The following is a 72089-nucleotide window of genomic DNA, read 5'->3' on the forward strand; positions in this document are numbered from 1 at the left end:
GAAAAAGTCACAAAGTCCCACAACAGTTAGCGGGTGAAGCAGGTATTTATTAATCCAATCAATAAGTCAATGGCAATCATAGGACAAGTGTCCTCCATGACGCGTTTCGCTCCTCGCAGGGAGCTTGGTCACATGATGCGTCGCAACTTGATGACGAAATAAATAGAGAGACAGCACCAAAGTGTAATGAAAATGAAAAACAGACTAATCGGAAATGTCTGGAAATGTCCAAAAAACACCCTAAATGCAAGGTCAGTAAATAACAAATGAAGCAAATATATAAATATATACACATGTGAGAAGGTGTGCAGGTAGAATAATATCCAAAAAATATATGTAGATAGGTAAATACTTGGCGGTAAACATAATTAATACATAGTGCAAATTAGCCGCCTCAGTGAATACCTAGATATACGAAAAAACCAACAAAACAAAGACCAGTGTCCCGTCATGATTGATTGCAACCAACTCATAAAATGCAATGAATAATAATTTCATTTGATTTGACCAACTGCGGGTATTCACAAAAAATAAGAACAAAGCATTATTGAGGGGTACACATATATACAATGAGGTAGTTGAATATGAAAGACAAGAGGTTATAGCCACCCATTCCCAATAAAATGTTGGGACAGGCAAATAACACACTCAAATATAAATAACTAGACCAAAAAATCTAAAAGTGTCACCAATTAAAAAACCACTGAAATATTCCAAAAGGATAAAACAAATGGTGACCAGGTAAAAATCTATATAAAAAGATTTCAACAATATCAGTGCAACAATAAAGACTGCTGGACTTCATAAATAGCTAAAATCCCAGGATAAAAAGAAGTCTAGAAAATATTTGTAAAAAAATCATCATTAATAAATAACCATCATGTAAAAAGTACCACTGTAATAAATAGTCTGTAAGAAATCTAAAAACTAAGGTGCTGGTGAACAAACAGTGCAAATAGCGCTGTATAATACATAAGATAAAATAAGCAATAGCAGCAAAGCAACAGATGGAAAACATTCAAGAGTGGAATCGACATGTGCAATATAATATAACAGACAATGACTCTAAAAGATGCCCATGAACTACAAACAGTGATTATAAAAAATTATGCAAATCTTCATTCATGTTAAGACCATTGGGAACTCTTGTATCGAGAGCAAGTATAAAATGGGACTCCCGTTGTCTTAAAAGCTTGTCACGGTTGCCACCCCGTCCGGGGTTAGCAACTGACCCAATGACTGTAAAATTAAGATCCCTTAATTTGTTATCATGAACGGATTTAAAGTGCCTGGCAACTGGGTAATTCTGGTCAGAGTTAACTATAGCTCTTACATGCTGAAGAATACGCTTGTGCACAGGAAGTTTGGTGCTACCTATATATTCTAGATTGCAAGTGCACTTGAGTTTGTATATAGCATACTCTGTACGGCAGGTTAGGTACTCTTTAATAGCTATCTCATTATCACTAAAAGCTGTTTTATAGTGTGTGCTATTAGTGGCAAAAGTGCATGCTCGACAAGAGTTGCACTTAAAAAAGCCTTTTTTGTCTAGCCCAGTGACTTTAACATTGGGAGCAATCATAGGTCTCACAAGGGCATCTCTCATTGAAGGGGCTTTTCTGAAAGTAATAGACGGGAGACTAGGGAGTACAGGGCCATGAATGTTGTCTGTAAGAACAATAGGCCATTCTGAATAAATTATCTTACGAATAGCATTTTCTTGGGTACAGAACGTGGTAATCAAGCGTATTTGCTGTAACAAAGGTTCTGAAATTGCAGTGGTATTTTTGGTAACAGACTGCAATAGATTGACCCTAGATTTACTATTGGCCTTGTTAAGGGCGAGGGTCAAAAGATGAGTTTTATAGCCCCTCTCCAAGAATCTAGCAAAAGCTGCCATCTGACACTCAGTAGAAACCATTTCAGAACTGCAAATTCTTCGAATACGAATGAATTCGCCATAAGGTATGCTATTAATCAAATGCCTGGGATGTGCACTAGTTGCGTGGAGAATAGAATTACCAGCAGTTGTTTTTCTATGTAGTTTGGTACACAATGTTCGAGGCATATGAGCTGCAGAGTTGTACACTTAGCATAGATCGCCATCTGGTGTTGGGCCCGGATGTTTGCAGTTTGTTTTTCTTCTTGGACAGTCTTTGGAAGTCACGAGTTTGGTGACTCCTCCTTCGGTCCGTACTGCGCATGGGCTTCGGCTCCATCCTCAGATTGTTTTTTTCCGCCATCGGGCTCGGATGTGATACTTCGTGCTCCGGCTTCGAACTTCTACGGTTCCAGCCTCGACGGAAAATCCTCGTTTCTTCGAGTTTCTTCATCATCATCTTCATCTCTCGAAGCGGCACTTTTCTCCATCCCGTACATCGGCACCGGCCTTCGGGCCCTCCTCGACTCCGGTCCCGGCCGATGGAAAGGACTCCGTTCAAAAAGTGCCCAAAATGTGGGTCTAAATTTCCCCACACCGACCTCCATCAGGTGTGTAATCTTTGCCTCTCTCCAGAACACGAGGCCAGAGACTGCCCCGCCTGTAAGTCTTTTCGATCGAAGAAAACCATCCGGGATCGAAAAGCTCGACGCACCATGGCGCACTCATTGTCTGCAGCTCCACCGGACATCTTCGGAGACGGCGCCGAAGCTTCGGGGCAAACACACACCGAGCAGGAAGAAGACGTCGTCAGCGCTTCCGAGGCCGACGACTCCGACGTGGAGGACATCACACCGGCGCAGCGGGCCGTGAGTACTGTGCCCCCTCCCACCCCCGCGCCCAAAACCAAAGAGACTCAGGTTACTCCCTCGCCTGCCGGCCTGGGCAAAACCAAGACCAAAGCTTCGATCACCCCACCTTCGGGCCCGGTGTTGAAGCCTCCAAAGTCTCACGGCAGCTCGGGATCGAGCCAGCCGACGCCCGGTGCCGAAAAACAGCATCCGGCACCGAAGAAAGCAATATCCAGCTCGACTCCGAAGCCACCGGTGCCGAAGCCTGGACTCTCGGTGCCGACCAAACACAAACACAAATCTGTCGGCACCGACGCTCCGGCGCCGAAAACTCCTTCGACGCCGAAAAAACCGGAGGCCCCAAAAAAGCATGGCGCACACAAACCATCGAAGTCCTCGGTTCCGAAATCACCGGTGCCGACGGACGATTCGACGCCATTGGCTCTGTTTACACCAGACCCTTTACAAAAGACTCTGTCCAAAGATCCAAAGACTGGACTATTGACTTTAATTATCAAGAAAAGACGCCTTGATACTCCGGCTCCTCCTCCACCACCCAAACGGAAGGACTCTGCTACTTCTCCCCTCAGAGTGCCCTCCCCACTACCACCTCCCCTACCTCCTCCACCTCCTCCACCCCCTCCCCCTCCCAGGTCTCCGCCACCTTTACCTCACTACTCTCCGGCCCCGTCCCCAGATCCGGACGACGGGGACCCGGACAATTATCCGGCGGACGCCCCAATGGATCCCACTCCACCAGGGACCCCAGACCCGTGGGAGGATTACAATAACCCTGATGTACCCGATATTCCTCAGGACGACCTATACCCATCCAGGCCGTCTCCTCCAGAGGACTCCTTAGGGTTCCATCATTTAGTGCAGAGAGCAGCACACTACCATGGGGTGGACATGCACACTGAACCAGTGGAAGACGACTTCTTACTGGATACATTCGACATACAGGACAAATGCACCTCTATCTTACCCATGCTTAAGGGTGTCACCAAGCATGCCGCAGAGGTGTTCAAAGACCCTGTCAGGGCCAGGGTACTAAACCCTAGAATAGAGAAAAAGTATAAAGCGGCACCCACAGACCCTGCATACATTAAGGGCCCTGCTCCCTTAGATTCCCTAGTTGTCTCTACAGCTAGAAAGCGGGCTAACTCCCAGTCCTCAGGAGAAGCCCCACCGCCAGACAAGGAATCCAAACTCCTAGACGCGTCTGGCAAGCGCACCGCCTCTCAAGCTGCAAACATGTGGCGCATTGCAAACACACAAGCGCTACTTGCGCGCTATGACAGAGCACACTACGACGAACTTGAGGCTCTTATGCAGCACCTCCCCGAGAAACACAAGCGTAGGGCTCATGAGCTAATACAGGAGGGTAAACTCATTACAAACACCTCCATTAAGTGTGCCCTCGATGCAGCCGACACTGCTTCTAGAGCCATAAATACCAGTGTCCTGCTTCGTCGCCATGCCTGGCTCAGGATCTCAGGGTTTAAGCCTGAAGTCCAGGCGTCCATACTCAATCACCCCTTTGACCAACAAACTCTCTTTGGGCCCAAGGTAGACGAAGCGTTGGAAAAGATGAAAAAGGACACAGACACAGCAAAGTCTATGGGGGCACTCCAAACACAAGCATCTAAACGTTCCTTTCGACGCTCCTCCTTTCGTGGCACAGGCAGAGGCTTCTCCACCGATAGCACCTCTACCTCCTACAAATCCCCTCCTCAAAATACCTTTTCAAAGGGCAACCAAAGGGGTGGTTACAGAGGCAACAACAATAAGGGCAGGGGCAAAACTAACAACACCCGTTCTGCCACCCCGCCCACACAATGACTTCCCTCCGCTCCCCCCAGACCATTCCATTCCGGTCGGGGGCAGACTACAAAACTTTATCCACGCATGGGAGTCCATAACATCGGACAAATGGGTGACCCAAATCATTCGGTCAGGGTACTGTCTCGAGTTAACATCTACCCCACCCAATATCCCACCAAGGCACCGCCCAATGTCTCAAGAACATTCCACACTGCTCAAATAGGAGGTACTCTCCCTCCTCCAAAAACACGCTATAGAGCAGGTCCCCATCAATCAGCAAAATCTAGGGGTTTACTCCCTATATTTCCTAATACCAAAGAAAGACGGGACCCTCAGGCCCATTCTGGACCTCCGGCCTCTAAATGCCTACATACATTCAGACCATTTCCATATGGTCACCCTACAACAAACCTATGACCCAGTCCTGAGGCGGAAGCCGGGAGCTGGAGGTACTCTTATGATTGTTCTGTTTTAAAAACTGCTAATTTCGTTTTTCTGTGTGGTGTCACTGTTGTTTTGTGTTTTTAAATAACACGCACCCAACCGCTTCCTCTGCCCTCGGCGCACAGCTGATTGAGAGCTGCCACGCCCTACCTCGCGCTTCTCAGCTGCCGCCATCATCCCAGGTGTGCGCGCTGACTCCGCCCCCTTTCAGGCCACGCCCCCTTCCTTACCTAGATATGTGCCAGTACAGGAAGCGCAGCGGACGAGCGCAGCGGGAGCGCCGTTTGCGCGCCAAAGGCGCGCCAAAGGCAAGCCCGTCTGGGCCCGTCCGGCCCCGGACGGCCCTAGGCCCCGTTACTCTGCCGGGTGGCCCTCAGGACCAAGTGACGTATACAGCAGATACATTGCGCTCCCTTCGACCTAAGAACTTCCTTACCTGCTACCACACGCTCACCGCAGGTAATGCTTTCTCGTTCTGTCCTCGATGCAATCCGACTCCCCCCCTGAAATCTACCACACTCCCTTTGAAGTTGGGACTTCTTAACTGCCGTTCCCTCCCCAAACATGCTACTGAAGTAAACCTTTTGATTCATAATCAGGATCTGGACCTACTGTTTTTAACGGAAACATGGCTATCAGATAACACCGACCCTGACGTCGTCGCGGCCCTACCCACTGGATACTTCTGCCAAGCTTTAAATAGACCTAAAGGGAGAGGAGGCGGGGTAGCTATAATTCACAGGGAACAATTCACCTGTAGGATGGCTAACGCTGGTATCGAGGACTGCGAGAGCGGCCAATTCTCCATCCAAATCTCCTCATCCCTTTCCCTGGCAGGGCTATTGATCTATCGCCCCCCAGGAGCCCCAGGCAAGTTTATCAATTCCATATTCGAATCTGTATCACAATTAGCTTCCTCCACCTCCAACTTCCTTATACTAGGTGACCTGAATTTCCACTTCCTAGACCCCATGGATCGAGTAGCCTCGGATATTAGACACGACTTAACATCTTTAAAGATACATCTAGTGAATAACGAGCCTACCCATGAGAAGGGCCATTTACTGGACCCTATCCTCACCAATATAGCAGCGGTGACCACCAACCTACCTGTGACCCTACCATGGACGGACCATTTTCTGGTCCCTTTTTTCTGGGAAACCCCCAAACCTACTCTCTTAACCCCTAAAACCCAGGTTACTGACCGACAATGGCGCAAATTGTCACCGGAGAAATGGGCTGCTTCTCTTGCAGACTCCATTCCCGAGCTCTCCTTTGACCCCAACACGGCTGACAAACAATTTTGTGATTGGATCACTTCGTCCCTTGATACGATGCTTCCAAAAACCACCACCCTTAAACAGCCCAAGAGAATTTCCCCCGCTCTATGGTATACTCCAGAGCTTAAAGCTCTGCGCCAAGAGTGCAAAAAAACCGAACGCGCTTGGAGACGTGAAAAATCAGGAACCAATAAAAACACCTACTCTACCTCTCTTCTAAGCTACAAAATCGCTATTCGCAAAACCAAAGGCGCGTTTTATCAGAAGAGATTAGAAAAAGCGGGATGCTCCAGTAAGGAAGCATACGCCATCCTTAAAGAGCTCTCAAAACCCCCAGAACAAGGACTGGGACCTCCCTCCGACCCTAAAGCAGACCAGGAGAAATGCCAAAAATTGGCTAATTTCTTCCATGACAAAATCCGACTTATTCTGGACTCAATTCCTCCCTCGAGCCCAGGGGAAGAAATTGTTTCCCAATACACGACATCGTCCACTTGTCTGTCCACATGGGGCCAGGTCACAATAGACGAAGTGAGAAATACGTTCAACTCCATGAAGAGCGGCTCCCCTAGGGACCCTGCTCCTCTACGGATCCTTAAGGAGGCAGCCCCCACTATCATCCCCTCCCTTACTCATTTGATTAATACCTCACTCCAACAAGGAGTCGTACCCTCGAGCTGGAAGAAAGCTGTGGTAAAAGCCCTACTGAAGAAACCTTCTCTCGATCCTGAGAACCTGGCGAACTACAGGCCCATTTCCCTACTCCCAGGAGTCAGCAAGATCGCGGAAAAATTAGTCAACAGGAAACTCTCGCAGTTTCTAGAGGCCAATAACAAACTAAAAAGTTCCCAGACGGGCTTCCGACCAGGGCAGGGCACGGACATCGCCCTCCTGGCAGCGGTAGAGGAGGCCAGAGCGCTACTGGATGGGGGAGGATCAGTGGCAGTGATCCTCCTCGACCTTAGCGCGGCGTTCGATACCGTCGACCATCAACTCCTTATCGAAAGATTGGCAAGAGTTGGAGTAGAAGGTACAGCCCTATCCTGGCTGTCATCTTTCCTGGCCCAACGGTCCTATCAGATTTGGGAGAAGAACGCCCGCTCCTCCGAAATGCCCCTCCAATGTGGTGTGCCTCAGGGCTCTTCCCTGAGCCCCACATTATTTAATATCTATATGTCCACATTGGAGGAGGTTATCACCCCATTCGGAGTGAGCGTCGTCAGCTATGCTGACACACAATTAGTGGTGTCTTTGTCCCATCCCAAACAACAGAAAGCTGATCTCTTTAACTGTCTTACGCAGGTTCATCGTTGGATGAATAGATCAGCCCTAAAACTAAACGGGACAAAAACGGAGGTCCTTATACTTGGCCCGAAAGGAACCTCACTCCCCCTGGATAGCTGGCCAGCCTGTCTAGGTCCTCTCCCTGACCCAAAAATAGAGGTGAAAAGCTTGGGAGTATGGATCGACTCCGATCTCTCATTTATTCCGCAAGCAAAGAAGGTAGCAGGGACCTGCTTCGGTCTTCTAAAATCTTTGAGGAAAGTCCTGCCCCTTCTTCCCCCTAAACCCCAAAAACTGCTAATCCAAGGTCTCATAATATCGAGACTAGATTACAGTAATGTGATTTATCTGGGCGCTCCCGAAGCGACCCTTAATAAATTGCAGAGAATTCAGAACACTGCTGCCCGGATCATCACAAACACCCCGGCCAGATCATCTGCTAAACCCGCTCTCAAACTCCTCCATTGGCTCCCCATAAGGGAGAGAGTCAAATTTAAGGCCCTGTGCCTGGTCCACAAAACGTTGCATAACCAAGGCCCCCCAATCCTCAGCAATTTTGTTACCCCTTACACTACCACTAGATCCCTCCGTTCTAACGCAGAAAACCTCATCAATACCCCGAGATTCAGGAAAGCCCGATCAGGAGGAAGACGCTTCTCGGTACAAGCTGCCCGTCTTTGGAATTCACTCCCCCATGACTTACGTCTTGAACCACAATATCTGCGCTTCAGGAAGCTGCTAAAAACACATCTCTTTCCCTAGCTTCCATGCCCCCCCCCCCTGTTTTGATTTCCCACCTTTCCTCTTTTTTGCTCTTAGCTCCCGGGCCTCAGATTTGTTGAATCAGGGTTTTTAGCGCTGGGATACCTCCGGGTGACTATGCGCTTTATAAAAATAAATAATAATAATAATAATAATACAACAAGTCCTCCCGCTCCTCTGTCAGGGAGATTTTCTCACAACCTTGGATCTGAAAGACGCATACTTTCACATTCCAATACACCCCTCTCACAGGAAATACCTCAGGTTCGTGGTGGACGGGTGTTCTGCTTGGGTTTTCGGATCAGATAGAACCTGCTCAACAGAGCCTCTCTAACCCAAACCAGAACGTTACCCCCTCCCTAGGGCCTATTCACACCTAAATGACCACATATATGTACCACCTAAGGACAGGGAATTCCTACTATATATACCAAGACCTACAAATCACAGCCTCGCGGTCCCAAACGGACCCAGGACTTCCTGCCCAGACGGCAGCCACAGACTTCCTGCCCAGACGGCAGCCACAGCCTCGCGGTCCCAAACGGACCCAGGACTTCCTGCCCAGACGGCAGCCACAGCCTCGCGGTCCCAAATGGACCCAGGACTTCCTGCCCAGACGGCAGCCACAGCCTCGCGGTCCCAAACGGACCCAGGACTTCCTGCCCAGACGGCAGCCTTAGACAAGTCACAGCCTCGCGGTCCCAAACGGACCCAGGACTTCCTGCCCAGACGGCAGCCACAGACTTCCTGCCCAGACGGCAGTCACAGCCTCGCGGTCCCAAACGGACCCAGGACTTCCTGCCCAGACGGCAGCCTTAACACGAGTCACAGCCTCGCGGTCCCAAACGGACCCAGGACTTCCTGCCCAGACGGCAGCCACAGACTTCCTGCCCAGACGGCAGTCACAGCCTCGCGGTCCCAAACGGACCCAGGACTTCCTGCCCAGACGGCAGCCTTAACACGATTTCATCCTATAATTACCACATCTTTAATCAGTGTTACTATATATCAGACCACACAAAGACAGCTAGTTGAGCACAACTTGTTCCCCAGTTCGAAGGGCTCCTTTCTCCCTTATTCAGTTACCACCTACCTGATCAGGATTAACATCTGTCCATGTCAAGTCACAGCTGACTAGAAGAATAGGTTACCCTCTTACACAAGAACACGTAGCACATATTGCTTTACTACTTTATTTAGTTATTACATACACACTCACGGAACATAATACATATCCCATATCCTGCAAAGAAAAGTGAAAGATTGAGTTGTACACTCTAATAGTAAGGGGTTGACATCACCTTGGTCGTATGTAGCCTGCACTCAATGGTCATCTAGGTTCCCTTCTCGTCTGCGCCTCAGCTTCGCCTGGAAGTCACACCTCCGCAATCACGGGTTTACTCCCGTCTCCCTCTCCGAGTCACTAGGACCTCTTCCTCATCGGCTACTCTCTTCTCTTTGGAATATCTATTTCTCGGTTTTTCTCCACCTCCAAGTTTGTCATCTGTCTTCCCTGGAATAAGTAGCAGCTTTACTACTAACGGCCAGGTGCCGCCCATGGACTAGAAGCAAGTGCCAGTATCTGCCTCAAACTTTCACTAATATAGATGTGCATTTCCTCATGGAAAATTCCAGCCCGTAACCTGCCGCCCACCAAATTCTTGTACCTCCCCGTGCCAAGGACACGTTCCCAGCCGGCCGGCCTGATGTAGTGTCTTCGGCATGAAGAAAAATACAATCCTTCGATAAGGGCCGGCCTGAACCGGTTCTCTCCAAGCGAATAACACCTCCTAACTAAAACACTGCCTATGACCTAGAAACATCCCAAGCTGCCAGAGCAGGAGGAAAGATGGAGTCTCTCCCGTTTAAGGCCTACCAGGCCTGAATTCAGCACGGCTCCATGAAATACCCTCACTACAGAACAGATTACCCCTAATGCTAACGAATCTATCCCCTAGGATGTATATGCAAACCCTGATCTATGGGGAAGAACACAGGATCATGTCGAAGTGCCTAATAAATAGGCTCTATACACTACTCTAACCCTTAGACTTGAATGGGAAGAGACTGAAGTCACCTAAATCACCCTTCAACACAATAGGACCGGAAAAATCGAGCAGTACATTTCACCCTTGACTTCAGTCTATTATACATTCATTAAATGGAGCTAACATCTGTGGAAGAATAATATGAAACAAAGCTAACTGATCTATGTAATACACTGAATAAAGCAACAGATAGAAATCAAAACAGCAACAGCAATCAAAATACCACCTAATATTTGGCGTAGCACGTGTATATCAGGTAACCAATTAAAGAGCCAGTCAAACCAGCCCTGGTCAATGTGTTTTCTAACTTCTTCTGTTAAGTCACGCAACTTGTCGATGTGAGCACGAATGGATTGTGTATGGTCAGACAAGTTAAAACAACAGAGACCTTCGAAGTCCGAGCAATCATGTCCATGTTTAAGCAAAAGATAATCAATGGCTGCTCTATTTTGCAAAATGGCCCTACGTTCACCCTGGGCGTCTAATAGCATGTCAGACAAAATTGTAGAAGTATGATTAATAGATTTCACCATCCAGCAGGCCATTTTCCCAATAGATTTGGCATTATAAACCGCCAAAGCAGGAACACCAATAATTGAAACAGCTAAGCTAAGGTATTCAGACTTGGAATATAAATGCAAAGATGGGTCACAATCCTCCTGTAACATTACAGTATCTCGAAGCACACGAGAGTTGGCATTCGGATGCGATGCGAACATCAACAAACTGAGTCTCGTAATGGCACAAGGGCCTCCGGAAATGTTTGCAGGGACAAATGGCCAGGAAGTATTACCACATGAGAAAAGCCATCCGGCAGGTAGTAACATCGTGCGATAGTGACTGGGGGTAACTACCAAACTATTACAAGTCATATTGTTCTGAACTGAAACACATGTGGCCGGTGTCCTCTGAAAGCACAAAGTCCGTTCGTGAGCTGTAAACGAAGTGGCGCCTTTTAGTTTTAGGCGCAGACATTCAGAGATCGCACTAGGATTACACGTAAGAAAGCCAAAAGTTCGATGATGAATCCCATGCAGCGAAGGAACGCAACACTCGGGTTCCCAGTTCATCCCGGGTTGATAGGATCCCTCCTTTCTCGTCGTACCAGTCCGAAAACAGCCCGGCTCCGACACATCCTGCAGCAACAATCCAAAGAATGATCTGAAAGAGAATAAAATACAGGCATTAATCATTCTCGTAAATAACATTTATCAGCCGGGACCGCTTCCCAGCTATCTTTCCCTGGTCTCATAACCAAAATGGTATTATCCTGACCGGTGGCAATGACCTCTGCTTGTTCAGGGGGATTCTTAGGCGACTGCACCCAAACTCTGGCCCCAGGATTATCCGTGGAGCCAAAACCTTTCTGGCCACGTACAGTTAGCAACGTTGGAGCAGTGCCTTTCATTAATATACCACTGAAAACAGGCATTATGCGTAATTGAGCCACTCGGTCAGTGCGATGTATCAGTAAGTCAACCTCACTGCTATTCAGCAGGAGCACCTTAATCTCTCCCTGATAATCACTGTCGATAATTCCTCCAAGCACCTGAATGCCTTTTACAGCCAGCCCTGATCTAGGGGCGATCAATCCGAAATTTCCAGGTGGTATCTGAACACCAACACCTGTCTCTATGATGACTCGATCTCTACTTTTTATAACAATGTCATCCATAGCATGCAAGTCTAAACCTGCCGACCCTGGGGTCGCTCTACATGGAGCCAAAGCTCCGGGAGTAATTTCCCAATACATCACAGTTTCTCTGATTTCATTAGGCATAGCCTCAGCATTCGGGGGAAACAAACGCATGAGTGGAGATTCAGCATTTAAAAAAGGACGATTATTCAAAATCAATAGTGCTTGGGGCAAAAAGTCTCGCCAATTTTTATACTTGTCATCCGTTAACTTACGCAGCTGGTCCTTTAGCAGGCCATTCAATCTCTCCACCAGGCCCGAGGCCTGTGGGTAGTAGGGGATATGGAATATCCATTCAATATTGTTTTCCGCACAGAACTCCTGTACCAATCTTCCACGAAAATGGGATGCATTATCAGATTGAATTTGGAATGGCACACCATAGTACATCATAATTAATTCTAATGTTTTAATGGTATTCAATTGGGTAGCTTGCTTACAGGGAAGGGCTACCAGCAGGCCACTGTATGTATCAACAATAGTGCAAACATATTGACAATTCCTACTCATGGGAAGTGGACCAATGTAATCGATCTGCCAAATTTGAGCGGGCAATTTGCCGCGATGTAAATGACCTTTAACAATTTGGGGCACCTTACGCCGTCTGATATGCTGACAAACGGGGCAGTGTAAAATAACATTTTTGATTAAATCTAAGGGAATATAAATTCCTCGATCAGCAGCCCACCTGCTAGTGGCCTTCTCTCCAAAATGTCCTGCCTTCTGGTGTGCCCATTTCGCCAATCCCGCAATATCAGAATCTTGCCTGTCCACCACTGCCTCAGCAATTTTAGACTTCTCATCTGCAATGTTATGAAAAAATTTGTCAAGAGAATCTATCGGGGTGTGAGCGTCCACATGGAAGATTGTAACAGTACTCTGTGGGAGCATCTCCCAAATCTCTTGCCATAACTCTTTTCCCCATAATTCTTTGGAGTGTAACTTCCAATTATGGGAATGCCAAGTTGGCAACCAAACAGCCAGTCCATTGGCAGTAGACCAAGAATCAGTGAAAATATGACATGTACCAGGTAACTCTTGTTTCAAAACTTGGTAAACAGCGTAAAGCTCGGCAAATTGGCTGCTTTTACCTTCACCAGTTGTGCTCAACAATTTCTGTGTGATCGGATTATAGGACACCGCCTTCCAGTGCCGTGTCATCCCTATAAACCTCGCTGAACCATCAGTGAACCAAACATGGTTTCTTTCCGCTGCGGACAAATCATCAAAAGGCTTACCCCACTTGACAGGAGACTCTTGTGCTAAAGGTACGGAACATTCACTCTCAGTCTCAGTCGACGGCGCTCGCGCCACCTGCTCATGTAAAGAAGCAACTCCTTTTGGGCCCACACGTGCCCTGTCTTGTATGTACCATTTCCATTTAATCACACTCGCCTCTTGAGCGTGTCCAATTCGGTGAGTTTTCGGCGAACTCAGAACCCACTGCATGATAGGAATTTCCGGACGCAGAACTATATCTTGTTCCAAAGTCAATTGCTCGGTATCCACCAGAGCCCAATAACAAGCAAGTAACTGTTTCTCAAAGGGTGTGTAACGCTCACCAGCATCAGGTAACTTTTTGGTCCAAAAACCTAACGGTACTTTACTCCTGCCTTGTTTCTGCCACAAACTCCAATTTGCATAAAGGCCCTGTACAGACACATTCAAATCCACGTCACCATCACGTACAGGCCATAAATCCAGAGCATGTTGAATTGCCTCTTTTGCCAGATTAAACGCATCTTGCTGTGGTTTATCCCATTCAAATGCATTCTTTTTACGCGTGACCCGGTACAAGGGGGCCAATATTTGACTCAAATGAGGAATATGCTGGCGCCAAAAGCCAAACAGACCAATGAAGCTCTGGGCTTCTTTCCTATTTCTAGGAACTGCAAAATCAAGAATCTTCTGTTTAACCTGAGGGATCACTTCACGGTGCCCTTCATGCCAATTAATACCCAAACATTTTACAGCCTGGGACGGACCTTGCAATTTATCTGGGTTGATTTCCCAACCTTTCTCACGCAGGCACTCAATGACTCTGTCTAATTGGGTCTGAACTTCCTCTTGTGTTTCGCCTTGGATCAAAACATCATCAATATAATGACATATCTGAATCTGGGGATGAACCGGTACCTCAGCCAAATGCTCTGCCACCAGCCGGTGACATATCGTAGGACTATGCACATATCCCTGGGGAAGACTTCTAAACGTCATCTGACGCCCGTTCCACGTAAAACTGAATTGTTCCTGACACTCTGGGGCAATCGGAATCGAAAAGAAAGCATTAGCAATATCAATGGACGCATACCATGTACCTGGATGCTTTTGGATTCTCTCAATTAGTGTAATAACATCCGGTACTGCAACAGTCAAAGAGGGTGTGTGTCTGTTCAATTCTCGATAATCAACGGTCATGCGCCAAGAGTTATCACTCTTACGCACCGGCCAAACAGGATTGTTCCAAGCAGAAGTAACTGGAGTTATGACTCCTGCATCCACCAACTCCTGAATAGTGGTACTAATCTCCTCATGACCACCTGGAATACGATACTGCTTCTGACAAACCACTTTTGTCGCATGGGGAACTTGTATGCGGGGCATTCTTAAACGACCAACCCGTATAGGTCTGGACGATATATAATGCGTTGTTCCAAATTGGTAACATCCGTCATCTAGATGCAGAGTCATTCCTCTCAAAATATCAATCCCAATTATGAATTCTAGAAGTGGCACTACTAGTACAGAATACTCTTTTCTGGGAATTCTACCTATTCTCATTTCAAGCAAAGTTTGAACTACAGGGGTTTCTTTTCCACCTAATCCGGTAATAGTAAAAGGCTGACCTGTAAACTTCTTTGATTTTCCATGAATAAGAGTGGCCTCCGCTCCTGTATCTACCAATGCTCGGGCCCTTTGGATATTACGATGTCTCCAATAAATATCAATATCTACATAGGGTCTATTATCTCTGTGAGCCCATCTGTGTACCGGAGCTTGACCTATTTCCTAGTCATTCTTACTGCATTCTGTGTACCAGGATAAATCAGGATAAAGACTCTCACGTTTCTTAGGTATCGGTACCTCCTGTTCATATCCATTCCCAGTACGGAACGGATTCGTATCTTCTGCATTGTACTGCGGGTTACGATCGACCAAACTGTGACGATCCTCTCTCCTCCTCACCTCAGGGGATTGATCCCTATCATCTCTACGTCTGCTGTAAACATAGTCAGTTCTCCCCTTTCTCTTTCCCCCTCTCTCTCCCTGTCTCTCTCTCGACGGGGGGACACATCACGTGCAGAACGTCGATCATCACGATGAACAGAGCGCCCACGGCGGTCGTCATCACCGCTACCGTCAGAACCACCACGATCACACTCAGTGGTCCGAACGCGCCGGGCACCCTCCTTTCGATCCAAGCCACGTTTGCGAAACAACTCCCACAAACGAGCGGTAGTCTCACCATCAATGTCCTCCCTCCGCACACCATCAGCCAGAAGACCAGAAAAAATATCACGTCTAGTAAGTTTATTTTCACCAGGAGTATGAGTGTCAGGCCGGGACTGACGTTCAGGTTTAAACCACTCACCCAACTCACCGAGTTGGCGCACCGATTCCAAAACCGTAGATAATACGTTACCAGTCTGATTAATCAATAAAGTCATCATGACCTGCTTATAGGCAACAGGGGAAGATCGAATGATACGGTTCCGCACAGAAGATGTCAATGAACCATCAAGCAACCTGTCAGCAGTACCCAGAAAAATTGCCGTTTTCATCACCTCCTCTTTGAGACGTTGAGCAGCATCACGCAAAGTATACCACGGCTTGTCATTCACAGGCCAGTCAGATTCAGTAGGATATTTTAGATTACAACCCTCAGTCGCCAATTGGAGTAAAGAAATCTGACCAACACCATTATAGTTACGAAAATGATCCTGCACAGTAGAATCCAAACTCAAAGAACAGAACTTTAAACAATCGCCAGTATCCAACATAATACCAGCAGCGCCCAGTTCATAAAGGCGCACCATCCATGTGAGCAAGGACTCACCAGCTCGCTGCCGAAATCGCTGCAAAATATCACTAATTTCCTGCTGAGTAAAGTCTTCTAAACAGTCCAAAGAAATACCCTGCGGAGCATTGGGAGACTGCTGCAACTTCCGACGGAAAACTGGATGCGCAGAAACCGCGGGACGAGCATCACAAGGAGCCTGATCAGTACTCGTAGAGGGACAATCAGTGTAAGAAGCATTGATCCCACTCGAAGAACGAGCGTAATCACGGGGTGCACCATCAAAGGTGCGAGAAGCAGACTTACAATCATGGCGGGAGCGAGAAGACTCGCGCTTGGCAGACTCCTCACCCGAGGAACAAGAATCAGTCGAGTTCCAGATATTACCATCCCATTCATCAGGATTCCAATCCAGCCCGGCTGTCGCCACGACCAGACGCACCTTTCGCGTCGAAACCCGACCGCGCCTGTTCTTGTATTTATAACGAGCAATTCGCACAGCCGCCCGTTCGGCAATAGTTTGGTAAGTCTCAAGTTTATCAGCAAGCAACTTATTTTGACACCGCAACAAAGTATGAGAATTCTGAATCTCAACAAAGTGCGCTTCCACATCTTTAAGAGATATCTGTAGCTTCAACATTCTCTCATGCAGAATCCTGTATGCAGACAAAAGAATCCAACCTCTGCGCCCCAAAATGGGAATCTCCTCACCCTTCGATACGGGTGCCTTCTGCAAACAAGCAATCACATCAGCCGGCTCTGCCAGCTCCAAAGAAGAATTCCAATTCTCACTCAAACCAGTAGAATCAGCCCATTCACGGGCCAAGGCTTCATAAGGCGTTGAATCCCATCCGGGAATATCAACGGGCAACTTAAAAGTAGATTTAGACCTTCTAGAAAACATCGTGAAAAAGGAAAAAGAAGAAAAGAAGAGAAAGAAAAGAAGGAAGAAAAATAAAAACTATACACACAAATATACAAAAATAAAATGCAAACAAAACCACGCACGCGCCGAAAGCAAACACAAGACAACCACAACGCACACAGGTTTCGTAAACGGTTCGTGACGCCAAATGTTCTGCTTGGGTTTTCGGATCAGATAGAACCTGCTCAACAGAGCCTCTCTAACCCAAACCAGAACGTTACCCCCTCCCTAGGGCCATATATGTACCACCTAAGGACAGGGAATTCCTACTATATATACCAAGACCTACAAATCACAGCCTCGCGGTCCCAAACGGACCCAGGACTTCCTGCCCAGACGGCAGCCACAGACTTCCTGCCCAGACGGCAGCCACAGCCTCGCGGTCCCAAACAGACCCAGGACTTCCTGCCCAGACGGCAGCCACAGCCTCGCGGTCCCAAATGGACCCAGGACTTCCTGCCCAGACGGCAGCCACAGCCTCGCGGTCCCAAACGGACCCAGGACTTCCTGCCCAGACGGCAGCCACAGACTTCCTGCCCAGACGGCAGTCACAGCCTCGCGGTCCCAAACGGACCCAGGACTTCCTGCCCAGACGGCAGCCTTAACACGAGTCACAGCCTCGCGGTCCCAAACGGACCCAGGACTTCCTGCCCAGACGGCAGCCACAGACTTCCTGCCCAGACGGCAGTCACAGCCTCGCGGTCCCAAACGGACCCAGGACTTCCTGCCCAGACGGCAGCCTTAACACGAGTTCATCCTATAATTACCACATCTTTAATCAGTGTTACTATATATCAGACCACACAAAGACAGCTAGTTGAGCACAACTTGTTCCCCAGTTCGAAGGGCTCCTTTCTCCCTTATTCAGTTACCACCTACCTGATCAGGATTAACATCTGTCCATGTCAAGTCACAGCTGACTAGAAGAATAGGTTACCCTCTTACACAAGAACACGTAGCACATATTGCTTTACTACTTTATTTAGTTATTACATACACACTCACGGAACATAATACATATCCCATATCCTGCAAAGAAAAGTGAAAGATTGAGTTGTACACTCTAATAGTAAGGGGTTGACATCACCTTGGTCGTATGTAGCCTGCACTCAATGGTCATCTAGGTTCCCTTCTCGTCTGCGCCTCAGCTTCGCCTGGAAGTCACACCTCCGCAATCACGGGTTTACTCCCGTCTCCCTCTCCGAGTCACTGGGACCTCTTCCTCATCGGCTACTCTCTTCTCTTTGGAATATCTATTTCTCGGTTTTTCTCCACCTCCAAGTTTGTCATCTGTCTTCCCTGGAATAAGTAGCAGCTTTACTACTAACGGCCAGGTGCCGCCCATGGACTAGAAGCAAGTGCCAGTATCTGCCTCAAACTTTCACTAATATAGATGTGCAGATGGAAAATTCCAGCCCGTAACCTGCCGCCCACCAAATTCTTGTACCTCCCCGTGCCAAGGACACGTTCCCAGCCGGCCGGCCTGATGTAGTGTCTTCGGCATGAAGAAAAATACAATCCTTCGATAAGGGCCGGCCTGAACCGGTTCTCTCCAAGCGAATAACATCTCCTAACTAAAACACTGCCTATGACCTAGAAACATCCCAAGCTGCCAGAGCAGGAGGAAAGATGGAGTCTCTCCCGTTTAAGGCCTACCAGGCCTGAATTCAGCACGGCTCCATGAAATACCCTCACTACAGAACAGATTACCCCTAATGCTAACGAATCTATCCCCTAGGATGTATATGCAAACCCTGATCTATGGGGAAGAACACAGGATCATGTCGAAGTGCCTAATTAATAGGCTCTATACACTACTCTAACCCTTAGACTTGAATGGGAAGAGACTGAAGTCACCTAAATCACCCTTCAACACAATAGGACCGGAAAAATCGAGCAGTACAACGGGCAACATTACCAATTCACGGTTCTCCCCTTCGGGGTCACCACCGCACCACGGGTGTTTACCAAATGCCTAGCGGTAGTAGCAGCACACCTCAGACGTCAACACATTCACGTCTTCCCTTACTTAGACGACTGGCTGATAAAAGCCGCGTCTTACCACCAATGCGTGCAGCATACAAACAGCACCATCCAACTGCTCCTCCAGCTAGGCTTCACGGTGAACTACCAAAAGTCCCACCTCATACCATCTCACACAAAGCAATATCTCGGGGCCACTATAGACACCTCCAAAGGTATTGTCTATCCAAACACAGCCAGAATCACAAGCATTCAAGCCTTACGCAAAACATTCCTTCCCCAACACTCTCTTCCAGCAAGAGTGTTCATGAAGCTCATAGGAATGATGGCGTCTTGCATCTTTATAGTGCCCCATGCAAGACTACACATGCGTCCACTTCAAGAGTGCCTAGCACAACAGTGGAACCAGGCCCAGGGTCAGCTGACGGATCTGGTGTTGGTGGACGGCCGCACACATCACTCTCTGCAGTGGTGGAACACCACAAACCTTTCCAAAGGGCGGCCGTTCCTGGACCCGGTTCCTCAGGTGATTCTAACAGCGGACGCATCGCTCTCTGGCTGGGGAGCGCACCTCCTACACCTCACAATGCAAGGTCTATGGACGCCACAGCAAAAATTGCTCCACATCAACCATCTGGAGCTCTTGGAGATCTTTCTAGCCCTAAAATCTTTCCAAAAACAGATTTCGGGCAAAGCAGTCCTCATTCGCACGGACAACATGACTGCAATGTATTATATCCAAAAACAGGGGGGGGACACACTCTCCCCAGCTCTCCCACTTAGCCCAGAGCATATGGAGATGGGCAATTCCCCAAAACATCTTTCTCCTGGCACAACACGTTCCAGGCGTACAAAACACCATGGCAGATCTGCTCAGCAGACAAACGCAACAACTACACGAATGGGAACTGCATCCGCAAGTTCTTCAGCCATTCTTCCAACAGTGGGGGCATCCTCAGATAGACCTCTTCGCCACCCACGAAAACAAAAAATGCCCAAGCTTCGCCGCCAGATACCCACACCCATTGTCCAAGGGCAATGCGATATGGATGAACTGGTCAGGCAGATTTGCATACGCCTTTCCACCTCTCCCACTAATTCCATTAGTGGTCAGGAAGCTACAACAGCACTCCCTCACACTCATTCTGGTAGCTCCGACGTGGGCCAGGCAGCCGTGGTACACCACGCTACTACAACTATCAGTGGTACCACATCAAAAACTGCACCTATCCCCATGCCTCCTAACCCAGAACCATGGAGAAATCAGGCACCCGGACCCAGCTCAGCTCAACCTGGCGATCTGGCTCCTGAAATCCTAGAATTCGGATACCTTAACCTTCCCCCTGATTGCATGAACATCATCATGGAAGCCAGACGTCCTACCACTAGAGCATGTTATGCCGCAAAGTGGAAAAGATTTGTTATTTACTGCCGTAACAATACAATCAACCCTTTAGATGCATCCATAAAGCACATCATATGCTATCTGCTCCATCTTCACAGGTGTAACCTGGCATATTCATCCATACGCCTACACCTAGCAGCGATCGCTGCTTATCTACAAAACAGACAGCATTTATCTCTCTTCAGAGTGCCCGCTATTAAAGCCTTCATGGAAGGCCTTAAACGAGTAATTCCTCCCAGGGCACCACCTTCCCCTGTATGGAACCTAAATTTAGTTCTTACACGACTAATGGGTCGCCCTTCGAACCAATGCATAAATGCGAGCTACAGTTTCTCACCTGGAAAACAGCTTTTCTCGTAGCTATCACTTCCCTTAGAAGGGTTGGTGAAATACAAGCGTTCACTATACAGGAACCCTTCATACAAATACATCACAGCAAGGTCATACTTCGCACAAATCCGAAGTTCCTGCCCAAGGTCATTTCCCCCTTTCATCTCAATCAATCGGTGGAATTACCGGTCTTCTTCTCGCAACCTCAATCTGTTGCAGAAAGAGCCTTACACACACTCGATGTAAAAAGGGCCTTGCTATACTACATACAAAGAACGCAACCCTTCAGGAAGACTAAACAATTGTTCGTCTCCTTCTCTCCACCACATAAAGGCAACCCCATTTCTAAATCAGGGATAGCTAGGTGGATTGTAAAATGCATACAGATTTGCTACCAAAAGGCTAAAAGAACATTATCTGTTCCGCCTAAAGCCCATTCTACAAGAAAGTTAGGGGCTTCTATGGCCTTTCTAGGGAATATACCCTTAGATGACATCTGCAAAGCAGCCACATGGTCTACACCGCACACCTTCACAAAACATTACTGTGTAGATGTGCATTCCAAGCAGCAAGCTAGAGTGGGCCAGGCTGTACTAAAGACACTATTTCAAACCACTGCAACGGATACCGGTGGTCGCCGCTAGGGTTGGGTACTGCTATATAATCTATGCTAAGTGTACAATCTGCAGCTCATATGCCTCGAACGGAATATGCTACTTACCAGTATGCATCTGTTCTTGGCATGTAGAGCTGCAGAGTTGTACACGCCCACCCGCCTCCCCGGCTACCTGTATCCGTTCCAGTACATCTTATTTAGATACTACACACATGGGTTTCTCACTATGATTACCAAGCTCCATCATTTCCCTGTTGGCGAAAAACAATCTGAGGGTGGAGCCGAAGCCCATGCGCAGTACGGACCGAAGGAGGAGTCACCAAACTCGTGACTTCCAAAGACTGTCCAAGAAGAAAAACAAACTGCAAACATCCGGGCCCAACACCAGATGGCGATCTATGCTAAGTGTACAACTCTGCAGCTCTACATGCCAAGAACAGATGCATACTGGGAAGTAGCATATTCCTTATCATTATCAATATATACCAGGACATCTAGAAATTCCACAGAAGAACTATCAATGGAAACAGTGAATTTAAGATTTAAATCATTTTCATTGATATCTTTAACAAAAGTCTTAGCATCCTCCTCAGAACCCTTCCAAATCAGGAAAATATCATCAATATACCGCCAATAATGGACTACATGATTCCACCAGTGCTCGTGAGTGACCATGAGGACATTGCTCTCCCACCAGCCAACATAGAGACATGAGTAACTGGGGGAAAAACAAGCCCCCATGGCCACCCCGCGCACCTGATGGAAGTAGTCATTCTGAAAAAGTAAAAAGTTAGTAGACAGACATAATTCAATCATTTCTAGAAGCATGTTATTATGTTCTAGCATATTGATATCCCTATTACCCAAAAAGGATTTTGTAGCATTCATGCCTTGTTTGTGGTTAATACTAGTATAAAGGGATTCAATGTCCATCACTACTAATAGGTAATCTGAATACCATGCAATATTCCTAACTTTATTTAAAAAATCTGTGGTATCTTTAATAAACGATGGTAGTGAAGTCATGTGGGGCTGCAAGAAAAAGTCAACATATTTTGATAAGTTTTCGTTCATACTGCCCTGTGCAGAAATTATAGGACGGCCAGGGACAGGAACCTTGTTTTTATGGACCTTTGGTAAAAAATACAGCATGGGAGTGATCGGATGGTCAATACATAAAAAGTTCATTTCCTCTTTGGACAGAAGACCAATTCTTTTCCAGTGAAGGATTTTCTTGCGAGTTATCTCTTCTGCAGACTTCATTTCAAATTTAGAAGAATGTCTATAACATGAGGTATCCGAGAGATGTCGCTTAGCTTCCGCTAAATAGTCAGAACACGACCATAGTACTATATTGCCTCCCTTATCAGACTTCTTGATAACAAGATTGGAGTTATTCTGCAATTTAGAAATCAAAGCATGATATTGTTTATTGCGGTAGTCATTTTTACGTGATTGAAAAGGTATCTTCCTGTTTAATGCCTTGAGCTCAGTAATAACACGGTCACTGAAGACATCGACTGCATCTTTGGGCATAAGAGGAAGAAACGTTGAAGTGGGACGAAAAGGACTAGAAGCAGTCTTGGAGCAAATGGTATCCGAAATTGCCTTTGTGACTTCCGTGCCCTCAACTTCATTATGGAGATCAATTAGCACCTGTAAATTAGGAATGTCTTTGACCTGTAAAGGTCCCGATGGAGTGCTGATTTTCTTAGTAGAGCCAGAAGTATTGCCTTCGAAAGTGTTCAATTGAAAGTATTTTTTTAATTTTATTTTTCTTACAAACTTGAACAAATCGATTCTGGTTTGGTTGTAGGAAAAACGGTGTTTGGGGCAAAAGAAGAGGCCCAAGGAAAGGAGTTGCAGCTCAGATGAGGATAATACTGTGTCTGTTAGATTAATCACGGTGTTTTTCGTGACGCTTGTCATTTCCTCCAGGTTCTTCGCGAATTCCCTCTTGAAAAAGTTTTGGCGGTGCCTGAGCCTTCTCTCCCTCCTGCGTTGGTTGACTGTACCCCTTGCACGAATTGAGGTTTGCGGGGGCGCAAGGCGTACCTCCGGTCCTCGCTCACAAAATTCAGTTCATCTACTAGGGAAAAGCTAGGAATATTTGATGAAGGAGGCACCGATGTACCTGGTTGAGCATCATCCGAGTCACTGTTAGTAGTCAGCGATGTTACAGCCGAATCAATATCACTGATTTGGGCCTCATTGCTTGAAGTTATTTGTTTATCACGTGTGGCGCCTCCAGATAGTGCTTGTCTCTTGTAGTTGTCATACTTGCGTGCGAATGTAAAAATTCTGCCAGTAGCGTAATCATTCTGGTCACGTGCAAACTTAAAAGCCTTCCTTTCTTTTATCACTTCCTCATATTTTTTCATTCGTGTGTCAATGTCAAGTTTCCCTTTATTTATCGCCTCAGTTTGACCTGTTGCTTCTAGCAACCCACTAATACGATCAATTTCAGCTAGAAGGGCATTGCGATCAATTTCCGCATATTTGATTAAAATATTAATCATGTTCATTGATGCTTGTAGATTATTAACCGCCCATTCTTGTAGCATATTCGGGTTGGGGTTCTCAAATGTGGGAGCAATAAGCACACAAAGCCCCCTAGGTACTCGATTAGCGTCTCTATATTTTTCTAATGACTTTTTCTCCCACCATTTGGAAAGTTCGTTTTTAAGTAGTTTTTCTAATGTCTTCAATAAAGTCTTCACATCATTCGTTGCTGCAGTATGCTTAGAACTGCTCGGTTCCTTCGTAGATTCAGGAAGATTAAGGAATAGGGCATCCGCCGCTGATTCCCTGTCGCGCATGGCATCGCTGGAAAACATGTTAGACAAAAATAACGTGGATCCTGCTCCGTTATTTGCAATTATATTCTTTGGAGGAAATCCCGTGACCCGTTGAATCCCTATTCAAGACAACACCAAGCGTCGACGTCTCCTTACCAATTGTGAGAAATGCAGCTTCCCCGGTCCTCCGACCACACGGACTCAGCAAGCTCACGTCAGCAGGAGAACAGGCGTCAAGGTGAAATCAATAATACAGGGTCGTAAACGGGGGGCACAGCAAAAGCAGGTCTCTTCCGAGCAATGCACTGGATGCGTCGGGACGCAGAAAGCTGTAGAAACGCTGTGCCTCAACAAAGACAAACACGGAAGGGTCCGTAAGCTCCGGAAACAGCTCCGCTCCGGTAAAAGGTAGAAATAGAAATAGTCCCTCTCTGCTCTTCTCCTGAGCAGAAAAATGAAGGTGCGGACCTCTCTCCTCTGTGAAAAAGTCACAAAGTCCCACAACAGTTAGCGGGTGAAGCAGGTATTTATTAATCCAATCAATAAGTCAATGGCAATCATAGGACAAGTGTCCTCCATGACGCGTTTCGCTCCTCGCAGGGAGCTTGGTCACATGATGCGTCGCAACTTGATGACGAAATAAATAGAGAGACAGCACCAAAGTGTAATGAAAATGAAAAACAGACTAATCGGAAATGTCTGGAAATGTCCAAAAAACACCCTAAATGCAAGGTCAGTAAATAACAAATGAAGCAAATATATACACATGTGAGAAGGTGTGCAGGTAGAATAATATCCAAAAAATATATGTAGATAGGTAAATACTTGGCGGTAAACATAATTAATACATAGTGCAAATTAGCCGCCTCAGTGAATACCTAGATATACGAAAAAACCAACATATATATATGTATATATATGATCGAGGCATATGAGCTGCAGATCACACACTGAGGATAAGATCGCCATCTGGTGTTGGGCTCGGATGATTGCAGGTCGTTGTTGTCTTCGGAAGAAGCCTTTGGTCACGAGGTTGGTGACTCCTCCCCTGGACAACAGTGCGCATGGGCATCCACTCCATCGTCAGATTGTTTTTTTCCGCCATTGGGTTCGGATGAACTTTTTCCGCTCCAGCAGAAAACTTCCAGCAATCGATTTAACTCTTCAATCTTCATTCCATCGACATCGAAATCAACTCGGACCGGTTCCGGAAGCGGCTGATGGACAGGACACCCTTCAAAAAATGCCCCCAGTGTGGAGCGAAGTTCCCCCACAGTGATCACCACGAGGTTTGTAACCTCTGCCTGTCACCGGAACATAACGAAGCGACCTGTCCAGCTTGTGCCGCCTTCCGCTCCAAGAAGACCCTCCGGGACCGAAGGGCTCGACGCCATATTATGGCCAAACCAGCTCCAGAACCGGAGGACATCTTTGCTCAAGGTGTTCCCGAAGATGACACCGAAGATCTCGAGATCGTGTCCGAGGCCGACAATTCCGATGACCTCATCACTCCAGGGCAGCGTGTGAGTACTACCCCCCCTGCCCCTGCCCCATCCAAAAAGACACTGGTCAAGACTCCGCCAGCTGGGCCCAGTCGCGACCGGAAATCCTCTTCAGAAGCCCCGCCCTCGGGCCCGGCTCCGAAGACATCTAAGCCTGTAGGTGGCTCGGGCTCGAGCAAACCTCATGTGATTGTACCTACAACACCTTCGGCACCGAAAAAACCACTGTCTGCACCGAAACAGGCTTCAAGACCGAAATCTCCTTCAGCACCGAAACGTTCCTCGGCACCGAAGTCTCCACCGGCGCCTAAACGTTCCTCGACATCGATGCCTCAAAGTCCCTCGGCACCGAAGCCATCGGCGTCGAAAACTCCATCGGCGTCGAAAACTCCATCAGCACCGAAAACTACATCGGCACCGAAAAATCCATCGGCACCGACAAATCCATCGGCACCGAAAACTACGTCCACACCGAAAAAAGTTCATAAAGACCCAAAACGGCCGCCACCACCTTCGGAGCCGGATGAACTTTTTCGCCCAGATCCTAATCAAAAGCGGATCTACATCAATCCCGACACTGGACATGTGACTGCCGTCCCATACAAAAAACTGAAGCTGGACATCACACCGCCTCCAGCTCCCATACGAAAAAAGGACTGTGCTACTTCACCACTTCGTCCTTCCTCTCCTGTATTACCTCCTAACCCGTCCCCCCCCCCCTCCTCCTCCTCCTTCTCCTTTACCTTTACCATCTCCCTATCATTCACCTCCTCCACAGGATGATACTGATGACTTAGGGGGAGGGGCGGACCCTGACTTATTTAATGATCCTGTTGATCCACACGACCCTTTTACATTTCCAGACACAGCACCAGTGGATGACTGGTCTTTTCCCATGCCCGACATGCCTGACCCCACTACCTACCCATCCAAGCCTTCCCCTCCTGATGACCATTTGGGGTTTGGCCAACTAATAAATAGGGCAGCAACATTCCATGGCGTCACAATGCACACGGACCCCCTTGAAGAGGACTTCCTCCTCGATACTTTTCAGCAGTCACAAAAAACTGTTCACATACTGCCCATGATTAAAGGGGTTATAAAGCATGCCACTGAGGTCTTTAAGGACCCTGTTAGGGCTAGGGTTCTCAACCCACGCAAAAAGTATCGACCAGCCCCGCAGGACCCTGCATACATTAAAGGCCAGCTCCCCTTAGACTCCTTGGTCATATCAAATGCCAGGAAGCGCGTTAACTCACAGACAACTGGAGAAACGCCTCCCCCTGACAAGGAGTCTAAGCTTTTAGAGGCCTCAGGCAAACGAGTCGCCGCACAGGCGGCGAACCACTGGCGTATTGCCAATACCCAGGCCCTGTTAGCCCGGTATGACAGGGCGCATTATGACCAACTTGAGGACCTTATGCAACATCTGCCTGAACCCTTTAAATCCCAGGCCACTGACCTCATTCAAGAAGGCAAATTAATATCTAATGCCTCCATTAAATGCGCCTTAGATGCGGCAGACACTGCTTCTCGGGCAGTCAATACTAGCGTCTTACTCAGACGACATGCCTGGCTCCGTATTTCCGGTTTTAAACCGGAGGTTCAAACCGCAATTCTAGCTCAGCCTTTCAACCAAGAGCAGCTATTTGGCCCTGCAGTGGACACTGCATTAGAAAAAATGAAGAAGGATAATGAGACTGCCAAGTCTATGGAAGCACTGCAGTCTCTGCAAACCCGGGGTTCCTTTCGTCGCTCCTTTTATAGAGGAGGCTCCAAAAACACTGCAACTGAGACCACGTCCACCTTTAAAAATTCAGGCCAAACATCCCCTAACAGAGGATATTTCCGAGGAGGTCATAGGGGAAACAATAACAAAGGTCGAGGGCGGGGCAACAACAACAACAACACCCGCACCTCCACAGCCACCAAACAGTGACTTGCCACCACTCCCCCCAGACCATTCCACTCCGGTCGGGGGGCGGCTCCAACAATTCCTACCTGTCTGGACTTCCATCACCACAGACAGATGGGTAAGACAGATTATCCAGTCTGGCTACTGCCTCGAACTCATACAATCCCCCCCAAACGTGCCACCCAAACAACGTCCAATGTCCTCACATCATCTCTCTCTCCTCAAACAAGAAGTTCAATCCCTGTTGCAAAAACATGCGATAGAACCAGTCCCTCTTCAACATCAGGGAACAGGGGTGTATTCTCTATACTTCCTCATTCCCAAAAAGGACAAAACATTAAGGCCCATACTGGATCTCAGATTCCTAAACCAGTATATACATTCGGATCATTTTCATATGACCACCCTCCAACAAGTCCTCCCACTATTACAACAGGGAGACTTCCTGGCCACATTGGACCTCAAGGACGCGTACTTTCACATCCCTATGCATCCCGCTCACAGAAAATATCTAAGATTTGTGGTAGATGGGCAACACTATCAATTTACCGTTCTCCCATTCGGAGTAACAACAGCGCCCAGAGTGTTCACCAAGTGCTTAGCAGTCGTGGCAGCGCACCTCAGAAGACAACAGATCCATGTCTTCCCCTATCTGGACGATTGGCTCATAAAAGCCAATACTCACCAAAAATGCGTTCTCCACACTCATCGCACAATTCAAACTCTCCACAATTTGGGATTCACTATCAACTACCCCAAATCCCATCTACAACCTTCCCACTTATATCAGTATCTAGGTGCAACCATAGATACATCCAAAGCCATTGCTTATCCCAGCACTGCCAGGATAGCCAGTATACAAAATCTCATCTCTCAATTTCAATCTCATCCATCTCTTCCAGCAAGAGTGTTCATGCAGCTCCTAGGCATGATGGCGTCCTGCATCTCCATAGTCCCACACGCACGACTTCAGATGCGTCCCTTACAGGAATGTCTAGCACAACAGTGGAACCAAGCTCACGGACAACTTACCGATCTGGTGTTGGTGGACAGTCGCTCACTTCGCTCACTGAAATGGTGGAACACCATCAACCTGTCCAAAGGGCGACCGTTCTTAGAGCCTCTTCCACAAGTTGTGCTAACTACCGACGCATCTCTCACAGGGTGGGGAGCCCACCTCCTACACCATACCACTCAGGGCAGATGGACCAGTCAACAGAAACTGCTCCACATCAACCACCTGGAACTCTTAGCAGTGTTCCTAGCACTAAAATCCTTTCTGGTACACCTGAAGAACAAAACTGTCCTCATACGCACAGACAACATGACGACAATGTATTACATACAGAAACAGGGAGGGACACATTCTCTCCAACTGTCCCAACTGGCACAGCAAATCTGGAGATGGGCAATTCCCCAAAACATCTACCTGTTAGCAGAACATCTCCCAGGGATCCACAATCAAGTGGCCGACCTCCTAAGTCGCCACACACAACAGATCCACGAATGGGAATTACACCCCAAGGTTCTACTCCCTTTCTTCCAAAAATGGGGACAACCAGACATAGACCTGTTCGCCACTCCCGAAAACACAAAATGCCCAACCTTCGCCGCCAGGTTTCCACACCCACAGTCGAAGGGCAATGCCCTATGGATGAACTGGTCAGGCAGATTTGCGTACGCTTTTCCGCCTCTCCCACTAGTTCCATTTGTGGTACGCAAACTCAAACAACAGTCGCTAACACTAATACTAGTAGCTCCCACTTGGGCACGTCAACCGTGGTTCACCACACTTCTGGAACTATCTTTAGTTCCACATCAAAGGCTACGCCTCTCCCCGGATCTATTAACCCAGAACCATGGAGAAATCAGACACCCAGATCCTCAAGCACTGAACCTAGCGATCTTGCTCCTGAGGTCTTAGAGTTCGGATACCTCAATCTCCCTCCAGACTGTATGAATATCATAAAGGAAGCCAGACGACCAACTACTAGAGCATGTTATGCCTCAAAATGGAAACGATTTGCCATCTACTGCGCTAATAATGACATACATCCATTGGATGCTTCCATCCAAAACATCATTTGCTACCTACTACACTTGCAAAGATGCAATCTAGCGTATTCCTCTATCCGTTTACACCTAGCAGCCTTGGCAGCCTACTTGCAAAATAGGCAACACCTGTCCCTTTTTAAGGTACCAGCCATCAAAGCGTTCATGGAAGGTCTCAAAAGAATTCTTCCCCCAAGATTACCACCTTCCCCAGTGTGGAATCTCAATGTGGTTCTAACAAGACTTATGGGTCCCCCATTTGAACCTATGCACAAATGTGAATTACAATTCCTAACATGGAAAGTAGCTTTCCTCATCGCAATCACTTCCCTACGCAGAGTAAGTGAAATACAAGCCCTTACACTAGAGGAACCTTTCTTACAGCTACACCGTAAGAAAGTGGTTCTTAGGACAAACCCTAAATTTCTTCCAAAGGTGATTTCCCCTTTCCACCTTAACCAATCCGTAGAGCTACCAGTCTTTTTCCCAAACCCAGACTCCGTAGCTGAAAGGGCCCTACATACCTTAGATGTCAAAAGAGCCTTGCTCTATTACATCGACAGAACAAAACCTTTTCGAAAGACAAAACAACTCTTTGTTGCTTTCGCACCACCACATAAAGGCAATCCCATCTCCAAATCCGGTATAGCCAGGTGGATAGTCCAATGCATCCAAATATGCTACCAAAAGGCTAAACGTACACTTACAGTTCCCCCAGGGCGCACTCCACGCGTAAAATAGGGGCTTCTATGGCCTTCTTAGGTAACATTCCCTTAGAAGACATTTGCAAGGCAGCCACGTGGTCTACCACGCATACCTTCACTAAACACTACTGTGTTGATGTGCAAGCCAAACAACAGGCCTCAGTGGGCCAGGCTGTCCTAAAAACTTTATTTCAAACTGCTGCAACAGATACAGGCGACCACCGCTAAGGGGAAGCACTGCTATATAATCTATCCTCAGTGTGTGATCTGCAGCTCATATGCCTCGAACGGAATATGCTACTTACCAGTATGCATCTGTTCTTGGCATGTAGAGCTGCAGAGTCACACACGCCCGCCCGCCTCCCCGGGACCTGTACCTGTTCCAGCATCTGTCTTACTTAGACATTACACATGGACATCCTTTCTTTCATTCCTATACACTCCATCTTTTCCCATCATGGCGAAAAAACAATCTGACGATGGAGTGGATGCCCATGCGCACTGTTGTCCAGGGGAGGAGTCACCAACCTCGTGACCAAAGGCTTCTTCCGAAGACAACAACAACCTGCAATCATCCGAGCCCAACACCAGATGGCGATCTTATCCTCAGTGTATGACTCTGCAGCTCTACATGCCAAGAACAGATGCATACTGGTAAGTAGCATATTCCATATCACAAAAACGACCTCCTTAGTGCAAAGAAATCCAGGGACACAGCGGGGATTCTGTGGAAGCTTTTATTCACTGGTATTCAGCATTAGCATAATGCATTTCGACTCGCGTCTTCCTCAGATGCTGCTGATTACTCGTTGTTACTTGCTCCCTCCTTTATATATCCTCAGGCACTCTCATTGGTTGGAGAACAGCTGACCCTGCTGCCGTGACGGGACCGAGGTTTAATGCACAACTTCATGTCCCATAGTGCATTGTTCTTGTAAGCACTGCAGTCGGGTTAAAATGAAAGTACTGTAATTGCTGCTTACTGCCTCATGAAAAAGGGGGGGCCATGTAGTGGCGGGTAAAACTGTTTGTGCGTGTTGAAGGCTTCCTCAGATCCCCAACGTCCAGCCCCAGTAATAAGAACACACAGGGCCTGAGACAAGCTGTAATCATGCTCACCTCCTCGTAGAGTGACAGGCTGCCGCATAGCAGTGGCCACTAGTCTGGTCCGTTCTTGAGGCGGTCCTGGTCATATCAATCCCTTGATAAAAGTCCGAGTTTGCCAGCAAAAGACCAGGACAACTTAATGGACGGGTCCCTGTATCGCGCTCCTGGCAGGCGCGAAAACCATCACGATATCCCGTGCAAGCAGGAATAAATGAGCCACTCCGCTGGGGGGTGAAAACCGGCGGGTTTATTTGGCAAACAGACTCGTTTATATAGATAAATGGATAGCTCCAGCCTATGGAGAGGATAGAAATGGCCAGATTACATTTACTTTCTTTTAAAGCCACATAACTCAATAATTTTCATGTTAATGAAAAACTGACCTTGGAAAGCCTTCCACAAACCTTCATTTAAAAGGAAAGGGGATTATGAGGCCATGTTACCCAATAGGCTGTATTTAAAAGAGTAAGCATAAAACAGGGACTGTGCCTTTAAGAATCTAACAGTACCCCCTGCATCCCATCATACCCCGCAGGCAGCAGCTCAATTTGTTTTCCATCTCCTTCTATCAGGGTCCTGGAGCACTGAGCTCTCTTTTTTTTTTTTTACTACGGTTGTCAGAAAAATCTTTCCAAACCTTTTTCACAACATTTTCACTTATAAGATGCCTATATCTGCTGTGCTGACAACCTATTTGACAAAATGTTTTATTCTTTGTCAAAAATGCCTTCACTCTTAGTGAAGTGTATTTCAAGTTGGAGGAAGGCAGCCCAGAGTGACCCTAATGCAGTCTGCTTTGTCTGCCTGCCACAGTCCCACCTTCCTGACTGTTGCCCTCACTGCCAGAAGCTATCCAGAAAGAAGTATCCTGAAAGAAGATTGCATGGACTCCAGAAGGGAGGATTATCTCCAAGAGGCCTTGGGGAACATCAGTATTTCTCTAAAAGCCCTCCTCTCGTCTAAAAGAACACAACAGAGGAAGATTTAGTGATAAACACCATAAAATAAGGTTCCGGTCAATGTCGAGAGGTAGGACGTCGAGAAAAATGCCAGTTCGTTCAACGTTGAAGGGTGTGGGAGGCGGTCTCTTTGCTCGACTTAGGAACACACCTGATGCTCAACCTAGAGAGTATCACCGCTAGCAAGAAGGCACCATTAGCCGATGTCAAGACACTTGGCGCCGAGACAGTCTTCGCGGTCCAGATTAAAGTCTTCAACTAGCCGACTCCCATAGACTTTGAAGACTCACACGACATCGAGACATGGAATACTGTCGAAGCAATTGGCCTCCCGCAAATCAGTCATCAATGTCTAAAACTCTGTCAACGTAGAGACCTAAAAAAAAAACCCACATGACATCGAAGATAGATAAAATATCGAAAATGACCAACAAAAATGTTGTGAAGCCGCCTCATCTGACATCCCCAGAGGTCCAGAATGTATCACTGGACTTCACAGCATCGAGAACATGATATCCGTTTAGGTCCGGATATCCTGTTAACGTTTTGCCACTGTGGCTAGAAAGCTTCAGGAAGAGGCCCGTGCCTGCAATGGCAGATTTGGAATATTTTCAACCGGCATGTTTTTCCTTCCAGGCCTCTTATACCATCTCCCAAGAGAACACCCCTGCGAAGGTTCTCGCCTAGTACGATATCGTTGCCTCCTACGGCTCCGGGGGGATCGCGATATAGGAGTCCCAAACCATCGCCTCTGAGCTCTAGATATCCTGATTGCCACCGCTCTAGATCTTGCACAAAGTCTAGAACCAGGTCAAGGTCCAGAAAGTCTTGATTTCGCATGGCTTTCTCCAGGCACAAATAGAGGACATCATCTTGGTCCACAACATCCTGGATATTTAGTGAGAGACTACTCTCCTACTCACTCAGACACCCTCAGACGAGTGTCACTGGTAGATGACCTACTAACATTTAATGTCTTGATCAGAGGTGCTACCAAACTGAATAGAGACATCTCAACGATAACAAGATCCTCCTCTGTGATTCTTGAAACCCTACATCTCAGAAATGCTGCATAACCACTCTTTCCTCTAGAGCCTGAACTTCTAGAGCTAGCAATGCAGCTGTTTTTAACACCAGCATGTTTAAGATCTGCACCATCCCGGATCTTGAAGAAGTGAAAGGCTCCTGATCAGAATCCATCATTCCTCAGAGCGGACCCTCTTCCAGACTTGGTCATAGTAGCAACCACATGGAAATCTCCTTCTGCTGGCTCCTCTTCATCTTTGGCCCCACCGGACAAAGCGAGCAAGCAGATGGATCCATTGGGGAAAAAGATGTGTGGAAAATCTGCATCTTTTATGAAGGTGGATAGTTCTTGTGATCCACTGGGACAATACAGCAGATCCCTCTGGGATTTGTTGACCATGTTTACTGAAAAGCTGCCTAACGAAGACCAGCAGGATTTCCTGATGGTGCTTAATGGAGGTGGCCTGGTTGCCAATCAGATCATCAGCACAGTTCCGGTGCGTCGGATCTGGCGGCGCATAGGAATGTACATGGCATCTGTACAAAGAGATCATATTGGCTTCACCTTACAGGGTTAAGGCCTGAGGCGCAACATCGCACAATGAATTGGTACTGGGGTCAATGGCTTTTTGCATCTTCATAGTAACGAATGTGAGGTTGCACATGAAGCCCGTGCAGCAATACTTGGAAAACCAGTGAAATCAACTCTTCAACCGCTGGAAGGACAATCGGACAGTCTTTCTTTTATCTGTTCTTTCTTTTCAGAGTTTTATATCGCGCAAACTTGACCCGAATCGGGTATCGGAGCGCTTTACATAGCACCAGTTGCATTACATGAGGACACATTCATCTTTTTTGTTAGGCACGGGGAGATTAAATGATTTGCCCAGAATCACAGGATGTTCAGTGTCATTGCCGAGAGTCAAACCTAGTAACCTAGATTTGAGGTTGACCACCCTAGCCGTTAGGCCAACTCCTCTCCCCACATAATCACAGGCTGCACCCCAGTCTCTCCCATGGTGTTCTCAGCAGACCAGTCTTATGGTAGGACCCACCCAGCCAAACACTGATCAGACGCCTCCTTACAGGGATGGGGAGCTCACATGGGTTCTCTTCAAACTCAGGATGTGTGGTCAGACAGGGAAAAGACGTACCATATCAATATGTTGAAGTTGAGAGCTCTGAAGTCTTTCTTTCTAGCACTCACAACCAACTGCATCCTTGTCCAAACCGACAGCACAACAACCATTCATCAGCAATCCCTCTGCCAGGCCCTCAAAACATGTAGGCAGACAATCTCAGTCAAATCACGACTGGATTCTCAATGACGAAGTCTGGCAAGACATCTTTCATGAATACGGTTAGTCTCAAAAAGACTTGTTTGTGGACGTCAACAACAGAAATGCCAAGACTTTGCATCCAAATTCACCCAGCCAGTTGGTCAGGGAAATTTCTCTATGCATTTTCACCAACTCATCTCATTCCAACAGTGATTCTCGAGTTATACCGCTCTCACACCAGAATGATACTCGTGTACAACTTTTGTTACTCCTGTACTATACTTTTTAATCATGTAAAGCACTCGGATACCCCCGGGTCTAGCCAGTGCTATATAAAACCTTTAAAATAAAAATAAATAAAATAGCCCCAAAGTGGCCTCACCAGTAGTGGTTCATGGACTTTCTACATCCCAACCTCTCCTGCCTGAACTTGACAGCATGACTCCTGAATCCCTTCAATATGGACACGTAAGACTTTGCAAAGAATGTATGGTTGTCTCAGAGAGGGAAGTAGACCTACCACTAGAAGATCATATGCCTTTAAATGGAAGAGGTTTAATATGTGGTGTATGCAGAATAATCACAATCTAATTTCATGCCAAGAGTATGCAGTCATCCCATATTTGCTACACCAGGCTAAATCAGGCCTGCAATTCTCTCAATCAAGGTACTCCTGGCAGCCATTACAGCATACAGAAAATCTTGCTCACCAAAATCCTTTTTCAGAATCTCACTAGTAAAAGACTTTCGAAAAGGGCCTAAAGAGGTGTTTTCTCCCAGTCAGAAATACTTTCCTCTATGGGAACTCAACATTGTCCTTTCCAAATTGATAGACCCTCCATTTGAACCAATACATAAAGCCTCTTTGCAACATCTCACATGGAAAACAGCTGTTTTGGTGTCTATCACTTATGCCTGTTGGGTAAGTGAAATTCAAGCTCTGCGTTCAGTTACCATATACTGTGTTTCACTAAAATATAGTGGTTATGAAGACATCCCAGTTTTCTCCCAAAGGTTGTCTCGGAGTTTCACATCAATCTGAATATCTCTCTGCTTACTTACTTCCCTAACCCCTCAAGTCCGGCTGAAAGGGCACTACATTCACTGTATGTTAAGAGAGTGTTAAAATTCTACTTGGACAAGACCAAAAGTATCAAAAAATTGCATCACCTGTTTGTTAATTATGGTCTGGTGATAACAGGTTTATCCTCATCTAAACAATCTATTTAACCCCTTGCATGCCCGCCCCTTTCCCCGCCCAGTGCCGCGCCTTCCATTAGCGGGCGGAGTTCATGACGAGCTGGACTCGTCATGGGCACAGCGCCACCGCAGCCCATGACGAGTCCAGCTCGTCATGGGCACTGAAGGGGTTAAGGACGGAATGTTTCCTGCATTATACTTTATTTTATGCTAGCTGAAAAGTCATTACCTGCTAGACCTGAAGCACACTCTACTTGGGGAACAGCTGCTACTGCAGCTCTGTTAAGAAATGTGCCAGATTCTGACATTTGTAAAGCCGCTACATGGAGGACAGGCTTCGGTGATGGATCTTTTTGATTAAATGTTAGAGCTGTTTTTGGCTTTAAAGTCCGCACTTTGTATTCATATAATATTTAAGAAGTACCCTGGGGTACCCGCAGTTGGGTGGAACTATTCAATGCTTATGACTTTGATGAGGATTCCCCTAGAAGAGAACTTGGATTACAGGTAAGCAAATAATCCTTTTCTTTAATGTTTTATTTCCTCCAAAGCTTCTTAGTGGTTTTGTTCCTTGGTACAATCGTGCCTGCATGAAATCCAAGTAGGACAATTCAAAATGGTAAATTAAATCACAATTGGGAAGGGGGAACAAAAGGAAGGGAGACCATAACGTAAGGGTAGGGTGAAGTAAAATAACCTATGTTATGTTAAAATGGATTTGTAGAGTGCTCAGCTACTCAGCAGAGTATCCCGGCGCTGAGACAGAAAGATACAGAGGCCAGAAGGGGAACATCAGTTCCGGGGTGGACGGTCATTTATGCTGCTTGTTGGAACAGCCAGGTTTTCAATTGTTTCCTGAAAGCTGGTATATTCATGACCTGCCTGAGCGCAAGAGGTAGCTTGTTCCAGAATCTAACCACTTGCACTTGGAACAAGCGTCCGCCACAGCGGTCTCTGAGACACTTTGGAATGACAATTGGGTGTTGGTGTGCTGACCTAAGGGATCTACCAGGAACGTAGTATGAGACCCTTCTGCGGTTGCAATGCGCCCCCATGCCATGCAGAGCTTTGAAAGCCAGGACCAGTGCTTTGAAGAGTATTCTGCATCGGACCGGCAGCCAATGCTGATTCTTCAGGTGGTGGGAGATCCGGTCTCTAGGTCCGAGTCTCAAGACTGCCCTGGCTCCCGCATTCTGCACGACTTGTAGTTTTTTGAGTATAAACTCTGGAAGGCCCAGATAGAGGATGTTGGCATAGTCCAATCTGGAGGTAATAAGGCCCTGAACGACCGTCTTTCTGTGAGAGGTCGGTAATAGGAAGAGAAACCTACGGAGCATTTTCAAGAGACCAAAACACGTACCCGCTACCAACTGTACTTGAGGTGTCCTAGATAAGGCGTCGTCCGTTTTCACTCTCAGGTTTTTTACAATCTTAACTGCTGACTGGGGGGGGAGACATATCCGTGGGCCGCCATTGTTTCCAGGCGTCCAGAGGTGGGGGTACCGAAAAAGATAATTTCAGACTTTTCCGTGTTGCACTTAAAATGGTTGTGTCTGAACCAGGCAAAGATTTCTCTCAGACATTAATTAATCTTCTCCCCGTTAAACTCCTCCCCCTTATTACAAGTGAACTGCAGTTGAGTGTCGTCTGCGTAGGATATAATCATAGCCTCACCCGCTTCTGCCAGGGTAGCCAGAGGAGCCATGTACAGATTAAAAAGTACAGGGCGCAAGATAAATCCCTGTGTCACGCCAACATTCAAGGGCGGAATACTGGCTGCGAACGGGGGCGACCAGACCTCTTGATTTCTATCCTCCAAGAAGGAGGAGAACCACTCCAACACCGTGCCTCCAAGTTCACACTCCCACAACCTCTGCAGGACGTGACCATGGGGCATGGCGTCGAAGGCCGCAGAGAGGTCTAGAAGTACCAGAACAGCTTTGCCACCTTTACCCAGGGTCTCTTTGATGGAATTGGAGACCTCCAGCAACGCCATCTCTGTGCTAAGGTTCTGCCTGAAACCGGACTGACTCGGATGGATAAGGTTAATGGCTTCAGCAAAGTCGCTGATCACCGAGTGGACATATTTCTCTATTGACTTTGCAAAAAAAGACAGCAAAGAGATGGGTCGGTAATTAGTTAATACCACAGGGTCCACCGTAGGTTTTTTCAATAGGGGAATTATTTTCGCGCTCTTCTAGCTTACTGGGACCTGACCGCTATGAAGAGACGCGTTCAAAACGCTATTCACTGTGGTATTCAGAATCTCTGCCATTGAAGCCAGAAATTTGACAGGGCACGGGTCCACCGGTGAGCCAGATTTGAGGCCCTTTATTATTGATAAGGACGACTCTAGGGACAAGGGAGGAAAGGTGGAAAGGGAGCTCTTATAATTCTGTAAATAGTTAAGAAGCACTATAGTACACGATAATACAATGACCATAACACATAAGGTGAGCACTGGGTGTTATAGTGAAAGTGGACGGCGCAGTGACATAAGGGTGTGGTAAACAGCATGAACGCCGATAATAGGTAAGATGAAGGTGGTCAAAATTTGTAAGTTCTATACAGTGTTTATATACAAAGCAGTCAGACAAATAGATTGACCACAGTAGCGCCTGAGTTCTAGCCATTTCAACCTGAATGATTGTAGGTCCTCATCAGGACAATGGTCATTAGTTTGGGGGTAGTGCTCTAGTAGAGAGAGTTCAAGGTAGATGTGAAGGATCCCGGGGTAATCAAGATCTGCGAGGCGTAAGGGAAGCATGTGAGTTCCAGTTTCTATAGTCCAAGAGCGCGGTAGGCAATATATGAGGGACCAGGGAGGAGCTTTGGCAAGGTATCCAGAAACAGCCCGGTTAATGGGCATAGAGGATGAATTTGGAGGTCGAAGTCAGGAGGCGATCCATAGACAACACAGCGTGATGGCAAGGGGAAATCAATTGCTGTGGCAGAGGAACGAAACCTCTGAGTTGCAGTCGGGTGAAGGACGAGTGAAGTAAAAATCTCCAGTTGAGACGTTGTTGTTGCAAACTGCCCGTTCTCACCTGGGTTAACGGGCCTTACTCCTGTTAATTGTTACTCTGCATGAAATCCAAGACGTCGCCAGTGTGGATGGACTTGCCATCCTGATTGAGTAATTTTGGGGCTTCTAGAGTACCTGATGATAGTGAAACAAGTTTGCAGGCCCTGCGTCAAATTAAGTTGTAAATACTGTGAAATACATTGCTCTTAGCCCCATCAATCACATGAGGGTCTCTGGACACAACAGCCTTCAGCAAGGCTACTTCAATTGTTTCAGCATACGAAGTTTGACTCTGCAAGTCACCTCCTCCAGATTTATCCTTCCCATCTCTCCTCCCCTCCACCGCACTCACATCTTGCACTGATTATTGACCCGGTCTTGACTTTGAAATCCCAGCCTGTTAGTTTGTTTTATCTGACATTATTTAACAATTCTTTTATTTTTCTGCACTTAAGGAAATTCTTTACTAAGAACTGACACTTGAATGGTTTTTGTTTCTGTTGCTTAGAAAAGGGCTTGTTTTTGCAGTGTCTGAGAGGCTAAATGCTTGGTTATGCACATCTTAAATTACTGTAGCAAGCATCACAACAACATGGTCCTGTTTTCTTGCCAGGCATTGAACAATAAAATTCATGATCTTGGCCTGTTAGTGTTGATATTCCAATGCTTGTTGTACTACGCACAGGTAATATGACAGTGATGTATTTCATACAGAAGCAAGGAGGGACAATCGCATTACAACTATCACAAATCGCACAAGCAATATGGAAGTGGGCCATCAAACACAAGATTTACCTCATGGCACAATACCTACCGGGAGTAGACAATTGCCTAGAGGATCTAGGAAGTGGGAAATTCACACTCAAAATCTACCAACATACTTCCAACGGTGGGGAACTCCAACAATATATATCTTCGCCACCACAAAAAACGCCATAGCTTCGCATCCCCAGACACAAACGCCCACAAACCAAGGGCAATGCAATGTGGATCAACCAGTCAGGGGGATTTGCATTTGCTTTTCCACCTCTCCCACTCATTCCATTTGTTGTCAGAAAATGCAGACATACATCATTAACAATAATGCTAATAGCTCCAACATGGGACGACAACCATGGTACACGACCCTACTAGAACTATCCCTAGTACACCAAGAGAATCTTCCTACTTTCAACTACCAACATGTTTGGACATTCTCAAGGAAGCTAGAAGACCCACAACAAGAGCGTGTTATGCAGCCAATGTAAAAGATTTGTTCACTACTGCACTGTAAAAAACAGTAAACCCTTCTTAACCAACAGCAAAATAACTAACATTTTATTCACTACATTTGCAAAAAGCAAATTTAACATATACATCTATAAGACTAAATTTAGCAGCCATTGCTGCTTATCTTCAAAACAGGAAACATCAATCACTATTTCCTATTCCAGTCATTAAAGCTTTTATGGAGGGGCTTAAAAGAATAATGCTACGACGTACGCCCTATGTACCATCATGTAACTTAAACTTCTGAAGGATACATGTATGTGTCTTGTAAAGCGCACTGCTTCCCTGAGGTGTCGTGGCGCTGTAGACCACTGGGGAACCCATCCTGGCTATCCCTGTGAGATGGTCCCTCCTGGGTATCTCCAAGGTGAAACCAGGCATCCCCGGCGAATGTGGGGGGCCTTTGTGGAGATGAGGCAAGCTAATGCCCAGAGTTGCCGAGTGTGATCCCTGGTTAGAGTAGGCACCGAGGCGAGAATTATCGAGTCCACTGGCCCTGGTCCACGACCCTGCCGCGTTGGGAATTGAACCCTGGTCCCGGGCCGTCCTCTGCTTCCGGGTCTGCTGCCTCTAACCAGTGAGCCACACCACTCCACATCTGCCTTTGGATTCCTCTACTTTTGAATTACCCCATCGTTCCACTGAAACTTTTCTCCATAGCTTTCCTACGTCGACTTCACAATGGAATGGTGCTGCACGCGACCCTACATGACTTCATCGGAGCCATAGGAAGATCTAGTCGGCATGCTGACGTAGGTTCCCTTTTTTCCGCACTGTCAACGTGTAACGGATTTTCCAGGGCTTCTGGGAGTTTCTTTGTTGCAAGTACTTTGTGTAATTGTAGCAGCGATCATGGCTACCCAGAGGAAGTCCGGTGTAAAGCCATGCAGGGAAAGTGGGGGTCAGATGTTGATTACTGACCCTCTTGAAGATTGTTTATGGTGCCTCTCGTCGGACTGTGTTCGTCATGCAAGTGTATGAACCCCAAAGCCTTAAAGGAGAGGGAGGCCAAGCTGTTCATGGCCAATGCTAAAAAAAAAAAACAGAAAAGAGGTCAAAGGAGGTCGAGGTCCCAGATCAAGTCACTGACTCCGCATACCTCGTAGTCATTGAAACATAAAAAGAAGCGGCGCCATCGATATAGACGTTCATCAAAGGATGGAACACCAATGTTGGGGTCTCCGGTTCTCCGGTGTCACCGCAAGGACGAAGTCTCTCATCCTCAGGTGACACCAGCCCAGTCACCGGCTCCAAGAGGTTCACCGGCATCCAGAGAAACATCGCTTCCGCCGCCGGCCACTCAACCCCTAGCTCCAGGGTCTCTGGCACCACAATTGGATCCAATTAGATTGCCTCCTCGACCGGTCTCAGAACCCGCAGTACCAGATCCAGGATGTTTGAGACCTGTGTGCTGTAGATACACATGCTTTGCATACTCATGTCATCTAGTTAGTGTTGGGTCCGGATGTTTGCAAGTAGATTTTCTTCAAAGTTGTCTTTCCCAGTCACGAGGTAAGGTGACTCCTCCTTTTGGTGATGGTGCGCATGGGCATCGACTTCATTGTTAGATTGTTTTCTTTCCGCCATCTGGTTTGGACGTGTATTGCTGCGCTCCAGTTCAAAACCATCTTTCAGGTTCCCCTCGGTGTGCAACCCACTGTATCCTTGACGGTATTGTTAACATGCGCGTTTCCCTCCCTCCGCGTATCCATTCAATCGGGAAAGTCTCATCTTCGGTCGAAAACATCATGGGCAGCCTTCAGGCCTAGCTGTGTCGGTCCAGCCTTCTGCAATAAAATACTCATCTTCAGTTCTGTCCTCTGTGCCACTCCAAGTACCCTCTTGCCGATCTACACCTAGTCTGCAACTTTTGCCTCTCACTGGAGCACAAAGAAAAAGATTGCGAGGCCTGTTAGTCCTTCAGATCAAAAAAGACTTTGAGATCATCTGGCTTGACGACGAAAAATGCAGCGCCAAAGCACTCAACATATTCCGGATATCTTCAGAGAAGAATCCGAACATAAAGCAACAGCTGCGGAAGAAAAAGAGGCCGACTTGGTCACATAATTGGATTCAGACCCAGAGATCGAATTGCAGTCCAAAGACATCCCAGCAGGACAGGGTGTCGTGAGGACTAAAAGCCCCGTACCTCATAAACTCTTCTATTAAACATAAGGCTTCAGCACCACCTCTGCCTTCGGGCAGCGAGACGATGTTTCCAACACCCCGCCCTCGTGCCCGGCACCAAAACAAATGGTCGAACCTTCCGGCTCTGGATGGAGTTGAGACAGATTGTCTTCTGATCCGAAACATTCCACTCTGAAAGACAAGTCTGGTTCGGAGCCAAAATCTTCTGCTTCGAAACAAAAGTCAGGTTCAGAGCCGAAACCTTCTGCTTCAAAGGACAAAAAAGACAGGTGCGGTTCGGCACCGAAATCAAAAGAAGATCTTCTAGACCCCCCCCCCCCCCCCCCCCCGGAACCGATCTTGGATGTTACGTAGGACAGATTAGATCTAAAACAGAAAAAGCTATACATTTATCCAGATACTGGACACATTTTAGCTAAAACTCCTTCCAATAGGAAAGTCAGTTCAGAGGACACTGAATAAAGTTACATAAAAAGAAGGACATTGCTACAAGTCCTATCCATCCTACTTTGCCCTCCCCTCAACCTCCACCATCTTCACCTTTACCACAACTGCCAGGCTCGGATCCACTACACATACCACCACAGGGGTCTCCTCATACACAGCCTGATTTAGGAGGAGATGATGATGATGACAATGTCCCTTTGCCAACAGATCCATGGGGTGCATATAATATTGATCCACCCATGGATAATGATCCAGATCTATACCCTGCAAAGCCATCACCTCCAGATGATAATGTCTCTTATCTAGAGCTAATTTCCAGGGCAGCAGAACTAGTCAGTCTCCCTATGTTAAAAGGCATGATGAGACATGCAGATGCGATTTTTGCAGAAGCGATTTTTAAGGACCCTGTTCGTGCCCGTAGTTTAGCATCCAGGGTTGGAAAGAAATACAAACCATCACCCTCTGATCCTATTTTTATTAAAGGACCGCTCTCTTTAGACTCACTGGTAGTTTCTAACGCTCATAAGAGAGCGAACTCGCAGACCTCTGGGGATGCACCTCCCCCAGATAAAAAGTCTTCATTTATTTATCTTGTCAAAGAGTGGCTGCTCAAGCCGCTAACCACTGGCACATTGCCATCACGCAGGGCCTACTAGCTAGAAACGACAGGGCACACTGGGATGAGATGAAAGGCTTACTGCAATACCTCCCAGAAGAGCACAAGAAAAAGGCACAAGCGCTAGTCCAAGAATTAAAACTTGTATCTAATTCTTCTATTAGATGTGCTCTTGATGCTGCTGACACTGCAGCAAGAGAAGTTAACAGCATTCTCTTACGTCGACGTGCCTGGCTTAGCATTTTAGGTTTTAATCCTGAAGTCCAGCAATCTGTTTTAAATATCCCTTTGACAAGCAACATCTTTTCGGACCTCAAGTGTATGAGGCTTTAGAAAAGATGAAATAAGACAGACATGGCGAAATCCATGGGAGCGCTTCAGTTTCCATCAAGCAGAGGCTCCTTTTGCCACTCATTTTATAGGGGAGGGTCCAAAAATACATCATCAGACCCTAACGCTTTCTCATATAAGTCCAACACGCAACCCTCTTCCTCTAGAGGCTTCTATAGAGGAGGATATAGAGGAAACAATTTTAAAGGTAGGGGTAAAAGCACGCCAACACGTAACACCCCTTCCCCCAATAAACAGTGACTTGCCTACACTTCCCCCCCCCCCAATCATTTAACACCTGTTGGGGGAAGACTTAAACACTTTCTCCCCATTTGGCAATCCATAACATCAGACATATGGGTGTTCGACATTATCCAACATGGTTATTTCCTGGAGCTCATCAGCAATCCTCACAATATTCTACCTCGCACTCAGAAACGCTCGTCAGAGCACCTACAGCTCCTCCAACAAGAGGTACAAGCTCTTTTAACAAAAGGAGACATAGAACCAGTTCTGTTATAGTACCAATGTTCAGGGGTCTACTCTCTGATCCCCAAAAAGGACGGCTCCTTAAGACCAGTTTTGGATCTAAGGACGTTAAATCTGTACATACTGCCAGAACATTTCCACATGGTCTCGCTTCAACAGGTGCTTCCGCTGCTACAACAAAGCGATTTTATGTCCACACTCGACTTAAAAGACACATACTGTCACATTCTGGTTAACCCAGCACATCACAAATATCTCATATTTGTGATAGCAGGAAAACACTATCAATTCAAGGTACTTCCGTTCAGAGTAACCACTGCCCCCAGAGTGTTCACAAAATGTCTAGCGATAGTGGGAGCACATCTCAGAAGAGAACAGATTCATGTCTTCCCATCAAAGCCAGCACACATCAAAAGTGTTGACAACACACTCAGACTGCATTAGACCTACTCCACCAATGGGGTTTGACAGTCAATGTACAGAAGTCTCATCTTCAGCCTTCACAAATGCAGTCACATCTGGGAGCGACTCTAAACACCTGCACAGCTTTAGCCTCTACCAATGCAGCCAGAATTCAAAATATTCAAACTCTGCTACTACAGATTCAGACCCATCAATACTTAGCAGTCAGGACTTTCATGCAACTGTTAGGAATGATGGCATGATGCATTGCAATAGTGCCTAATGTAAGGTTACACATGCCTCCTCTACAAGAAGGTTTAGCACGTCAGTGGAATCAGTCTGAGGGTCAATTAACAGATCTAATGTTGGTAGACAGCCGCACCCATCACTCTCTGCAGTGGTGGAACACACAATACTTATCAGAAGGGTGGCCCTATATCGACCCTGTTCCACAGATCGTGCTAACAGCAAACTCATCTCTCACAGGTTGGCGGTGCCCTTCTTCACAATTTGACAATTCAAGCTCTATGGGACAAGAAATACACAAACTCTTCACATCACCTCTCTCGAGCCTCTGTGTATCTAGCACTGAAAGTTTTTCAGTCTTGCCTCATAGCGAAATTTGTCCTAGTCTGCACAGACAATATGACAGCTATGTAGTATGTACTAAAACCGGGGGGTGGGTGGACACACATTCTCTGCAACTGTCACACCTGTCTCAGACCATTTGGCGTTGGACAATTCATCACAGAGTTCATCTTCTGGCACCTCCCAGGTTCCAACAATCAGATTGCTGAACTCCTCAGCAGAAGGCAGCAACAAGTATATGGGTGGGGACTTCATCCCCAAGTCCTCCTTCCATACTTCAAGAATGGGAATTCCCACAAGTAGATCTGTCCGCCACAGTGGACAACTCAAAATGCCCAAACATCACCGCCTACAGGTTCCGACACCCTCTATCCAATGGCAATGCCCTATAGATGAATTGGTCCGGGATATTTGCCTGCGCTTTTCCGCCTCTCCTACCATTTCTGGTTCGGAAGCTCAGGCAAACACCCCTCACTTTGATTCTGGTGGCTCTCACTTGGGCCCGTCAACCATGGTTCACAACACTCTTGGAACTATCAGTAGTTCCACATCAAAAACTGCATCTCAGTTCCAGCCTTCTCACGCAGAACCATGGAGATGTCAGAAACCCAAACCCCAAGGAGCTCGATCTAGTGATTTGGCTCCTGAAATCCTAGAGTTTGGCTATTTCAACTTGCCACCAGAGTGTGTGGGTATTCTTAAAGAAGCAAGAAAGCCTACTACCAGAGTATTTTATGTAGCAAAATGGAAAAGATTTGTTACATATTGTACCAACAACAATATTGATTCGCTAGATGCCTCTACTCAAAATATCATTTGTTACTGTCTGCATTTACAGTGTCCTGGTCTAGCCTGCACTTCCATTCGATGGCATCTTGCGGCAGTCGCCGCATATTTGCAAAACAGGCAACATCTATCTTTGTTCAAGATTCCAGTAATTAAAGCCTTCATGGAGGGCCTTAAAAGAGTAATACCACCCAGGATAACTCCTGCTCCAGTTAGGAATCTGAACATTGTACTCCAAAATTCCTTCTCAAAGTAGTTTGCTTTTCATATCAACCAATCAGTTGAGTTACCTGTGTTCTTTCCTCAACCTGATGCTGCACCAGAAGGAGCTCTTCATACTCTTGATGTCAGAAGAGTGGTATTTGTTATATTGAAAGAACAAAGGATTTTCGTAAAACGAAACAACTGTTATTTTCATTTGCTTCACCTCACAAAGGCAATCATGTCTCTAAATCTGGTATTGCAAGATGGATTGTTAGATGCATTCAAAGCTGCTATGCTAAAGCTAAAAGAACTTTATCTATACCTCCTAGAGCACATTCCACTCGTAAAATAGGAGCGTCTATGGCCTTTTTAGGTAACATCCCTATAGCTGACATTTATAAGGCAGCAAAATGGTCGACACCACACACATTTACCAAACACTACTGTGGATGTGTTAACATGTCAATGAACCAATGTAGGTCAAGCAGTGCTAAAGATACTTTTTCAAACCGCTGCAACATCTGGTCAGCCACCGCTCTGGGTGAATTCTGCTATATAGTCTATGCAAAGCATGTGTATCTACAGAACACATGCCTAGAACGGATTATGCTGCTTACCAAGTAGGCATCTGTTCTTGGCATGTAAAGCTGCAGATTCACATGCACCCTCCCACCTCCCTGGGCACCTGTAATTGTTGCAGTTTTCATTATTTACATTATATGCGCATGGACATCTCTACTACACTCACTCCATTCTCACCCTCACAATCTAACAATTGAGTCAATGCCCATGCACACTATCACCAAAAGAGGAGTCACCTTACCTTGTGACTGGGAAAGACTTTTTTTTGAAGAAAAACAACTTGCAAACATCCGGACCCAACACTAGATGGCAGGAGTATGCAAAGCATGTGAATCTACAGCTCTACATGCCAAGAACAGATGCCTACTCCATCCTGCATAATCCATCCTGCATAATCCATCCCGCTTTTCCGGCTCCAGGTATGGATCCATCACATTTTCTCAATGCGATGTTTGCCAGAATGGCTAACCCTGCTGGTTGATCCCATCGGTCTGCTTGCTTACTCCCTGGGAGGCTTTCCACCTCACTTCCCTCAGGCACCTCTCATACCTTTTATGCCAATGGCTCCGGGAAGTTGGCCGATGCAGAGGTTCTCGATGCCAGTGCAGTCCCTGGAGGTAAGAGTGGTGTTGGACGGATCCACTCTGGCGCCGTCTGGCTCTGGTCCGGCGCCCACATCACCTCGGCCGGCGTCTTCTCCTATCCTGGTGGAACTTCCATTGTCGCTGGTCCCGAAGTCACCGGCGCCACGTATGGCGGCGCCAACGCCAGTCCCAAAAATGAGGTCTAGAAGGGAAGCACAAAGACTGATGGAAGAGGAGGAATATCTAGAGCAGCAGGAGGAGGCTGAAGATGGTGAGATTATTGACCCTGTACAAGAGTTTGAGCACCTGCATGCAGCTAGTGGCCTGGATACTTCTTCTGAATGGGAGCTCTCCTCACCAAATGGCCCTCCATCGCAAGAAGTGTCTTCATATCGTTCTGTAATTAGGAAGGTAGCAGATTGACTGGATTTGCCTTTGCCTACTGCAGAATTTAAATATAACATCTTAACAGAGGTACTCCATTCCCCTTATTCTTTCTGGGAAGCCCAGAGTCCTTTTAATGAGGCTTTGACAGCCTATCTTGGAGGTGTGGCAGAAACCAATGACTGCTCCTGAGGTGTTCATGTCTGTGGCGAGGAGGTATAAGGTGGCCCAGGGAGACCTGGCTTTCCTGTCTACCCACAGGTCACCAGAGAGTTTGGTAGTCCAGGTGTCGTGCTCCTCTACACTATCTGCAGGTTCATTCCCTTCTATGCCTGCAGATAGAATGCGAATGGAGCAATCTGCATAGAAAGTATTTTCTTCAGCTAGCATGGCTCTAACATCGATGAATGTGACATGCCTGTTGGGTTGCTATATCCATGCTCTGATGGACTTGGCGAGAGAGGTGCTCCCGAAACTTCCGGAAGATGTGCTTTCTGATACTCAAGCTGCGGCTCGTCAGGTCATTCAATCAGGCCTGGACACTGCAGACTCTGTTTCCGGGGTAATGGGTTCCTCTGTTGCAAGCAGGAGACCTGCTTGGCTACAGGGGTCAGGGTTTTCACCCGGATGTCCTTGCTACCCTATTGGACTTCCCTTTTGACAGTTATTGTATTTTTTATTGCCAAAGCGGACTCTGCGCTACAGGGCTTTAAAGATAGCAGAGCCACAGCGAGATTGTTGGGTCTCCAGTCCCAGTCCAAGGGTTTTGGATACCGCAGGTTTAGAGGTTTTGGAAGGACTTCATCCTTTCGAGCCAAGCAGCCGCAACAGAAGCAATAAGCGAACCCTTTGTACAGGTCATACAGGGGAAAAGGCAGATGTCTGTGAGGCACGGCTCGGCTGTAAGTCTCCTCCTTTTCCTCTCCTGCCCATCCAACTGGTACAACAGACAAGCACCTCTGGCTCCTCCATCCTAGAGCATGTTGGTCCCATCGGAGGGCAGGTATTCCATTTTCTATGGAAGTCTGTTACTTCAGATCTCTGGGTGTTAAACCTTGAGGAGAATGGGTATGCCTTACCCTTCCATGAATTTCCCTCTCCCACCCGCCCCCCATCACGTCAAGGTTCACGCTCAGAAGAGCACCTGTTGCTACTACAGTAGGTGCTTCTATCTTTACTGCAGAAAGGTGTGATAGAGATGGTTCCGGAGCAGGAAAGGTGTCAGGTATGCTACTTCCTGTACTTCCTGATTCCCAAAAAGGGCAGTCGATTGAGGTCGATCCTTGACCTCAGGGTCTAGAATTTTTACCACAAGCAGGAGAAGTTCAAGATGTTGACCCTGGCTCAGGTTCTTCTGGCTTTGCAGCAGGAAGACTGGATGGTGACACAGGATGCATATTTTCACATTCCCATCCTGAAGTTGCATCGAAAGTATCTCGGTTTTACGTTGGGGTCTCAACACTACCTGTTTGTGGTCCTTCTGTTCGGTCTTACTTTTGCACCTCCGGTCTTCACAAATGGAATGGTGGTGGTAGCAGCACATCTCAGAAGGTCGGGGGTTCCTGTTTTTCCCTATCTGGATGACTGGCTGATCAAAGCAAAGTCGCCAGAGATGGTGCTGCATCATTTGCAAGTGACAAAGCATCTGTTGTTTGACTTGGGTTTTTCGATAGGGTACCAGGTGAGATTTGGGTACATTTATCAGCGCAACCTGTTCATAGGGGCAGCACTGGACACTACTGTAAGCTCTGCCTTCTTGCCTCTGAAGAATATTCAAGACATCCAGGCTATAATTCCACTTTTTCAGAATGGAGCAGTTCCAGTCCTGAAGGTCTTGTGCCTGCTCGATCTGTTCGCTTCCTGCATACTGTTGGTCAACCATGCATGCTGGCCCATGAGGGCCATCCAGTGGTTTCTACACAACGGAGATCTCAAGGAGGTGGGCAGGATCTCCAGAGACACTGCAGCGCAGTTGTTATGGTGGAGTGTTTCGGACAAACTGTCTCAAGGGAAGCCATTTCAACCTTCTTCTCCAGTGGCCACAGTGAAAACGGATGCCTCCACTCCAGGGTGGGGAGTTCATCTGGGGGATCTGGAGGTCAAAGGCCTTTGGTCTCCAGAGGAAAGGTTGTTTCACATCAATCTTCCAATTATGGGCGATACCTTTGGCTCTCAAGGCCTTCCCTCCCTTCGCGGTCAGTCGATTCAGGTCCTCACGGACAACACTACTGCGATGTGGTACATAAACAAGTAGGGAGGAGTAGGGTCATATTGTCTCTGCGACTCTGGTCCTGGGCTCAGAACCAACAGATTTGCCTGATTACACATCAGCTGGCCGGGAAGCTGAATGAAGCAAAACCAAAGGAAATGATGGACGGAGTGTTGAACATTGCAAGCACTCGCCCCTAGTCAACTGATCTGGGTTTGATCCATCACCGTTCTTTAGCTCACTCTGCCACCCCAGTTCAGACATGGCCATATGCAAATCAGTCTGACCCTGTGCCTCATGGGAACAGTCCAGCCCGAACTGCCAAGCCATGTCTTCCCGGGAAGCTGAATGTGCATGCGGACAATCTGTCTGCAGTATTTGGCTGATCATGAGTGGCGTCTCCATCCAGAGGTGGTCCATCACCTTTTCAGGAAGTGGGGATTCCCTCGGTTGGACCTTTTTGCCACTCTCGAGAATGCACACTGCCCGTCGTTCTGCAGTCTCTAGTATCCTATGCGTTTGGGGACGCGTTTCAGTTAGATTGGGGCTCACAGCTTCTTTATGCGTTCATTCCCATACCCTCGATTCCTCGCGTTCTGAGTAAGATTCGCCAAGACCGAGCCCCAGTCATATTGATCGCCCTGGATTGGCCAAGATGGGTGTGGTACGCAGGCCTGCTTTACCTCTCATCACACCCTATGCTCTGTCAGCCTCTCAAGGCAGACCTCTCGCAGTCTCAGGGGCAGGTTCTACACCCCCACCTCCAGAGCCTGCACCTTAATGCCTCACCTTCTTGCCTGGAAATTGAATGCGTTAACTTGAGCTCTTTCTGTCTCCCTCCGGATGTGGTGGATGTTATTTTATCGACCAGAAGACACTCCCCCAAATCTGTCTATTCTGGTAGGTAGGCCAAGTTTAAGTGGTGTGGAGAGGGACAGATTGAGCATTTGCAGGCCCATTTGTCAGACATTTTGAATTTCTCTCTTTCCCATGCTCAACAGGGCTGTGCAGTGGCTACTGTTAAAGGCTACCTGTCTGTCTTGTCAGCCTTTCTCAGTTTACCAGATCAGCCATCTTTATTTAAATCTCCCATAGTAATGAAATTCATTCAGGGTCTTACCAATAGGTTTCCTCCCACTGCTTTTATCAGGCCTCAATGGGATTTGAATTTGGTTCTCACTTTCTTGATGGGGTCTCGCTTTGAACCATTACATAGTTGTCCCTAAGGTTCTTTTCGTTTAAGACAATATTTCTGATTGCAATCACTTCTGCTAGGAGGGTGTGTGAGCTGCAGGCTCTTAGCTCCAAGCCCCCATTTACCTCATTTCATGCAGATACAATGGTTCTTAGGACCAGAACTGCTTTCCTGCCTAAGGTGGTCACTCTATTCCACCTAGGTCAGTCTATCACTTTACCCACTTTCTATTCCCCCCTCACTCTTGTAAGGAAAAGAAGAGACTTCACCGCCTGGATCGTAAGAGGACGGTCAGCTTCTACCTGGACAGGACGAAGGACTTCAGGTTGGATGACCACCCTTTCTTTGGATATGTGGGCAAGATGAAGTGCAAGGCTGTCCACAAAAGAACGCTGTCCAGGTGGATCATCCTCTGCATCAAGATCCGCTACGCCTTGGGAAAAAGGAGCCTCTTGAAGGTATTCTAGTTCATTCCACCAGCGCTAAGTCGCCGTCTTCTGCTTTAGCTAGAGGTGTCCCTGTTGTAGACATCTGCAAGGCGGGAACTTGGGCCTCCCTCCACTCTTTTGTGAAGCACTATTGCTTAGACTCAGAGGTGAGGAGGGACAGCTATTTTGCATCTTCTGTACTGCAGGATCTTTTGGTATAGGTACGCAGGCACCCTCCACCAGGAGCAGGACTGCTTGTGGATTCAATTCAAAAGGTGAGGAATCCACGGGCAGATGTATCCATCAGAAGAACAAGTTACTTACCTTTGGTAACACTTTTTCTGGTGGATACAGTATCTGCCTGTGGATTCTTCACTGACCCACCTGCCTCCCTGTTGACCGCCTGTTTATACCAAAAAAGTTTGACATGAAATTTATGTATTTTATTGTGGAATAATTGAGTAATGTGATGCTTCTCTCTAGGAAAATTTCTACATTTTACAATTTCCAGCTTTAATTAGGTTTTGCTTACTATGTATACTTGTGAAAATGTTGTTGGTTAACCCGTTGGCCTCAAAGGCACAAAATAAATGGGTGTAACTTACGTCAGCATGCTGACGAGGTCTTCTTATGGCTCTGATGAAGTCACGCAGTCGCATGCGGAGCCATTCCATTGTGACGTCCTTGTCGACGTGTGAGAGTTATGGAGAAAAGTTTCAGTGGAATGCTGCGCGTGGAGTAAATCAAAAGGTGAGGAATTTACAGGCATATACTGTATCCAGCAGAAAACATTTTACCGAAGGTAAGTAACTTGTTCATTGTGCTAACAAGATTAATGTCTACTCCATTTGAACCCATGCTTGAATGTAAAATACAATTTTTAACATGGACTGTTGCTTTTCTTGTCACAATTACTACGTAGAGTTAGTGAAATACATGCACACCCTACCTCCAAGTGTTCCTAGAGAAAATTAGATTGCTCACAAACCCAAGATTTCTGCCAAAAGTCATAACAGCTTTCCACCTAAATCAAAAAAATAGACTTACCAGTTTTCTATCCCAAACCGGAAACAGTTGCAGAAAGAGCATAACATGCATTAGATGTCAAAACAGCACTAATGTACTATATAGAAAGAACTAAAATATTCAGGATTACTCAGCAACTATTTGTCGCATTTTCAAACCCCGGTGAGGGTAATCCAATATCAAAAGAGGGAATTGCAAGATGGATAGTAAAATGCATACAGATTTGCTACATCATAGCAGCACGAAGGTTAACAATGCCGAGAGACAGTCAACAAGAAAGCAAGGTGCGCATCAGTGCCATTTTGAGAAAACATCCCACTTATGGATATTTGCATAGCTGAAACCTGGTCAAACCCACACTTAATAAACCCTATTGTGTGGATGTACAAGCCAGGCAGCAAGCTCTAGTGGAACAAACCGTTCTTAAAACACTATTTCAAACACCTGCACCATCTCATGCCAAAAGCCACTGAAAGGAGTACTGCTTTACAGCCTATGCATAGCATGTGTATCTGCAGCCAACAATTGCTGTGAATTGGGTATGTTCCCTGTAAGCATCTATTCGTAGTGTGTAGCACTGCAGATTCACATGCAACCTCCCGCCTCCCCTGCAGGTAATAGATGGTGGCACAGCTAAAATATTCACCATGTTCAACAGTATACAGCTATTTTAGCAGAATATATCCTGACTTCCCTTCCGGCTAGAAAAACACTACAGTCTAACAAAGGAGCCGTTGAACATGTGCAGTACCTCGAGGAGGAGGGGAATCAATGCACAACATCAACCATAAAGCCTTCCTTCAAGAAAAAAGACTTGCAGAGTCCGGGACTAACACTAGATGGCAGGAGTGTGCAAAGCATGTGAATCTGCAGCAGACAATTGCTACGCATTTTTTATCTGATAGAGACTTCTAGCGCAGATTCCTTACTTTTGAACTTTCGTCAGTCTGGATCCGGAAACTTTTCTGTGAGCAGTGCCTCAGCACGCTGTCAGGTGGCTCCGTTCGGTTCTGTGTGGCGTCATTAGTGCCGGATATGACTTTGCGGACACCTATATAGGGGTTTCTCAGTTAGCACTGATCCAGAGAAGAGCTATTCCTCGGTCTCTTTTATGACAGACTTTTTTCAGCATTTTGTTGAAGATTTATCTTGTGTGTCGAAGTACCATCTACAAAGTTAGGGTTTAAGCCGGGTGGCGCCTGTCGCTGCGTCATGTCAGTCACCTGTTGTGCTTATGGTGTCAAATTCAAAGCCGTGCTCGGACTGCTGGGCCATGGCGCCGAAGGTTTTGAGGGAGTGGTCCCTAAAACTGCTTGTGGCCTGGCCGTGAACGCCATCCAGTGCGACTCCTAGGAGGTCTCTGTCCTGATCGCAGAAGAAAAGGTTGTGGGACCACTCCAGGAGCCACAATACGTCCTCTCCACACTCCTTGGGACGCTCAAGTCGTCTAAACTGCCTTCGACTTCACCTTGTCCGTCGGCTGGCGAGATGAGTGGGGAACATCGACGTTCCATGCACGGTTCTGCGGAGCCGTTGCCAGGTTTGACTCTGCTCCTCCTCTCATTTCCAGGAGCCGGAGCGACCCTTGTTCAAATGAAGGAGTTTGACGATGTCATGCGCCGTGTATTTGAGCGGTCTGACCTCTCCAGAGCTCCTTCGGGGCCAGCAGGGTCGGAGGAGGCCACAACTGGTTCCTCGCTGACTGCTCTGGCCTCGGCTCCGGTGGGATCCCATGGATCAGATTCTGGAACGGCGACGGTTGTGCCAGCGCGACCTTCTCCGGCGCCGGTCCCAAAGTCGATGCTTCCGGCGGCCACCGCAGAGCTAGCCCTATGCTGATCCCTGATGACTTTCGGAAAGGCGTCAACAGGGCCCAGTGGTCATAGGTTGTTGCCTGAGTCTTTTAAGGAACAGACAGTCATGAGAGCAGAGTTGGAGGGTCACTGGACCCTTTGGAACACCAGTTAGACACCCCTAGTGAGAATATGGACTGGTCTGAGGCACTAGCAGAGGCCATTAGTCTGGACACTTCTCCAGATTCTGGTTTGCTCTCTCCACCTTCTGTGGCTACAGAGTAGGGAGCATCTTACGGAATGGTGGTGAAGAAGGCAGAGGAGGTCCTTGACCTCGAACTTCCCTCTGTGGCGGTCAAAATTAACCTCTTGACTGAAGTGCTTCAGCCTGGGGCATCCTCCGACGAACCCCTATAGCCCACTGACTGATGTCCTTCTAGGAACTTGGTTCAAGGCTAGCACAGTGGCACCTGTAAATAGGAGAATTGCTCTCCACCATTGCCTTGCCCCGGGTTATCCTAGTTTCCCCAGCCAACATCCCACCACTGAGAGCTTAGTAGTCCAAGCCTCGAATTCCCATAGCACTTTACCAGCTGTTCCCCTGTACAGGGAATTGAAGAGGCTGGACACACTTGGGAAGATGAAGTTTTCGTCTACCAGCCTAGCATTGCGGTTGGTGAACACTGCATGCCTTTTGGGCTGTTATTCCCATACTTTTTGGGAAACAGTTGCACAAGTACTGACACAGGGCCCGGAGGAGGCCTGGGTCATCCTCTCACTAGCAGTGAAAGGTGGGAGGGATACAGCAAAGTTCACCATCAGGTGTGGTCTGTAAACAACTGACTTGCTGGGCAGAGCGGTTTCATGGACGGTGGCCTTACAGCACCTGCCTGGGTGGGAACATTTGGCTTTTCGGGGGATGTCCAGGCTAACCTCTTGGGCATGCCCTGTAATGGGACTTGTCTCTTCGGAGAGAAAGCAGACATGGCGTTGGAGCGCTTCTAGGACTTTCTGGCTACGGCCAAGTTCTTGGGCCTCACATTGACACCTTGCTCCCAGTCTGTGTTTTGCCCCTTTCGTATCCATGGAAGGGGCTTTCAACCGCGCCAGCCACTGTCCTGCGTAAGCTTCCCAAGTTGTGTGAGGACCTGGACGCTGTGCATTGCGATCCCGTGGGGATGGTAGCCTGAAGTCATCCGCCACCAACTCCTCGGCAGCTGCAACCTCAAAGCCTTCCTAGTTTGCTTCTGCAAGTACATGGATGCCCAGTTGGAGTGTCGTAAATAAATTATTACGAGTTTCAGAATTTCTAGATATCAATACAATTATACATGAAGCAAAAGGCTGAGTCCGTGGTATCAGGTTCAAAAGGGCTTTATTCAAATAACTCGAGTTATAGGGAGAATAGTTCCATCACCACAAGGGATCAGGACCAGGGTTCTCAAAAAGGTATTCTCAAACTTTATTCACAGAGTACAGTATATATATGTTTGTAATAATATACGTAAGCAAGAGCGCTTCAGGCGGAGCAAGAGAGAATGAGATAAGAGCATGTGGGCGTGTAAGTAGGCGTGAAGGTGGGCGTCCACTTGATGATAATAGGTAAGTGTCATAGGTGGGTGGATGCCTAGAGGGGGTTGCGTGATCAGCTGGAACTTTACTGGAACTTTGCCTTACTTGTGCTCAACTCGAGCATGACGTGTAACTGACGTGTAAAAGGGTTGCTATGCAACCGGGGAGTCTGTAGTCTAGAAGTGAGGCCTTCAGTGTCAGGGTGACCAGCACATCTCGTATTATCTGATATCTAAAGTTTGGAGCAGGGACTGATTTGTGACATAGGTTGCCCATCACCAAGGGCCAATGTGGCATTTATTTCTTCGTTTACTGCTGAAGTCTTGCACGGGGGCTATGGGCTTTTCACTGACGTGAGCTTTGTAATCACACAAAAAGAGACAGAAAGGCTAGGCTTTCTCCTTTGCAGATGTCATGTTTATCCCTCCTTCTCCAGGCAGGAATGTGGTTTCGGTAGGAGTAAGCTGATAACCGTGCTCAATACTGTCTCGGACAGGGCCCCTTTGGCTGAGGCCCAAGTGTGCAAGGCCAAGGATACGCAGCTACAGCTTTCAGAGCGTTCTGAGGCCTGAAGCCTCTTTTCGGCTCTGGCTTGGCCACAATAATGGAAATGCAGGAAAACATGATGCAAAACGTGTAGGCCTCAGAGCAGATTTGTCGTTTCTCTCATGGGAGACTGGATTATGGCAGGCTACGTTATAGCATGAGCATCATGATAGACAGGCCATGGAGGGGAAATACGTAGGTGACATGTATGTGCACATGAGTGTGGGGGAACACACGGGGACACATAGGCCTCATGATATTTTATTTTCCTCATTCCCTCCTTGTCCCCTAGTGGACCCTTACGTCATATCTATTCTCATTAGACAGTCAATCTGTTCTTGCAGCATTATTTTTCCATTTTCAATGCTTTGTAAATGGGGATGTGGGACACATGCAGTAGCACACAGGCCGCAAATGGCCGGGCCACACTGCAGACATAGGCAACAACTGAATATCATCAGTAGTATTAGTCCACAGACCGTCAACACTTTCCATCCCCATGCTGATATTATTTCCCAGAGCCAACTGGACCAAGTCCACGTGCCTGGGTCTTGGTGTATGCTTTGGGCAATCTTGTGGAGTCTTGTTATTGCTTTGTATATAGACGGTGCGTTATTAGGTATGAAAACGCAGCAGCTGGAACCGATGACCCTACAGGCCCCGCCCCTATCCGCTAGGATGACGTCAAGAACAAGACGATTCTGAAGAACGACCATTCTCATAGCAGACTGTTCCTGGGTCAAGTTCCCCAGGGCTGATGCAGTCTCATTAGCAACTGTTTCTAGAATCCTTGTTAGTCTGCGGATAAGTTTACTATTCTGGACGGGACCTACGAAGAAAAAGAATCCTTTGTTGAAATCTGTATATTGCTCCCAAGCTGTTTCAGTCTGGTCAATGCCAGAGGCATCGAGCCCTCGTCTGTGCCTGATAAGTGCTAGTTGAAGATTTTGATGATAGTTCGATGGGGCCAAGAAAACGGGTGGTAGGAGAAATGATATATAGCACGTCCCACCCCGGTCTAAGGGCAGTTGTACATAGGCTGTCTGGCCACAAATAAAGTAGGTGTGTCGTGATGCTCTGAAGTAAGACTTTCCTTTGTCTTTGAACACTAGTATAGTGTTACACTCGCTGTGCCCCAACTGTACAGAGCCTTCTTTTCTGACACACAAGTTCCCTTTTACTGGCAGCACTGTGATTGAGGATGGACCTAAATTGTGTATGGGCTTGACATTCAACACTATAAAGTCAAGGGTCGCATTTCCTACTCTTCATTTTCTAGATCGGTACCTTTCCTTTGGGGAAGACCTTCTTCATCTGGGAAACATGCTTTATTCATGACTTTGTTCAAGTTACCCCATACCCAGTCGCCCCTACATTCCTTATCTTGACATTCTTTGGCATCACCGTTGATGGATGTCATTAAGGCAAACCATGCTCCGCAAGAACCATTATGGGAGAATGGAAAAGGGAAAAGAGGCAACACTCCCTTCACCTTCTGATACGGGGGAAGTCGGCCACAGACCCAGCAGTCTGTAGCATTGCTAGTCTGATGTGAATGGTGCAGCATCTGGATAAAAGTATTGTTGCGTAAGGCAAGTCGATACAATAGCTCATGGGATGGCAGATCACTAAATGTGTGCTTTATGGTATCATTGGTAGAGTGTAAGAGTGAGGCAATAGGAGGAAAAATAGCATGTAGTATTAAGCTGATACATATCATCGTGATGCACAGAAGAAATAAAAATATCAGAGTCACTATGCATCTACCACGTAATATTTTACAGTATTTGGTTTTCATCTTGCTCTTTTTCTCATCTCCGGTATCCAAGATCTTATGCGAGCCAGAATACATGTTCAACCGCTTCACCACCTAGTGGACTTAATTGATCAAACGGGTTCTGACTTGTTAGATCTAAGTTTGGTTTTGTAAGTCTGCTGGGGAGTCTCCTCTAATAAAGGGGGCTCAAAGTCTGAAGTCTTTATGTCTTTTTTAAACGAATCGTTATTTCCAAAGTAGCGTTTACAATGATGAAGATGAACCCATCCTTTCCGTCCTTCGACTTTAACAGCGGTCCTCGTAGTTAATAATACCAGTTTAGGCGTCTTCCACCTTGGCTCAAGAGGGCTCGTTCTGTCAAAGTTCCTTATGAGAACAAAGTCCCCAGGAGCGAGGGAATGTTCCTTGACCTGGGTGTTGTCAGGGAAGGCGGCAGCAACCTGCGAACGACAAGAGAGTAGTGCAGACATCAAGGAAGCCAGGTAATCTGTCAGCATGTTACTATCAACATCAGTGATCTTTTTAGGCATTGGAGTGCCCCACATATTCGATGGTCTACCAAAGACCACTTCATAGGGAGATAAGCCTGTTCTAGAATGGGCTACCATTCGCATGTAAAAGAGGGCAACCGGCAGGGCTACCATCCAATCCACACCTTTGTCTGCGCAAATCTTTGCTAGTTTTATTTTTAAGGTCTGATTATGTCTTTCTACAAGGCCTGCTGCCTCAGGATGTCGTACACAATGGAACTTCCAGGTATACCCTAACAGAAGGGACACTTGTTTCATGAGTTCAGAGGAGAAAGGCTGACCGTTGTCGGAATATACGACACGCGGTAATCCATAACGTGGGAAAAATTCTCGCACCAGTTGTCTGGCGGTAGTCACAGCAGTATAATCAGGGACTGGATAGGCCTCTGTCCATCTTGATAGGGAACATACTACTACTAGGACATATTTGTAACCTCTACATCTGTCCATTTGGATATAATCCATTTGAAGGACTTCGAAAGGATGGTCAGGTGGGTGGAAACCACCTTGTTCCATCGGAATGCCTTTACCTGGATTGAATTGGCAACAGATCATACATGTTCTGACTTTTTGTTTCGCTGCTGCACGCAGGTGCTTGTTGAACCATATATTCTGTAAGCTGTCTAGCATTGCTCTCTCTCCTAAGTGTGCAGGACTATGTGCGGTATTTATGATCACTTGTACCATTGAATCAGGAAGAAACCATGTTTCTTTGCCCTTAGTCATCCAACCCTGATCAGTCAGTACCCCTCCTTGTTCCGACCATTTCTTTAATTCGTCTAGAGTAGCATGTGTCTGTATGTCTTGTACATCCTTGGAAGGATCCCTAACTGTCATGGCTTTGGACCTTAATGGTACCTGTGATTTCGTCATGTCTAGTGGGGTCTGAGCTGTCTGTTTAGCTGTTCGGTCTGCCAGATCATTGCCTTGAGAAATGGTATCTGTGGCTTTAGTATGTGCTTTGCATTTCAGGATAGCTATGGCTGTTGGTAAATGTATCGCTTCCAGAAGGGCATGAATAAGGGGGCCATGCTGTATCTTGGCCCCGTGAGAAGTCAAGAACCCTCTTTCCCTCCATAGGACGCCGAAGTCATGAACTACCCCATATGCGTATTGTGAATCAGTGTAAATATTTACTCTCAGGTGCTTAGCTCTTATGCACGCTTGAGTCAGAGTGATGAGCTCTGCTGCTTGTGCTGACAGTATGTCTATTCTTTTAGTCTCTATGATTTCAGTAGCAGTGGTCACTGCATATGCTGCCACTAATTCTCCCGCCCCCGTCCTCATGCATGAGCCGTCAACATAGAGTGTTAGGTCAGGGTCTGGGAGTACAACGTCTGTCAAGTCTTGTCTTGGTTTCGTCACGGTATGTATTACTTCAACACAGTCATGTGGGGAAACGTTTTCTGTACTGGAGGGCAAAAGAGTAGCAGGATTCAATATGTTGCATCGTCTGATCTCTATGTGTGGTTGAAATAGCGTCAGCTCATAACCTGTCAGTCTCGCTACAGTCAGGTGTTGTGTTTGTGTTCGGTTCAAGAGAACCTCTAATGCGTGTGGTACTTGTACTGTCAGGGGGTGGCCCAGCACTATCGAGTCACTTTGTCTTATGGCTAGGGCTGTTGCTGCAACAGATTTTAGGCACGCAGGCAAAGCCTGTGCTACTGGGTCCAATGTACTAGAAAAATAAGCGCAGGGCTTGTGTTTTCCTGCATGATCTTGTGTGAGGACAGATAGTGCTGTTCCATCCCGCTCTGTCACAAAAAGCATAAAAGATTTGTTGTAATCAGGGATTGCTAAAACTGGTGCTTGACATAAAGCTCTTTTTAATTCTTCAAATGCCACAGTGTGTTCTTGTGTCCAAGGGAGGACTTTAGTAGAAGCTACCTCCTGTGTCGTCAATTGTATTAGGGGCTTTGTGGTAAATAATTTAATTACCGGGACTTAATTTAATACAGAACATAATAAAAATAGCTCAATAAATAAGAGGCAGAATCCGTGGTATTAGAGGTTAAGAACGGGCTTTATTCCAATAAACGATTTCGAAATCGTGGACCCCAGGTTCCATCACCACGGAGGCTCAGGAAGTGAAGTACATACATTATTGACAATTAATTACTTTTATACAATAGGCATTACAGTGGAGCAAATGCGAGAGGCGTAACAATTGATAAGGAAGATAACATTATTCGTACGTAATGAAAATGGGCGTGATTGGGCGTAACAAAGGAACGTCATCAGGCATGATGTCATAATGGGGTGGTTCCATGAAAGAATTTCGCAATGTCAGCAGAAATACTTGGCAGAGATGCGCGCGCAGCAGTATGACGTGTGATTGACGTGCAGCTAGGGGGTGAAGGGGACTTGACATTTAGCTCTACATATGGCGACAGATGTCTAGAGGGTCAAGTCAACCTAATCCCAAATCATATCTAACATCCTATGTTTAAAGAACTATGTTATCCAAAAGAGAGGCCTTCTTGGAGTAGAATCTTATTCTATACTGACTATACTGACTGTTAGTGCGTGTACAAGCGTCTAAGTGTCTACACTAGATGCGAGGGCAGGAATCTTCCATAGTAACAGGGCTATGAATTACTTGCATAAAGACAGAGAAGCCGGGCCTTTGCTCGGTAGCTGGCAGAATGTTTACTTAAGCTACTAGACAGGAATGCATTGGGCAGGGAGCGGAGCAGATAATTTCCGAAGGTGAAATACAGTTCTTGGCAGGCAGCAAGCTGATGTCAGGCATCGTGAGCCGCGCAGTGGATGAGACAAAGTTCATGGTCACAGATGCAGGCTCGGACTGGAGCTTCAGAGACAGAAAGCAGGAAAAGCTTGATGACAGAATCAGGGCCTACTTGCCTGGACTGTAAAATGGCATAAGTGAACCATATAAAGGCGGTGGCCTTTCGTACTTAGGAATGGAATATCCGGCCCATTCATGGCGGATCTGGAAGAGGACATGTTAACGATGGACGCACATGTATTTGCGTCTTCATAACTGGAACTGGAGGGAACATACATGTACTTGTAACATGCACATAGAACCGTTGGGGTCCAAGATAGGGGACATAACTGACCGGAAAAATCCATATTTCCACATTCCCTCCTTGTCCCCTACTTGCCCGTCAAGAGATATCAATCTTCATTAATCCATTGATCTGTTCATATAGCATCATTTGTTCTTCTTTCTTCTTCCGGGATCTTGAATGAAAATCTTGATGTGGAATACACGATGTGGCACACAGACCACAAATCGCTGGTCCACATTGCAGGCATAGACAGCAACTGAATAGTATGAGAAGGCCAATACCTAGGAAGGATAGAACTCTCCATCCCCAGGCTGATAACACGCTCCAAAACCAACCGGACCAAGTCCAGGTGCCTGGATTCTGGTGTATCTGGCTCACAATCTTATGAAGGCGCGTTATAGCTTTATATACAGATGGCGAATTTTCTGGTATGAAAATGCAACAGCTTGATCCGATGACCCTACAAGCTCCGCCCCTATCGGCCAGGATGACGTCAAGGACAAGACGATTTTGAAGCACAACAATCCGCATAGCAGACTGCTCTTCTGTTAAATTGCCTAAGGCGGAAATAGTTTCGTTCACTACTGCTTCAAGGGTTCTAGTCAATCTACGTATCAGCTTACTATTAGTAACGGTACCTATATAGGGAAAGAGACCTTTATTGAAATCTGTGTATTTTTCCCATGCTGTTTCAGTGTAATCGACTATTGGGAGATCTCTCTTTTCTCTATTGTGTACTAAATGAGTATTTCTGTGATAATCAGGAGGAGCTAGAAAAACAGGTGGCAAAAGGAATCCAATGTAGCAGGTACCATCCCAGTCTAGAGGCAAACGTACATATGCCGTCTGACCACATATAAAATAGGAATGGCGGGAAGCTCTAAATGTCGATTTGCCTTGATCACTGAATTCTATTACAGTGGTGCATCTACTATGGCCCATATGTATGGAACCATTCTTTCTTACACATAATTCACCTTTTACTGGAAATACTGACATGGCGGGCAAACTTGGATTAGCTTCGGATTCGACATTCAAGATCAGGAGATTAAGCGTAAAATTACCTAATCCATATACTTCATTTTCTAGATCAGTTCCTGTTCTTTTGGGAAGTCCCTCCTTGTTGGGGTGGCAGACTTTAAGTAAAACTAAGTTCAGATTTCCCCATACCCTATTGTCTTGATAAACTGCAGAGTTCGAATCTTGGGAATTAAGTAAACTAAACCATGCTCCACAGGAGCCGTTGTGTGTGAACGGGTATGGAAAAAGAGGTAGAATTCCTTTATAGTTCTGATAGGGTGGGAGTCGGCCACATATCCAACAATTTGTAGCATTGCTAACCTGATGGGAATGATGTAACATACTAATAAAGGTGTTATTGCGCAGCGCAAATCTGTATGACAATTCATGCGGAGGTAATTCGCTAAAAGAATGTTCAGCAGTAATATTATAAACATGTCTAGAAATAGGATAACATATGTGCAACAATATACTTGCAGTAATTATTAAAAGACTTAGGAAAAACAAAATCAATAACGTCACTGTGCAATGACTACGCAGTGATTTACAGTACGCCTGTCGTTTCAGCATTTTTCGGGTGCATTCTCTATTCAGGTCCAAGGGATACATGTCAGAGACAATTCAACCGCTTCACCTCGGAGAGGACTTAAACAATCAAATTGCTTGACTGATTGGACCTGAGCTTTAGTTTATAATGTTCGGCATTACTCTTTTCAACAAAAGGGAGTTTTGAGTCAATGGGTGAAGACACACGAGGTGTGGTATTCACATCTGCTGGTAGTCCATGAAATTTCTTGATATGACTTGAATGTATCCAGCCTTTTCTGCCTTCGATCTTCACGGCTGTCCTCGTCGTTAATAACACGAGCTGAGGCGACCTCCACCTAGGATCCAGCTGAGTCTTTCGATCAAAGTTCCTCACCAAAACGAGATCCCCCGGAATTACGTCATGGGGTTTCACCTCAGTGTTGTCAGGAAAAGCTGCAGCTACCTGTGAACGACAAGATTGTAGTGCAGACATCAAGGAAGCCAAATAATCTGTCAGCATATTACAGTCAATATCAGTTATTTTACGTGGTACAGGCGTCCCCCACATATTTGGTGGTCTGCCAAAGATCACCTCATACGGGGATAGCCCTGTTCGAGAGTGTGCTACCATTCTCATGTAAAAGAGTGCAACTGGTAATGCTACTACCCAGTCGACACCTTTTTCCCTGCATATTTTGGACAATCTGATTTTCAAAGTTTGATTATGTCTTTCCACGAGACCTGCTGCCTCGGGGTGTCGGACACAGTGGAATTTCCACTGATAACCTAACAAAAGTGAAACGTGTTTCATTAGTTCGGATGAGAACGGCTGGCCGTTATCTGAGTAGACAGCACGTGGTAAACCGTATCGTGGGAAGAATTCTCGAACTAACTGTTTGGCAGTAGTCGGGGCAGTGTAATCTGAAACCGGGTACGCCTCTGTCCAACGGGAAAGAGCACAGACAACTACGAGAACATATTTGAATCCTCGACATCGTTCCATCTGGATATAATCCATCTGGAGGACTTCAAAAGCATGATCGGGAGGCTGAAATCCACCCTGCTCTACGGGAATGCTTTTTCCTGGGTTGAACTGACAACAGATCATACAGGTACGAACTTTTTGTTTCGCTGCTGCTCGTAAATGCTTGTTGAACCAAATATGTTGAATGCTGTCTAGCATAGCTTTCTCTCCTAGATGCGCTGGACTATGGACAGTGTTAATAATGACTTGGACCATTGAATCAGGAAGGAACCACACAGATTTTTCCTTCGTCATCCATCCTTGATCCGTTTGGATCCCTCCTAATTCAGTCCATTTTCCTTATTTCGTCTGGAGTAGCATGTGTCTGTATGTCAATTACATCAAGAGCGGGATCCTTAACCATCATGCAATGTGTTGGTGTCTGGACTATTGTCTTTGTCATGTCGGATGTTTGAGTTTGAGCCGTCTGTTTAGCTGTTCTGTCAGCTAGATCATTGCCTTGAGAAATGATATCAGTAATTTTCGTATGAGCTTTGCATTTCATAATCGATATTGCAATGGGTAGATGTATTGCATCTAATAAGGCATGAATGAGGGGTCCGTGCTGAATGTGGGCACCGTGGGAAGTTAAATAACCTCTCTCTCGCCACAGCACGCCGAAGTCATGTACAACTCCGAATGCATAACGTGAATCAGTGTATATGTTGACTCTTTTATTTGTGGCTTGAATACAAGCTTGTGTCAGAGCGACGAGCTCTGCTGCTTGAGCGGACAAGGTATTTATACACTTGGTTTCGATAATTTCAGTGTCTGTTGTGACTGCGTAAGCGGCCACTAACTCTCCTGTACTTGTTCTCATACATGAGCCATCTACATACAACGTCAGGTCTGGATCTGACAATGGGACATCTGTCAAGTCTTGTCTGGGTTTCGTCGTTATTGTAATAACATCAATACAGTCATGGGCTAGTGGGTCTGTTCCGATTACAGGTAAAAGTGTGGCAGGATTCAATGTGTTACAACGTCTGATTTCTATATGTGGCTGAAACAATGTTAGTTCATACCCTGTAAGTCGTGCTATAGTCAAGTGTTGTGTTTGCGTTCGATTCACAAGAACCTCTACTGCATGTGGCACTTGGACTGTCAATGGATGTCCTAACACTATGGCATCGCTTTGTCTGATTGCTAAAGCTGTCGCTGCCACTGATTTCAGGCACGCAGGCAGAGCCTGAGCTACGGGATCTAATGTACTAGAAAAATAAGCACACGGTTTGTGTGATCCTGCTTGTTCCTGTGTGAGTACTGACAAGGCAGTACCTTCTCGTTCTGTAACAAAGAGTGTAAAATGTTTTCTGTAACATGGTGTTGCTAGAACAGGTGCTTGGCATAGAGCTTTCTTTAAGCTTTCAAAAGCTAGTGTGTGTTCCTGAGTCCAAGGGAGGACAGTCGATGTGGCTGCCTCCTGTGTTGTTAATTGAATGAGTGGTTTTGCTAGAAATGCATATTGAGGGATCCACTGCCTACAATATGAAGTGAGGCCTATGAAAGCCCGCACCTCCTTTTGTGTCTTGGGTATTGGCATATTTGCAATTAGCTGGATGCGATCTGGTGTAAGCTGCCTTCCCTCCTTGGACAGCGAGTGACCAAGGTAAATAACTCGCTGGACACAGAATTGCAGCTTAGAAGGGGACACCTTGTGCCCTTTTTCGGCTAGAAATTGTAAAACCGTCAGTGATGCTTTTTCACATTCAGGTTCGCTTCAGGCGGTGATCAGCAGATCATCGACATATTGAAGCAGAGCAGTGTTGACTGGCATGTGTATACTGTCAAGTTCTCGTTTCAATGCTTGGCTATAGATGCTGGGGCTTTCTGTAAATCCTTGAGGTGCGCGTGTGAATTTAAAGCTACGTCCATTTAAACTAAATCCGAACAAATATTGGCTTTCCGGATCTATTGGGACGCTGAAAAAGGCATTCTTGAGATCAATTACAGTAAAGAACGTTGCTTCGGAATCAATAGCTGTCAGTAATGAAGAGATGTCTGGAACTACGGGGTATTGTGGTACAATACATTTATTTAATTCGCGCAGATCAATAACCAATCGATATACTGGGGGAGCCTTTGGATCAGTTCGTTTAAGAATCGGAATTATCGGTGAATTACATACATTGGAGTCGGTCTCCACAACCACTCCTTGGCCAATAAGCTCGTCAATGATTTGCAGTAAAGCCATTACAGCATCTGGGGGTAACTTGTATTGTCGCATTCGTGGTAGTACCACTCCTGCCTTTAGTGTGACTCGATAGGGTGTAATGTTCATGCAACCAACATCTGTAGGGCCTTGTGCCCATAAATGTGTGGGTAAAGTCTGCAGTCGGGAATCCATATCTCGAGACACATAATGACCTTTGAAATCACGTAAAAACAATCTTACTCCTTCCGGAGAACAACATATTATAGCTCCTAGAGCTTTCAGTGTTTTTATTCCTAACAAGTTTTCTGGACAGGATTTAGTAAGCAATAAATCTGTAGTTCTGGTCAAGGGTCCTATCGTAAGTGGAAGAGGCTGTGATACTTCATTAACAATAGGTTTTCCTGAAAAACCAAGGGAAATATTCTGTGAGCCTGAGAGGGGTGCCCCTGGAACTTCACTACGTTTTATAGTTGTTCGACTTGCCCCTGTATCTAGTAAAAATTTTCTATCTTGGCCTAATAATTCACTATGTACATAAGGTCCTTCTTGGTCTACAGGGACCTCGATAAGGGGTAAGTCAACTTCCCTCTCTAGGCTGGTTCATGCATATCGTTGATAATCAGGATAGTCATACTGTGCTGTCTGGTACAGCTGTCGTGTCGTGGTTTGTGTGGCAGCAGCAGGCAACGCTGGTGCGGCTGGCACGAACTGTATAGACTGTTGCGGAGCTGGCATGGCCTGTGCATGCTGCGGTGCTCCTTGTTCATTCTGATCCTGTCTAGGTGGCCGTGGTCTTTCTTTTGTAATACCTGTGGCGATATTACGCTTCAGGACTGGGCAGTCGTGTATGTAATGACCTGGTTGTTTACAATAGTTACATGTCCCTTTTATAGGTCCTGCTGAATCACCAGAATGTGTTGTACCCTTTTTATGTCCTTCAGTTGGAACTGTCTGGGAGACTAGCATTTTCATTTTCGTGTCTTTCATGCGTCTTTGTTCATGTTCTTGTTCTTCTCTAATTCTATTGTAATGGTACTGTAACATTTGTAGCATTTGTGATGGCGTATTACCTTGCCAGGTACTCTCGAATTTTAATACTCTATTCTTCACTTGGGGCAAGGAATTTTCAACTAATTTTGTCACAAACAGATGTGGGTATGACTCGCTACTTGCTTTTATACCACTATTTATACCAAAACATTTTTCGAATCGGGCATAGAAATCACTAGTGTCTTCATCTTGCTTTTGTTTACAGGCTGAGATTGCACCCCAGTCTTCCTTTTTCGTGGTTAATAAACGTGGCAGTACCTGTACTAGTAAACCTGGCAGTGCTTTAGTTTTGTCCCCAAGCCCCGAACCTGGACCTCGGGCCTTTTCTTCATTTTCTAATGCTGTCCACTCTATCTTTTGGTCTCCTACCTCCCACTCTTTTTCCTTGAGTTTTTCATAAATGCCAGCAGGCATTAATACATTTAATATTGTCATAATGTCGGGATAGGTATACTCTCCCATGAGTAACATGTCTTTAATTTCTCGGTGGAAACCCGCTGGGTCTTTGTCATGACTGGGTACCACTTTCTTCATTTCTAACAATTCTATTTTCGATATGGGCGTATATACATATACACGTTTAAACTGATTGTCCTCGCCCTTTATTGGGTGTACTTCTCGTAAGGGATTCTGTCTGTCCATGTAATACATCGGTCTTTCCTTGATGGGCAGTGAATCATGTTCTGGACATACAAAAAGAATGTACTGTTTTCTAGATTCTAGTATTTCCTTAATTAACTTAGTACCTGAACCTTTCCATCTATTCGTGAGTAATTCGGTCAATATATCAGGTAAGGGACCAGGATCTGAATGTTGGCTTTTATATAGTATAAGAAGTTGTTGAATCATATAAATCCCAGCTAAACGCTGTTCATCTGGGGTGAGGTTCAAAAATGTGTGTGCTACTGTATCATCACCATATTTTCCGGGACTGTCAACCCAATGAACGGCTGACCTGGCTAATTCTTGTTCATCCATAGAATCGAGTAAATGATAACCCCTTCGTTCTTGCAGTAATTTGTCAGCGGCTTGGAACGAATGCTCGGGGGACCTCATATTTATTATAGGTGCTTGGAAATTCCTGTTATTATCTGGACATATCGGACGTATCGGGTCAGTAAAGTATCTAGTACTATTACAAGATCTTCCTCTACCTACATAGGCTATGGTTTCTGACTGTCCTGTGGACAGTCCTGATCCTTCCTCCTCCTCATTTTGTTCAAACTGGTCTACCGCTAATCTTTCTTCGTGTAGGCGTTCTATTTCTTTTCGGATCTTTCTGCACATGGCTATTATACATTTTTGCCTATCATGTCTCCCTTCTGATATATTCTGGCTCCATCTGGTAAGAGTTTGCATTATTTCCGGATCTACCCCCGGTCGGTCTTGATTTCTGATTACGCAATTTATGAGGAAACGTAACAGTTCCCCCTGTATCTCCACTTTCTGGTATTCCATAGCTCTGTTAATACATTCAGAGTCTCGCCCTGTTTGGACATAATGATATATATTATCTAGATGCATAGTCATTCCTGGTAACTTCCCTAAATACACCGCGGCTCGTCTGATACGTAATGATGCCATGATCATTTCGTCCTCCTTGCCGGGCACAGGGTCATATCTACAATCTACTAGAAGTTCCTTAAGCGTGCGGGCATTTATGAGTTTGGGGGTACGTGGATGTGCTGACTCTTGAAAGGTAAGTTTATTTACTCTGGGTGGCGTAGAAAAAATATTGGTAGCACCTCCAGTAGCCCCGTCTGGAGTATCGGGCGTGAAAGGATTCGTAGAACGCGATACAGCAACTATAGGTGTGGGCACAGCTATAGAAGTAGCTGAGTGAACAGATGTGGAAACGGACGTGCTTGCCGGAACTTGTGTCAGGATTTGATGCTGTAGAGATACAGATACAGGATCTTGGCGTTGAACCTCCCCGGCCGACGGTCTATGTGGGGCGGGGTTAGCATACTCGGGAGCTGCGTCATCTAAATATGAGGAAAGAAAAACATCTTCTGCAGTTCTAGGATGCCCCTTAGGATGTACTTTTATCGGAAATAACGGGGGTGGCAAGTCTTTTGGTATCCCTGGAGTAGCCTTAGGTAATCCCTCGGCCAGAAGGGGATACATACCCTTCATAAGGGCATGTCTTTGTCTGTCTACTTGTTCTGATTTCACTCGTGTACCTTCTTCAATTAATAGATTTTCTCGAACTTTATTTGAATTCTCTTTACTCTTCTCTTCCTGTCTACGTGCTTTTTCTGTGCGTCTATACGATTCTTTACGCCATAATTCAATGGCGTCTTTCTGTGATTGTCTAGCTTTCTTTTTCCATAATTCTTCCTCTACTTTCACGATGCACTCTGCATCCCAGGTCCCAGCTGCGGGCCACCTCTGACTTTCTGGTAATTCCTTAGTGTAGTCTACCCATAGATCAAGAAATAATATAGCGTCTAGGCCGTGTTTATGATACATGAAGTACCCTGGAGTGTCCCTAGGAGGAATGGGAACAGCTTCTTCGAGTACCCCTTTTCTAGTTGTGATCTGTCTTAGTTTCGAAAAGAGCGGCATATTGAGAACTGGTCTGCTACTTGATCTTGAACAAACTTAATACAATAAAACACAATAATGAACAGTCATTCACACCACAATATGCAGGACGTATTAATACATTTAACATTTAACATTTTTAAATGAGCAACAATGAAGATGACGATCTAAGAAAACTTAATCATAAAACATATTTCTCGACATTTAACGGAAATTTTCTGAACTTATATACTTGATATACTAGATATACTGCTAAACAGTACAGATACACTGCTGAAACAGTGCGGACCGGATTTGTGTACCCAAACCCGTCTGGACCGGCACAACTTATGTGCACGCCAGAACGCCTCCCCAGTAATGGTACTCACCGGGTAGCTCGGAACGGAAGGCCTCGGAACGGAACTGAACTGAACTGGACCGGACTAGACTCGACTCGACTCGAAAACTTCAGACACGTCGGGACATCGGAAACCTGGTGGGCCTCTGTATACCTCGGATCTTGCTCTCTCAGCTAGGCTCTGGTCGGGATACTTCGCACTTCTCACCGCCTCGTCTGGGTGTTGATCGCAGCCTCAGTCGCCCCCGCTTGACCGGAGGGAGATACAGGAAATCCTGCTGGTACGCGTTGTTGTCCGTCCAGCTGTGGCAGGAGACCGGGCCTGCAACGCACCGCCGGCGCGTGAGATGAGAAAGTGTCCCTGTTCGGGCGCCATTTATGTGGTAAATAATTTAATTACCGGGACTTAATTTAATACAGAACATAATAAAAATAGCTCAATAAATAAGAGGCAGAATCCGTGGTATTAGAGGTTAAGAACGGGCTTTATTCCAATAAACGATTTCGAAATCGTGGACCCCAGGTTCCATCACCACGGAGGCTCAGGAAGTGAAGTACATACATTATTGACAATTAATTACTTTTATACAATAGGCATTACAGTGGAGCAAATGCGAGAGGCGTAACAATTGATAAGGAAGATAACATTATTCGTACGTAATGAAAATGGGCGTGATTGGGCGTAACAAAGGAACGTCATCAGGCATGATGTCATAATGGGGTGGTTCCATGAAAGAATTTCGCAATGTCAGCAGAAATACTTGGCAGAGATGCGCGCGCAGCAGTATGACGTGTGATTGACGTGCAGCTAGGGGGTGAAGGGGACTTGACATTTAGCTCTACATATGGCGACAGATGTCTAGAGGGTCAAGTCAACCTAATCCCAAATCATATCTAACATCCTATGTTTAAAGAACTATGTTATCCAAAAGAGAGGCCTTCTTGGAGTAGAATCTTATTCTATACTGACTATACTGACTGTTAGTGCGTGTACAAGCGTCTAAGTGTCTACACTAGATGCGAGGGCAGGAATCTTCCATAGTAACAGGGCTATGAATTACTTGCATAAAGACAGAGAAGCCGGGCCTTTGCTCGGTAGCTGGCAGAATGTTTACTTAAGCTACTAGACAGGAATGCATTGGGCAGGGAGCGGAGCAGATAATTTCCGAAGGTGAAATACAGTTCTTGGCAGGCAGCAAGCTGATGTCAGGCATCGTGAGCCGCGCAGTGGATGAGACAAAGTTCATGGTCACAGATGCAGGCTCGGACTGGAGCTTCAGAGACAGAAAGCAGGAAAAGCTTGATGACAGAATCAGGGCCTACTTGCCTGGACTGTAAAATGGCATAAGTGAACCATATAAAGGCGGTGGCCTTTCGTACTTAGGAATGGAATATCCGGCCCATTCATGGCGGATCTGGAAGAGGACATGTTAACGATGGACGCACATGTATTTGCGTCTTCATAACTGGAACTGGAGGGAACATACATGTACTTGTAACATGCACATAGAACCGTTGGGGTCCAAGATAGGGGACATAACTGACCGGAAAAATCCATATTTCCACAGCTTGGCT

Source organism: Triturus cristatus, chromosome 9 (genome assembly GCF_964204655.1).
Source record: "Triturus cristatus chromosome 9, aTriCri1.1, whole genome shotgun sequence".
Lineage (NCBI taxonomy): Eukaryota > Metazoa > Chordata > Amphibia > Caudata > Salamandridae > Triturus > Triturus cristatus.